Source organism: Nothoprocta perdicaria, unplaced genomic scaffold (assembly GCF_003342845.1).
Source record: "Nothoprocta perdicaria isolate Ctin4 unplaced genomic scaffold, notPer1 scaffold_33, whole genome shotgun sequence".
NCBI classification, from domain to species: Eukaryota; Metazoa; Chordata; class Aves; order Tinamiformes; family Tinamidae; genus Nothoprocta; species Nothoprocta perdicaria.
Window position 1 is genome coordinate 3,618,401 of NW_020455566.1, and position 70,770 is coordinate 3,689,170.

At 47.3% G+C, this 70,770-nt stretch overlaps 3 protein-coding genes across 4 annotated transcripts in view; 1 reads left to right on the top strand and 2 right to left on the bottom strand.

Annotated features, from left to right (window-relative positions):
- The window catches only part of LDLRAP1 (low density lipoprotein receptor adaptor protein 1), a 15,634-nt gene extending 7,175 nt beyond the window's left edge, over window positions 1-8,459 (bottom strand). For both annotated transcript variants that reach the window (XM_026043552.1, XM_026043553.1), the window contains exons 1-5: window positions 8,375-8,459; window positions 5,312-5,454; window positions 3,714-3,826; window positions 1,822-1,936; window positions 283-355 (exon numbers count right to left, since the gene is read on the bottom strand). In XM_026043552.1, coding sequence (XP_025899337.1) covers window positions 283-355; window positions 1,822-1,936; window positions 3,714-3,826; window positions 5,312-5,454; window positions 8,375-8,459 — 529 coding nt within the window. The remainder of the gene's footprint in view (window positions 1-282; window positions 356-1,821; window positions 1,937-3,713; window positions 3,827-5,311; window positions 5,455-8,374) is intronic.
- A 28,905-nt stretch (window positions 8,460-37,364) lies between these two features.
- On the bottom strand, window positions 37,365-58,745 carry MACO1 (macoilin 1). Its single transcript, XM_026043357.1, has 11 exons — window positions 58,592-58,745; window positions 51,043-51,184; window positions 50,477-50,603; window positions 49,388-49,511; window positions 48,343-48,521; window positions 47,402-47,900; window positions 41,728-41,886; window positions 41,301-41,480; window positions 40,820-40,940; window positions 39,666-39,840; window positions 37,365-38,584 (listed from the first exon to the last, which is right to left on the bottom strand). The coding sequence occupies exons 1-11, from the start codon at window positions 58,669-58,671 to the stop codon at window positions 38,382-38,384; spliced, it is 1,989 nt and encodes a 662-aa protein (XP_025899142.1). The 5' UTR covers window positions 58,672-58,745; the 3' UTR covers window positions 37,365-38,381.
- A 3,528-nt stretch (window positions 58,746-62,273) lies between these two features.
- Window positions 62,274-70,770, top strand: part of LOC112950784 (RH-like protein) — a 9,241-nt gene continuing 744 nt past the window's right edge. Inside the window, exons 1-9 of the mRNA XM_026043419.1 lie at window positions 62,274-62,403; window positions 63,753-63,936; window positions 64,204-64,354; window positions 65,021-65,162; window positions 67,253-67,413; window positions 67,713-67,850; window positions 68,080-68,210; window positions 69,052-69,131; window positions 70,291-70,364. Of these exons, the coding sequence (XP_025899204.1) occupies window positions 62,274-62,403; window positions 63,753-63,936; window positions 64,204-64,354; window positions 65,021-65,162; window positions 67,253-67,413; window positions 67,713-67,850; window positions 68,080-68,210; window positions 69,052-69,131; window positions 70,291-70,364 (1,191 nt within the window). The remainder of the gene's footprint in view (window positions 62,404-63,752; window positions 63,937-64,203; window positions 64,355-65,020; window positions 65,163-67,252; window positions 67,414-67,712; window positions 67,851-68,079; window positions 68,211-69,051; window positions 69,132-70,290; window positions 70,365-70,770) is intronic.

The window sequence follows — 70,770 nt, forward strand, 5'->3', positions numbered from 1 at the left end:
TATTGCCAYAGGCAGAGGTCTGAAACACCACAAATCAGCACCAGGGCCTCCAAAATCCACTTGTGAGAACACAGTGCAGCCAAAATCCAGATGGATTTATGGGGCTGTGTACAGGAATTTGGAAGATGCCTTAAATCATGCCAGAGGTTGGACCCCTTAAGAGCTGCCTGGGAACTTGAAGGGTGATGCAGTGCGAAGGGAGGAAAAAGACGCTTGCAAGCTGGATAATCCCAAACTCATCCCTTCAGCTTCCACGAGAAGAGCAGAAAGAAGAAAACTCACCTTCTTTGGATGCTTGCCAAAACTCGAAGGCTATTTTGAACGCCTGAGCTACCGTCAGGGTGACTGCTTGGGCCTGGAACGAGAGCCGGCGGGTGGCAYGTTAACAGACAGCTCCTCACGTAGGTTGACATCACTCGCAGGTTTTGCTTTGCTGATCCATGTCAACCTGGATCCAACCAGGCCTCTGCTCTGCCCCACAGAATCACAGAAGGGACCTCTAGGGATCATCTAGTCCAACCTTCCTGCTCCAGCACCCAGAGCACGGGGCACAGGGCGGCATCCAGGTGGGTTTTGAAGACCTCCAGAGAAGGAGCCCCCACAGCCTCCCTGGGCAGCCTGTGCCAAGGCCCTGGCACCCTCACAGCCAAGAAGTTCCTCCTCACCTGGAGAAGGAAGTTCCTGCATTTCAACTTACACCCATTTCCCCTTGTCCTGTCACTGGCCACCAATGAGAAGAGCTTAGTCCCACCACCAATTCCCAAGCCAAGAGCTTGAGTAGCATTAAAAAAACCCCCAAAAACACAACCTTAAATAGCCAGAGTTGCTTAAGAAAGGTAGACAGCGATACAAAAGCTAGACTCATTAGAAGAGGGCCAAGCTTAGGAGCAGTTTCAAGTGCAAGGAGATAACAAGTAATGCTTTGCAAGGCTGACACTGGAGAAGCCTTGAGGCTTCCATTTGTCTCATAAAGCTGCAAGCCAAACAAATGCAGATCCCGGAGCCTGCAGCCCTGCTYGGTCTCCCATGTAGACCACGCAGAAGATCTAGCTCAGAAAATACTTCTCCTAAGAGCAAACAYGCTTCCATCGGAGCGGGAGAGGACGGGGAGAACCTATCGGCGCCAATTAAGCCTCACAAAGCAGGAGAGCTCGTTTGAATGTCGGAGCTATTTACATCTTTGATGGAAGTGCAAACGCTTTATGGCAAAAACTTAAATATGGTAATTAAGTATGAAACTCCTCACAGCTGTTTACAATTTAAGCTGTCACATYTGAATCAAGTTTAATAGACCCAGCTACCGTTGAGAATTACCCGTGAACTAAAAATATGGACTAATTATATGGCAGTGAGTGGATGCTATACATACAGGCAGGGCCCCTGCCCGCGGGTAGGGACAGTCCATGGTCTGGAAGCAGGGCATCACTTTACCTTCTATCAGCATGACATTCATGCACTTCAGAGACAGACAAAGAAAAAAAAACTAGTTTTTGCCACAAAAGGCCTTGTAGAATTTTGTTTGGAGGGAGACGCACCGAGCTGATGTACCACTGAGATAATTCTTTTAGCACTGGCGAGATTTAAATTTTAATTTGCAGAGGGAGGCTTATCTTTGCGCTGCAAGGATGGCAGCGTGCGCCACAAAAAAAAAAGGAGAGACAACTTGTAGCTTTCATTATTCTCTCCCCAGAAAAACGAAACGGGAGCTGGGAGAAGGATGGAATATTAACCGGGCTGCGCGTTGCCCAGGGCTCCGCAGCCCCAGCCCCTCTCCGCTTGCTCCTCCTGGAGCCGCATCCCAACCGCTTGCTCCGCACTGACCATTTTCCGCTTGGTACAGAGGAAGGCATGGCACTCCAGGTTCTCGTTGAGCTGGTTCTGGGCGATGTAGGCAAACACTTTGTCGTGGATCTTGTCTGCCGTGCAGTAGGATATCCTGGAAGACAGAACGAGACGTCTTGTCCGGAGCTCTGCGCGCAAGGGGCATCGAGCAACCCCCCCGAGCCGATGGCAAACGGCCACCTCACGGCTTGGAGCCCCAGGGCCGAGCAGGGAAGGAGGAGGGAACGCCGGAGCGTGACCGAGCTTTGRCACACACCTTCCTAAAGCCAAGAGCGGAGGAGTCGGCGCCGCTCCGGAGCACCCCCGGTCGGGACCTTAGCAAACACGAACCATGTGCACCACGCACAGAGGCCGGAGAGAGGAGAAAATCCTCTSTCTTGTGGGAAAGGAGAGGGTAGAGGAGTGAAGACTCTGCATCATGTCAGTCTGGGACTATGTCTACAAAACGCCCTGCCTTCCGAAGAAGGAAGATGGAAAATTTCCCTTGGCGGAATAGCTTGAAAGGAGACAGAAGGACCTGTTTCGAGACTACAAATTAATCCTAAAGCTCCCTTGGGCTTTCTCAAACCGAGGAAATGGATGTGGGAGTGCCCAGGAGGAGCCGTGGCGCCGGCTGGGGCTGCCGGGCACGCAGGAGCGGGCGCAGCGCGACGCGGGGCGGCTCAGCCTCGCTCGGAGCAGCACCCCGCCATCCTCCAGCTCCATGGAATCCACTCCAGGACGCTCTGGAAGAGGCCAACGTGTCCGGAGACCCCGCTCCCTCCTGCGGGGTGGCGGGTTCCTCGGCCCGGTGCCATCCACCCCCTCTCCCCGGCTCCGTCACACCGGAGCCACGGGCCGGAGACAGCAGGATGGAGGAAAAAGCGGGATGTTTTGGTGAAAGTTCCCGCATCGCCCATGCGGCTCCAGCTTTTCTACCCAGGAGACTTCCCAGAGAAGAAAGAGAAACRTCCCGGTTCCCTGCAGATGTTGGAGCTCAAAAAGCCACATTCAAAATTCATTTACAGCGCATTAGCTTCCTCCCGCGCGCGCGGAYGCCTCTGCACGGTGGCCTATATTTTGTCTCGCAGCGCTGTGCCGCACACTGGACTCAAGAGGCTGCAGGATAAACCTCCCAAAACACCGCTTTGCCCAAGGCTCGGCTTGCACCGGGCTCTCCACGAGCTCGGCAGGATCAAGTTCACCACCATCGCGCCYGTGTTCACGGCTCCTTCGCCTAGTCCTGCCCTTCAGCGGTAGGTTTTTCTCCTAGTGGGGGTGGGAACCTCAAGTCTGGTGGTTTTGAGCATCTGCTTAAGTGACTGGAAAGAAGTGAGCAGGTTAGTGGTCCTGTTAAGAGACTGTGCTCCGGACCAGAGCTCCCCATTCCATGCCTGGTGAAGGCAGATGATGCAGCAGGGTGAAGGGCAGGAAGCAAAGCGTGTTCGGGGTAAGGACACACAACATGACAATGGCCAGACTCGGGCTTCGCTCTGCTTCTCCAGGCCTCTATCTGCCTCCAACAGAACATTTTCAGAAAGAGATACTTGCAAAAGCTACAGTAATGGATACGGGATAAGCCAGCCTTGTCTTCCCYTCCCCACACTAGTATCCAAGTCCTTGAACGAGTCCCAGCAGTTGTCCAAGTCTTGCTCTTTGGAGACCTCAGAGTGACGGGAGCGAGGGGAGGGCAGTCCAGGCTCCTTCCCCCAGCTTTGCTTTACTTTAAGACACAAGAGCCAAAGCCCCGTTGGCTCAGGCCTGAGTCAAGATCAGAGACGGCCACACAACCTGCCCAGGCAAGGGCTCCAAATCCAGCAGAAATCAGCCCATCTCCTTCAACCAAAGCAGATGAGGAAGGTGCAGGGTATGCAACACACCCCGGAACATACCTGTATATGGAGATGTTTTCTATCAGCTCATTCGTTCCRCTATCATTTAACACAATCCCTCTGGGAGAGACTTTCAGAGTGACTTTTTGCAGCTTCTTGCCACTTGCTTTAGCCTTTGGAAGGAAAGGAGGGAGGAGGAAAGTTATGGGCTTTTAACACGGCAGCACCCAAAGCAGCAGAGCAGATCAGTTACTCCAGACACATTCCATCTAATAGACATATTAATAGCACTCATTAGTACTAGGCTGAATTTACGACCAGGTGYGATAAGGCACTTGTTAAAACTTTGCCATCCCTGAAGCACAGATTTATGTTGGCATTAGCAAGATAAGGACATGCTCCCTCCACCCCAGACAACACACGGGTAATTCACATCCAGTATCTCCAAGAAGAGGATTTCACCGGGGCAATGARCCCAAGGAAGAGGCTGGGCTGGCCACGCCGGGCAAGGCCAACAGCATTTGGTGAGACACTGCAGAGCTCTRTCCTTAGGAGCACAGTGAATTCCTGTGCCAAGGGAGCCGGGTCGTGAGCAGGACGGTCCCGCGGGAGCTGGTTTCACGGCACACCGGCTTTCTGCTCCCAGTGCGGCGCGTCACAGCTGCCCATCAGCTCCATCTCGCCAAAGGGCAGAGGAGGGTGGSTGAAGCCCCTGCATCAGTTCTGCAGAATCACCCCTCTCTAATTTTTCAGCCTTTGGCACAAATCCAATAAAAGCTGGAAACGCTGCTGTAGACCAAGACCCTCCATCCCGCTCTCCTGGACCGCACCGGAGTGGCCTCCAGCTCGGCCTGGGGGCAGCCCTGCCCCTCCGAGGCCGCCTTTATTTAAAGGCTCCATCCTGGGTCGCTCCGAGCAGCCGAGCAGGGCTCTAACAGCAGCTGCTGCTTCATGCAGGCCGCTTGCCTCCCCGCTCAGCACGTGCCAGGAAAGGATCCTCCATCACCCAGTGCASTTCACCACCCCATTGAGCTTTACGATGGTTAACTGTACAGTTGGGTCTCTGCCTCGTTCAGTTTTATAAGGGCTTWAAAAAGCATTAATTTTACTCAGAGAGCCTGGCAAACAAGGGCTCTGCACCGGAGGACGGCTGCCCATCGCTGCCGCCTGYATCAGGGCTGACGGCAGAGCTCGTGTCTATATTGCCTGCGAACTGAAGCAAATTGTCCCAGTTCCTTCCCCTCCTAACTCTCCAAACTCTGGGAAGAAAAAACAAAAGCCAGAAACAAAAGCCAGGGCACAAGCCCAGGACTYGGTTACGTGATGATACAAAATGCTGCCCCTGCCCTGCATGCAGAGAGACAGCCACGGCGAGGCTGATTTCACCAGCTCAGATGCTGCTTCCAGGGCCAGCCCAGCTTATCAAGAGGAGCAGAGCTCAGACACGTACTATCACCTTTCTGCAGCCTGGCCGTCGACTGGGCTAGTGCTAGCCCTGAGGTTTTAACGCTGCACTCTGTGGGTCTGTCCGTCCTGCCAGACGCATGCCAGGCCCCCGTCACCTCTGAAAGGGCCAGTCCTCACGSCCATCTCCCCGAGGCTGCAGGCAGAGGAGCCCCCCGGGCGCTCCGGGACAAGCGGCCGACACGGACACTCACCGTGGCTACGATCCTTTTGACAGCGGCGGCAGAGAGCTCCTCTCCCTTGGGCTGCTCCACCAGCGTCATGCCCATGTACTTGAGCCTGAAGAGCATCCCCTCCAGCAGCGTCTCGCGGGTATCGGTCCAGTTCTCTGGGAGCTCTGAAGAGGCAACAAAAACGATCCTAGATTCCTAAACACGCAGGGATTCCTGCTTTGGGCCCACAAAAAGCATCTCCATATGTGGCTTGGGTGATACTCTGTCACCTGTTCACCTGCAGGAGATGGCAGGGTGCCTCCCATRACAGCCTGTTGTCACCATGTCTAAGAAAAGCCTACGAGGAGTTTGTGAGCGAAGGGAATTCCTGCCCTTTGCATCCGAGCCCTGATGCCCGTTTCCACCTCCCGTGGTGCTGCAGGGAGCTGGGCTTGGCACCGGGCTTACGGCACTTGGCATCACCACGGGAGCGTCGCCGCGCGGGCCGGGCTCCAAGCTCCTTCCGACCTGGAGGCCAGGGCAGATGTGCTGGGCAGGTCCCGGGCAGCAAAGCGAGCTCTGCCTGTGCCCCGAGCCCGTGGGCTCCGGGCCRGCTCCCGGAGCGGCCGCACACGCAGTTTAACAGGAGGCTGAGCCGACTCGGAGCATCCCAGTGCTGGAGAGGGCTGGCGGCTGGTTCAGGCTCTCCAGCCTCCCAATCYGCAGCTCTCGCCGCTGCAGGGAGTCCTGCTTCAAGGCAGCCCCACAGGCGCAGCCCYGCTGGACCCTTGGGAGCCCCTTGGCCACGAGCTCCGTTCCGCTCCCGCGACACAAACACGGGATGCCCTCCGGGTCTGCGGCAGCCCGGGCCGGCACCACCGCATCCGGGTGGTCCTGGCCACGCTCAGCATCTCCTGCCCCTGCCGGCTGAAGCGCTGGTGAGGCAGGTGCCGAAGGCGCCACCGTGTCCCCCTTCACCACCCTGGACCTGCCACGTCCCCCTGCACCACCCTGGGTGCTCCGGGACAACGAGCAGGTGCAGCAGCCCCGCGCACGCGGCTCGTGCTGGCCCGGAAACGCGGCTCGTTGCCGCTCACCACTGAAGTGCTCTCTGGAGGGAGCCCGGGGTCAGGCAGCACCCCAGCGTCCCCGGGGACGCGCTGCCGAGCGGGGCTTCTGCCCGCAGCGAGCGCCRCAGGAGCCGGGGACTGGTGATAAAAGCAGAGCTCGCTGCCGAAGGTGAGAGGGCAGGAAACCACAGGGCTGTGCACATCGCAGCCTTTGGGCTCAAACGGCGTAAACAGAGCSGAGGAGCTCGCACGCACTCCTCCACACATCCTGCTCCGCAGGGCTGCTCACCGCTTTATCCCCCTGCACTTAATGCAAGCAAATGCACTTAGCCTCCGCCTAAGCGCAGCTTAGGCCACCAAGGCAACCAAGGTGGTGCCGGGGACGGGCAGGTCTGCAAGGCTGCCTGTGACACGGAGCATGAGCGGGCTCGGGAGGGCTCCCAGCCCCGAATCGAGGGCAGCTTTGCTCTCAGGTCACCACGCAGCACATCCATCAGACGTCCCGCAAGGCCACCTACCAAACGCACCCGTCCCCGCGCTGAGAGCGAGCAGGGAGCCGGCTCCAGAGAAGCCCTAAAACTCCAGGATTTCATGCTCTGCAGCTAGTGGCCTCCTAATCCTTACAGAAAGGCACAAAGATCCAGGGTAAATCTCATCAGGAGATTAGCAAAATCAAGAAGTTGGATGCTGGGCACCAAGGTCTCGCAGCACGGGTGCTTTCTGCCTGCTGGGACACCCGCACGGGGCCACCAGGTTTCCACGAGCAGCCAGACTGCACGCAGCTCGGCACGTCCTTTTAGCAACCCTGCTGCTCCTCAGAGCACACAAACCACCCCAGAGCCCGGGATCCGTCGGGAAAGTGGGATTAGAGGGACAAGCTACAAGCTACAGTGGGCGAAATCACTTTTCTCCCAGCTCTCRCTGACGATGGGGCGGAAGGTACCAGGGAGCTGCTTGCACTGCAATTACAGCCGCTGCCCAAAGCCCCTAAGGAATGCAGCACGGGAGCGCCCGATCTGGACACAGGAAAGCGCTGCCCTGTGTCCTGCACGCGGAGAAAGTCACTTGTGTCTGGACCAGAAAAAGATAAGAGCAAAACTGCAGATATCTTGAGGGGACAGCGCGGAGCCGGCGCCGACACGGRGTGGGAAGCTGGGCACAAGCYGTGCCGTCCTGGCGCGTCCCGGCGGCACCGAGCGAGGGCCAGGGCAGCCGGGCTGCAGCAGGAAGGCGCCGGGCTGCTCGGCACCGCGCGCACATGCGCTATCACGTGCCGGAGCAGGCAGGGGAATGAGGCCAGAAAATGCCTGCCGGGCGCTTTGGGCTCCAGCCCTCTCGCTCGCGGTACCTGCCTTGCTCGGAGGCGCCCTGAGAAGCCAGGAAAATAATAATAAAAGAGCAAGACGTGGGCAGGACATGCGGGTGCCAGGGGACAGCGCGGGCGCTGCAGAGGGGTGTGTTGAGGATGGAGGTGGGAAGCGTTCGCCAAACCCAAATCCCTTCCTTTTTCCACCCCRGTGGGGAGGGATTTCTAAGGCACCCGGGGGGGTGTCCCATGACCCCCCTGCCACCTCAGCCCCCAATGCCCCCCCTGGCAGCAGGGCAGGGACGTGGCCCTCCCGCTCCCAGCACTGGACCCACCGAGCCGGGGAAGGTGGGTTGGGGGGTGCAACGGGGAGGGGCGGGAACATGGGGGAGAAGGGGCTACGGAAAGAGGGGAAAAAGGAATAAAGTAGAGAAGGACACGGGGGTGCAAGGGGGACACCTTGGAAAGGGGATGCAAGAGGAGGGAAAGGAAGTACAAGGGGGGACTTGGTGGAGGAAAACTAGGAGACGAAAAGCAGCAGCAACAAGGAGGAGGTTACAGAGGCGCAGGGAGCAAAGCCGGGGGTGAAAACTGGCTGCAAGGGGGAGAAAACGGACCTGGGAAAAGCAAAGATAGAGCCGGGGCGGGGGAGAAAAGCAGGGGTGGAAGCGGAGCAGGAAAGGAGACGGGGAAGGGGGTTAAAGCGGTGGGAGGGGGACGGAGCCTCACTGTGGTGGCGGCCGCCGGCCCAGGGCGCCTTGGCCGCGCTGGGGCTCCGCAGCAGCGCGCGCCCCGCCGACTTGAGCGCGTCCATCCCGGCCCGCCGGCCCCAACTCCGCAAACTTTTCCTGGCGCCGCCCTCGGCGAGGGATGATCGCGTGTGGGAAGGGGGAGGCGATAACTATGTAAATGCGGCCGCCCGGGGCCGTGACGTCCCGGGCCGGCCTGGCCCGCCTCGAGCCCGCGGCCGCCCGGCGCGGGACTCGAACCCGCGGTCACCCGGCGCGGGACGCGGGACTCGAACCCGCGACTCGGGACTCGAACCCGCGGGCCGCGGGGCCCCCCACGTGCCCCCATTTAATTGGGTGCCCCACGCAGGGACACGCGCGGGTGCCCCCGCGCGTCACCGCCGTGCCCAGGATGCTCTTAATGCCGCTTGAATATAAGTGTGGGGAAGATTAAGGCCTCAAAGGCTTTTTTTTTTTGAAATTAAAGGGATAATAACGAGGAGGTTAAACCCCCTATTTGGGATTTGTGGAATAATGCCTTGCAAAGCCTATTATGCACAGAAACTTTTGTGCGTGTGTGCCTGTAATTGAAAATTTCTTTTTAGTTAAATTTTAATATTTTTCCCTTCCGGCTGCAGCTCGGAGGCCTGAGCTACAGCGGGAGTCAAGCGGCCAAAAGGCCGAGACCAACAGCCGCTCTCTCCTGCGCCAAACGGCAGGACACGACACGAGCGGCAGCGCAGACACGGGGAAGGTTAAGGAAACTCTGCCGGAGCTCTCCAAGGAAGCTGCTAGAGAACAGCCTGCAGACACCGAAAAGCTTGGAAACCCCTTGTGTCAGGAGTAAGGTTTAGGCACACGCGTAGATCCATCTCTGCAGTTTGCTTAAGCATCTGTGCTTACTTTTAAGCATATGCTTAGACCTAATTGAAGTCCAGGGTTTTAAGCACCCGCTTAAATGTTTCACTAAATCATTGCTGGAGCTCAGCTCCCACCAGCAGCCTGCGTCCCACCGGAGGGCTTCCCGCCTGCCAATATCCAGTGTCTAAGGCAGACACTTTTGCAATTAATTCTTTGATAAAACGGCCTGAGAAAGCCACACAGCAGCTACCTACACCAGTGATTTATTTTCCTGTTCCTGTGTTTTGCATCAGCATCGACTACGTCTACGGCCATGCTCCTCTTCGCTCGGGCAGCAGCCGTACGCTTGTGAGCCGCTTCCTTCCCACTGTTTCCTCCGCAGAGCTTCCACGAGCCCTCATCCCGCCGGGAAGGCTCCGGCTCCCGCACGTCTCCGATGTCTCCAGACGCTTCCCAGGCGCACACAGCGTCCCCGAGCGCAGCCGCTCCACGGCCTGGCCCCACAGGGCAGATCTGCAAAGAGAAGCGCCTTCCCCTGCTGATTTTTCCCRGTGAATCCCAACGCGAGCGTCGCTCTTCCCCTCGCTTTCCTGACCGGGAGCAGCCGAACACGTTTCCTCGAGCGTCGCGGCGGCTGGAGAGCGAAGGGCCGTAATGGCAGCCCGCGACGGAGCCCTAATCAAATCGAGGTCTCTAGCGCGGCGGCGCCGTCTGAGCCAGCTTCCCTGAACGTCACAGTTTGAGTCTAAAACATCCCTGTAATGGTGAGAAATTACTGGTGGCATCTCCTCCCAGGAAGGCAGAGCCGCCAGCGCGTTAAAACTGCAGCCGCAGCCGATGGACCCGCTACCCACGAGCGGCCCAGGTGGRCACAGATGGGTCCCGCAGGCCAGGGGAGCAAAGTCAAATCTATTTATCCGTGTCCGAGTGCTGAGGATATCACAGCTGAGGYTTTTTGGAAGACTTCTTGCTTTCTCACGAGCTGCGAGTGCGGTGTGGTGACCTCCCCGGCCTCTGCCATGCTCTGCCTATCACCACCCATCCATCTCCTCCTTAATTGGCCTCGTTCCTGACGAGCCACCAGCTCCTTCAGCATGTGCTTTCTCAAGGTTATTTTCAGTTCTGCAGCATCACCAAAACAGACGTTTGTGTCTCCAGTATTGCAGCAACGGGGCTGCTCTTCCCCAATATTCCTAATTTCTGCTGTTCTGTCCACAAGACACACAGGAGTGGTCACCAGTGTCACCTCTCCAAGGCTCTGSTATTTTTGTCAGCYGCAGCGTGTGCGCCCATGAATTTCAGCGACACAAATGCAGCTTTTCACCAGGGAAACAACTACATTCCTCTGCAATGACGATGCTTTTTCCAGGCTGGAGAAGCCATGGCCAGATGAACCATCCCAAATTTTTTGGAACTGTCTCTAGGAGACACACACACAACCCCAGACATAAGTTCATTGACCATAATTACACGTTACTGCACGGGTGGCTGTTCATTTGCTCCCTGCCCTCGTTAAAGCYGTCAGCGAATCCGCTCCCGTTTCACCCAGTCAAGGACAGTGCCTGATCCCGAGGTTTTATCCATTCCTGCCATCCTCTTAATATTTGCAGCAAAGTGCATTTACAGCAAATCAGCATAGCCAAGGCTGGTTAAAAGGGGAGCACTAATGGAAACCTGAGCTCCTTCCACTCCGTCTGTCTGAGGTTTGCCTGGTAAGATGTGGGTACGTTCCCTGCGAAGACTTGCACCGAACAGCGCGCGTGATAGAAGACCAATTGCTGACATTAGCCGCTGCTTTCCCTTCCTTTGACATTTCGTTAAGGAGTAAATAACAGCAGCAGCTACAAATTTGCTCTCATTGGCGTTTATTCTAAGTGAGCAGCTCCAAGGGAGACGTCTCCCATTCCCAGGGATGCTCCAGCCCGCGCAGAGCGGGTCGGTGCTGCAATGGGTTTGTGTTTTCACACGTGGTTTCCACCACGCTGCTCCCTGGGGCTGTGTGTGCAGCTTGCAGCCCTGCCAGGGGGATTACACCTAACGCTGCTGGCCCTAAATAGCACTTTCCAGGCACTAATCTGCAAGGGCTTTTGCAAGCGGAGCAGAGCTTGGCCTCCTTATGCCCCACTGCTGTGGGGCTGACCCCAAACTAACCTGGACCTTGGGGTGACATCTTATTCCAGCAGCCGATTTCTAATTTATAGGAGTGCTTAAGATTTAAATTAATCCAGTCATTACCACTTTGTTAATGAGTCAGTTAACATGCTTTGAGATCTGTGGAGAAACGGCGTTATAAAAATATACAGTATAAATACCGCAAAGCCAAACYATATCTGACTGTACCGGTATCCAGCTGGAGCGGCTGTTGGTCRCAGGGGTTGTCTCCTCGCTCGGTCACTATGTGATCCGTCCCTTCCTTCAGCTGCAGCAGTTGCCCTTGTGCCCAGGACTGTCTCAGGCACCACCGTGYATCCCCTCAACCCCAAGGGGCAGCCCTAGTCGCTCCAGAAAGCGGCATCAGGCTGAAGATCTAAAATAAAAGTTGCCATGAAACACGTTTTTTGGGGAAGAGGTGAATCCCTGGGAAGCTRCTCTTAGGCTGGAGCCGCATCCCAGCCAGCTTGTACAGCTGGGACGACAACTGAATGCACCAGCCCTCCATCCCTGGCACTAGCAAGATCCTCCCATGCTCTCCCTAACCTTTATAGCTTTATAACTTGAATTTTCTTTTTGCTACCTCTTTAGCATCAAGTTCTCAAGCTATTCTCCCCTCTTTGTAGCCTCACTCTTGTTGCCCMATCACAGATAAAATCAGGCAGACGGCTGCTCCCACCCAGCTGCCAATGCTGATGGAAAGACAGCCCAGGGCAACGAGCAGCAGCAACTTAATTGCAATCAAGGCCTGGCAGGCTCGTGAGCGGGTCCGAGGGGCTGGCGCCTGGCYGTGCTGTAGCCGGAGCGGTGTTGGGGAAGGTTGCATGGAAATTTGGGCATTGCCGGCACTATCAGGGTGCACGGACCCCCTGTACCGGTCCTGGGCGCTGTGGAGGCTGGTTCAGGAAATCTCCTAATCTCTAGTAATTAGAGCTCGTTTAAACCTTGCAGTGTAAAACTTAGTGTCCCTTCCCAGATTTTGTGTATTAGTTAGCCYGGTTCTGTACGTGCCTGAGCACCAAGGAGATCTCGCTTCTCTTGGCAGCYCTGCACAATTTTGCGCAGGGCAGTGCACAGCTTAGCTGCTCTCTGTAGCCCGTGCTGCCACATGTGGATAATTCAGCTAAAATTTGAGACTGACAGAGCTCCCAGGCCTTGCCTTGGCAGCAAATGAACCTGCAAATGAGGCAGGAGCTCGTTAGAGGAGCAACCTCCCTCCCGTTGTGCTCACGGTGCAGGCAAGAGTTGCTGTGTACATGCTGTCCCTGAATCACATCCCTCTTCCTCCAAGGGGAAATAAAGGCTTCCCTGATCAAGGAGGACGCTGAGCTGGGGAACTGAGAAATTCAAGGGTGAGGGATGGAAAAATCCACCTCCAGCGGGTGAACAGCTTCCAGGGGAGATGGAGGGAGCCAGGACCATCTCCAGCAGGTGAACAGCTCCCAGGGGAGATGGAGGGAGCCAGGACCATCTCCAGTGGGTGAACAGCTCCCAGGGGAGATGAAGGGAACCAGGACATCTCCAGCGGGAGAACAGCTCCCAGGAGAGATGAAGGGAGTCAGGACCATCTCCAGTAGGAGAACAGATCCTAGGGGAGATGAACAGTCCTGCGGAGGGGCCCAAGCTCTTCCTATTGCTGAGGGACCACGGAAAAGCCCTGGGCTCACGTGAGATCTCGCTGCAGAGGGCTGAAACACCAAGGTGAACCCAATTCCACCGGCCACAGCCCTCCCCCAAACCGAGGAGCCAGTTCCCAAAGTTTCTCATTTTCCGTAGTCCGTTGGACCAAACTGATTTGGCAAGTGCAAATCTAATTCATGAATAGTTTAGTTCCACGSGATATGTCTTATTTCATGGTGAATTTATTATTCACTGAAAAAAATTGCTCTGCTTTAATGCAGGCAGAGAGGAAAAGTTATCCCTTGTGCTCCTTCTCCAGTGGCTTCACTGGGTTCAAAGCTTTTAGCYGGATAAAATCGCTGGGTACAACTTCTGAGGACACAGCTGAGAGAGATAGTTAGCTGATATTGATTTTAATTGGAGTTTCCCAGTGTAAAGACAGTGGGACCGAGCCCTCTTTGAGGAATTTAGTCCCTTATTGACATTAATTATACTTTACATCGCAAGCAATGCAGTGCTGGTCTTAGGCMTGTGGTAAACTGGATTAGTTTTAGTGACAGTGCTAGAGCTCTGGGATTGACACCAGGATAGCTTAGTTATATAACGCATCAAAGATAAAAATACATCAGGCATAAAATATCAACTGTTAGAGGAAATAACCAGAGCGCCCACACATTTAATGCCTTCCGAAGAGCTGGGGAGAGCAATCACATTACTGTAATGCACAGAGTTCTGGGGCATCTTTTATCAGAGGATATCAAAGCACTTTACAAATCATTACTTATTTAAGCCTTGTCACATGCTGGTCACAAAAGAGGACAATGTTGGAAGCAGGGCATGAACCCAGGAGGCAGCAGCAGAGACAAAGAAATATTTAAACTGACGCGTTTTCTAGCAGGAAAGGCTGTTTCACAAAACCTGAAACATTTTGCAGGAGCGTGTGGACTTCGCTAAAGTTCCTGGYGAACGATTTCAAAGCAATTCCACATCAAAACGGGATCTTGTGCAAGAATATCTGGGAAAGGTGCTGGGGTTTTTATTCCAGCAGTAGCTTTACTGCCTCATGTGCATATTCCATTTAAGAGCTGTGGCCAACCTTACCTCCGTGTTTCTTTGCAGCCTGCACGTTTCCGCAACAGGTCATTCCGAGTATTAATTCTGCGGCCGGGGGAAGGGCGCTGTGAATTTTTAACCTGATGTGAGAAAAAAATAGATGTATTTTGCAAYGTCAGAACGCACTGCCTGTTGCAGGAGATGATTTTTCCTCAACCTCTCTCTAAAAGCTCCCTATTAACTCTCGGCAAGTCTCCGTAACCTGAGCGCGAAACTTCAGTTGCTCAAATGCAGACCCCAGCCTCTAACTCAAGCAGGAAAAGCTGAGGTGAAGTTTCCAGTAGCATCCAATTTGCTCTCTTAGAGCGCTGTTTTTGAGGGCCTGGACCTAATACTCAGAAATACATCATGCACTTTGCAGAGGAAGGGGCAGAAGGGATGCTACACAAAAAGCAGTGGCATTTTCCCAGAAATCAGGCCTGATTATCAAGATTAATTTGTTCCCACCATCAAATCTAAACCAAGCCGTATACTTCTCATCTTGGGAATGCTTTTCCTCCTCCTTCCCCAATGCATTTGTAGCTTCCGTTTGCCAGGAATATGGTTTGATTCCGTCCCTCCCTCTGCGCAAGGGGAAGCAGGGCGCTTCCACGGCCCCGAGCAGAGGACAGGCTGCGGGAGGTCTCTAAGTGTTGGGGGATTTGTATCCAGCCCGTGAGGGTTTTGCTAGATTAAAGACAGCGGAACGTGACTCGGGCTGGGAGAGGCAAGGGAYGGATTAAAACGGGGCAGTCGGAGCTGCCACTGCACTCAACCACCTGCCCTGTCCCTGTCCCTGCGATGGGAACTGCTGCTGCCGAGACCCCCGCAGCCCCTCAATGCCATAAACGCAAGTAGCAGTGCCTGTTTGCAGCACAGGGCACAGGCTGGTGGCCCCTCCTGGCCCTCCGTTTGCCCAGTTTTAATCTGCTGCACGTCGGTCAGGGGCCTCCGCGAGGCCAGCGTAAACCAGCAGCCTAAATCAGTGCGGTTTGCTGCTGGGGAAAGCCAAGCTGGGCTGATTTGCAGGGGCTAAAAGTGYCTCCGTTCCACGAGCCTTGGGCCTGTCAGGTGAGGAAAGCTCACTGCAATCAGCAGGGAAGCTCATTATCACCTTGCCAGGGAAACAGCCTTTGTAATTGCGTAATTAGAGCCGAAAATGGTCAGGTGGAGACACAGGATAGGAAACACGGGATCTATTTCTGGCCCTGGCTCCTACCTGCAAGGTGATCTTGCTCCAGTCGCTTGAACTGTTTGTTTTGCTGCTGCTCGTTGAGCCTGCAAACACGAACATGCTGATAACAGCTCAGACTGAGCTGAAACGTCCACCCTTTCCCCAAACTCGATTCAGGTCCACACACGTTTTCCGTAACTTTTGAGAGAAAAAAAAAAAGTTATTTCAGAATGCTTTTTTAAACTTCTTCTTTTTCCCTCCCCTTTAGGCTATTTAAGTTTTTTACCCCTTTAAAATTACTCATTGGTATCAAAAACTTTGGGACAACTCTTTGAACTGCRCTGCTTAAATAAAACATCAAAACGAACTCTCCTGGCATTAAAACCCCGCCGCTCTTTGCAGCCGGAGCCCAAGCGGGACCCAAGTGACACGGGGTGACTCCGCGCCCAGGGTGACGTTGTTGGTTGTTGGGGCTGTGCCGCCGTCGGGCTGACTCATCCGCGGGGCTGGCACCCGGGCAGGGCGGCCACGCACCCCGAGCGCACCCTGCAAGGCGCCGGGTGACGAAGGGGATGTCACAACACCGCGAGTCATTTCTTCCTGTGTTTGGAAAGAGTTGAATATAACGAGCGCGAGCGCAGTGACGAAGCCGCGTCCCCGTAACGGCGYGTAGTCGTGCCCACGCACCCGTGCAAAGCTGCACCCTGCCCAGCACCCTTCCCTCTCCGAGGCAAATTCCCTCCAGGAAACAGCCCCGTGGCTCAGGAGAGGATTCCTTAGGAAAGAGCTGGCGAAACGCTGCAAAAGCACTGGTGAAATCCCATGAGTTTCACATATATTTTTAAAAGCTGTCGTCCCCCCGCTGCCTCCCAGAGCACATTCCTGGAAGAGTTTCCCTTCCCCTCATCTCCCACCCTCTTCCTGCCAGGTTATGGCCCCCCCAGATAAGGGATTTGTGCTGCAAATGCCAAAGCAGTTCATTGGAACTGTAAAAGCTGTGATGCAGGACTCGCTCCCAGCTCAAATCAGCATGTCCTTGCTTATAAACATTAAGTTTTTCCTTGAAAAAAGCCTGCCTTGCCTTTTGTTTTTGCCCAGCAATATTGCCTGCCCTCCTGTGGGTTATGTTACTGCACTGGCAATGCCATTTCCCTCTTTCCAAGGGTTTTTGCAGGGCCTTTCTTCTCCAGCWGCCTCCTGAGAGCCAGCTCCACCACCAGAGCATCAGATTTTGCATAGGCTGAGGTTGCTTTAAGTTTTACCAGAACATCCAATTTTACGTGAAGAAAATTATTGAGGCAGTGTGGACGTAAAACAACAGATGGGCAGTGCCTTGCTGCTCTGGCTGTGAAGCTTTTGCAGCTAATAATAATTGTAAACATCTCTTTTCATCTTGTTTAATCCTTATAATCTCCTTATCCTGCAGCCCAGCTTGTTGTTTTTCCTGTGTGCCGGGATCATTCCCTGCAGCCCGGATGTTTCTGTCAGACCTGCATGCACCGCAGGCAGCCTTTGGTGGGCTGGTTCCTGCCATCCAGGCCTGGGCTTTAGCTGGAATTACTATCCTAGCAAAATATCCTTCGTCCTTCTCAGGAAGAAAGAGCAGGCAGGGTCGCAGTGGTCTGAAAGATGCCAAGAAGTTAAAAATAAAAAGAAACAAATACTTTGCAATGAATGCATCAAGGGAATAGAGCAGAGGGATCACTTTTATTCCGGGTTTTGCTCTGGATTTGCTTGGTGGCTTTTGGAGCGAGCAGTTCTTGCAAGCCTTGGCGTTTATACAGGGCCCCTAGGGTTATGCTATCAAATTACCAGTCTCCATCTCCGTTAAGGAATGAGGTTTCTAGATAGTTGTGGTTGCAAACACACTGACGAGAGGTTAGAAATCCAGAAGGCCAGCCCAGAACTTTGACTTTTTTTGTGTGTGTTTGTTTTAATCTTAGGCTTGGGGGAGGAGCTGACTCTGGGGTTTGCAGCTTTTAATAGTAATACTGGAATCTGGTCAGGCGGGCAGGGAGCTGAGCGCTCCGGTCTCAGCTGACCGCAGAGGCAACGGCGGCCACTGACCCTTTGGAGAAGCCAGATCCTCTGTGAATCTTCTGCTGGAGAATAACCTTGGCCTTTGCTGGCTCCTCATTTTCGTTGCTGTTGCAAAATAAAGTTGTTTGGGGATTTTGAAGTGCTTTGAGATCCTTTGTCTGACCCTGAAGCAGCCTTGGCAGTTGAAGGAAGGGCCGCAGACTCCGCCGGCAGCAAATTTAACCATTTGGTACCTGCAGAGCAGCATTAAGGRGCCCAAAAGGTCCAGAAAAGGTCCAAAAAGGTCCCAAAGGCCAGAAGATGCTCTTCAACCTAGGAGACAAAGGGATCATACTCAGCGAGTGGAAGATGAAGCCAAACGAATTTGACTTAGGATAAGTTGAAGGGGAATTAATGCAGACAAGTCCCATGGCTGGTACTGCTCAGTAGCTCAGCCTGACGACTATTGCTAATTTCATCTCAATAACTTTAAAGAAGAAAGAAAATCGTCTCAGAGCAAAGAGYGTCGAGGTTACAGTGACGATGTCCCCTGGGCAGGGATCATCATGCTTTTCGGGAGCATCTTTGGCACACGGGAGKGGTCCCGGTTCTGTCGGGAAGAGGCCCTGGCTCTGGAGCGGGCAGCGTTCCGGAGCTCTCCCACCCCGGGGCAGGGCCCGGCGGCTCCCGGTTGCCCCCCGGGACAGGGCCGGAGCCCCRGCAGCCCCTGCCCGGCTCTCCGCAGGACAACAGGACCTGCCCCGCGCCAAGCCCCGCTCGCGTGCGCCAAGCCCTGCTGCTGTTTACGGGGCTGTTCCTAGGAGAGAGCRTAATAATATCATCTGACGAGCGTGTGGCCACCCCAGCAGCACATGTGGGTTTTGATTTGCGGCTTTAATTTGAGGCTGGCTGGTTCCAAACGCTGGCTCTTCGCATTGTGCTGCACTAAGGCGGCCTGACTTGGTTTAGGGATGCAGGAAGGCCCAGGGGAGCAGGGAGGGATGAAGAGGGCTTGGGGAGCAGAGAGGGATGAAGAGGGCTTGGGGACCAGCCCCAGCCCTGCTCCCCACCTCCCTGCACACCAGCTTCCTCCTTCTGCCTTTCTTCCCTGCCCAACTGGGTGGGCTGCACAGCTCCTCATCACCAAAGCAGCTTATTGCTGCTGCACTGTACACAAAAGCCAGCTATATATTTATAAAACTTCATTTCTTTTGCTGCAAGCTCCAGATCCCCCTTTCTGCACCCCCACCGCCTTCCCAGTGACAGCTTTTCCAACATATCTGAGGATAAAAATAAGAGAATGAAGGAAGGTTACCTGGAAAAGGCAAGGAAGGAAGGGCCAAGGTGAGGCAGGAAGGTGGCAGTCGCATAGCAATAAAAGGTTGCTAATTAATCAGATGCAAATTGGGATGCAGTGTAAAGGAAGAACGAGATGCAGCAGGTGGCTGGTAGCAGTTCACAGCTCTTCAGCAGGGTGTCTGGCTAAGAGAGACCCCAGAGAAGGGAGAAGGAGGGATGTGGGAGCTCAGTCTTGGCTCTCTTCTCCTCTCTCTCTTTTTCTTTTTTTAAATTTTTTTTTTTTTTTTGGTATGTTTTCAGGACCTTTTTCCATACGACACGGCAGCTTTATCTTGTAAGGAAGGCTTGGCTTGTGCCCTCAGGAGGAGCTTGAGCAGAGAGCAGGTTAGGGAGCGTGCAATAACCCCAGTGACAGCGGAGGCAGAGGGGCGGCTGCAGCAGGAGCCACGTTGCAGCTGGAATGGGAGCAGGATGTGGGCTGCAGCAGAAGTGCCAGGATTGAGCCCTTCGTTGGTGTTCCCAAGCRATGGAGCGACCTCCAAAGCAGTGTAGCCAGGCTGGGAGATTTCCCAGCTGATTTCCCCAGGGAAGTCGTAGAGGGACCCATGGGCAGGAGTCCTGCAGGCTTTTTATCCAGCCCAAGAGCTCCTTTCTCCAAGGCTATTAGTCAGGAACCTTTTGCTGGTGTTGCATAAAAATCCAAACAAGTCTCACCACGTTCAAGACAAATGTCCTCGGCATTCCTAGAGAAACCTGGGGCTCTGCAGCAGGTGACAAGAGTGCTTGATCTCCCTTGCTCCAAAGGCCTGGGGCGCTTTACAGCTTCTGAATGCGGCGCTTCCCCTTGTCGGGAGCTACAAGTTAGGTAACGCGGCTCCATCCGGGCTGTCAAACCCCCCCAGTCTGCCTGTTTGGGAAGAGATCATAAAATATTGATTATTCTCAGCACACTTCTGTCCTCCAGACATTCGGCAGCTCCCTGCCCACAGCCAACAGCAAAGCAAAAGCAAAGCAAAAAGCAAAGCAAAAAGCAAAGCAAAAAGCACAGCAAAAGCCTCTGCTCCTGAGCAAACCCTTGCTCGGTGAATAGAAGGGCAGAGGTAGGTAGCTCGATGAACGCAAGAACAGGAAGGGCTTTGAAACACACAGGTCTTGGAGTTTTAATTTTAATGAGAAAAGAAACAGAGCAGCCAAGAAGCTCGTAGGCACCAGGCAGCCGATGCAGTGCTCACAGAGCAGCAAASTGCCTCATCAGTTTGAAACCAGGAGCAGATAAAGTGCTGCTAACCCAGCACATTAACCCCTGTCTGTGCATTCTTTGCAGTAACACTGCCTGCATCAGTTCCCTGATTGTGGGTTGGTGTGGCAAGCACGGGATGCACRGAGCAGGGCCACGCGTGCCACCGGCTCTGACAGCTCCGCACCAGCCCCAGCCGCAGGAGGCCTTTTCTCTTCAAGCAGGCTGCCTCCAGCAGYGAGGGAAAGAGGCTGTACGGCCCTTTTTTCCTGTCAGAACCAGCCCAGAATTTAAGCACTGGCGCTGGCTTTAACGGGTTTGTCCAGCTGCTGATATCCAGCACAAGGGCAGTGGGAAAGGTGCCTCTCCAGCCGTTTTCTGCCACATCAGGAATCCCCGTGTCTCTCTCTGCCTCCTTCCTCACAGTGTCCCCAGGGGATCTGACACCCACTCATGCAGACAGTAAAAGCCAAGGGACTTGTCCTGGCGTGCTGAGAAAGTGTCACCTGAATTGCATCTTCYGCTCTGACCCTTGGGCATTTTTACCTTCCCAGCTGCTTTCTACAGATCCGCCCTCTCTCTTGGCAGCTCTGGCCAAGCTGCTCATGCTCCCCAGGGAATCTCAGAGTATCCCATTGAAGGCAGAGAAGGAGGAAAGCAGCACTGCAAAACAGGGAAAACAGCTCAAAGCACCTGCAAACAAGTCAGCAACACAGCACTCCGCTTTCCCAGCCCTGCAAACTGCCTCCTTCATTTGGAGCTGCTACTGTAAAACGGGTCCCAGCGGTGCTTTGAAAGCTTGTGGCTTGGCTACGAGTGGAAGCATCAACYGAAGCTATTGGGAATCCCAGATGGACAGAAAACGTGTTTATTTCTGCCAAGGAGTTTCTGCACGCTCTCTGCGTCAATGTTGCAGGAAGCGGCAGTGAGAGGAGAGTAGAGCCTGGCCTTGCAAATCCAGCATGGTGTTTGTTCCTGCTCCGGCAGTGAGTGAGAGCAGAGCCCGGCCTTGCAAATCCAGCGTGGTGTTTGCTCCCGCTCCAGTCATGAGATGAGAGCAGAGCCCGGCCTTGCAAATCCAGCGTGGTGTTTGTTCCCGCTCCAGCCCTCAGCCTGCTGTGCAGCTTTATCTGCAAAATACCTGATGCTGCTGCCAGAAGGGAAACCCTAAAATCATGGCCAAGAGCGTGAGCAGCAGAGAACTTGTTTCACATCTGACTGTGGGAAGCAGCTGTGCCACCAGGCTCCGGGCTCTTTCCCCTGCTCCTGTGGAGATTCCCACTCCTGTGGCGATTCCCACTCCCGTGCGAGGTGTTGGGATCAGGGCATGGACCAGAAGCACAGTGCAGGGTGAGCAGGAATAAGGAGAGGAAAAGGGGAGGCGACTCCTGAAAAGGGCAGTTGGAGAAGGGCTTATTGAGGTGCTTTTTAACATCCATTTAGCATAGCGTTAGCTAGGGGTAACCCTATTTAACATAGCTAGGGGTATCCTGCAGAAGGTATTTGGAGACGTGGCACCCACCCCAGAAGGGAAGGGAGAAGGCTCCCTAGGTGTGATCATGACTAATAAATGAGATAGCAACGTGGCAGAAAGACGACGAGAGACCAAAGGAGAGAGCAGTAACCCCGCCGAGTTGCTCAGCTCTGATGTAAGCTTGTTTTGACAATTCGGTTATAATGTGATGCTAATTGCTGAGCTGATGATATCGAGCATCAAGGCAGAGGGGCACCACAGGAGAGGGGTATTGATAGAGGAGGGTGGCAGCAATTGCACTTCTCGCCCAGACAGATGCCAAACTGCATCAAGGGAAGCCAGGACGGAGGCAGCTCTGGGGCGGCGTGCAGCAGGGAACAGTAACGTCAGATGACAGCTCAGAAAGGAGCGAAAATGAGCGTGATAGTYGTCTGAAACAGAGGCTGATCCTGCACAGGCAAAATGCAATTAGGCAGGAGAGTGTTTTGGACCCCGGCCTGGCATGGATGTGTTTCCGCTAGCAGATCTTTAAAAACCTGCAGCTGGTTGTTTGCTCTTCTCCCCGGGCTGGTTCCATCCAGCTCCTGGACAGGCAGTTACCTTATCCTTAATCAGGTGAAACCCACCAAAGGGTTAAAGTCACTCTGCTGCATATCCCGTTGCTTCCTACGGCACCCAGGACAGAGCCTTCCCTGAAAACAAGGTCATCAACACACTCAATTTGTCTAATTCCATACTTAAGATACGGCTTCTGAATCAAAGATGTGCTATTACCCACCAAGCAGCTTAAATTGTCCCTTAGATTTAAATACAGCCTGTTGCATAAAACATCTTTTTATCAATTTCACTTAGGGCTGACAAGCACTCCCCCACACACATCCTTTTAATAACGTCAGTGCGCTTCACAGAGTCCTTAAGTGCATTCCTTGGGGACGCAAATACCCTTAAGGGCAGCTTTTGTCATTGTTGGTTTTCTCCAGTTGCTGGAGAAGGATTGCACGGAGAAGCGCTCAGGCTCTTATTGCATCATGTCTCCTTTCTGGAACGCCGCTCCGAGTGCACTATCCAGGAGGTGGGCGGAGGGTGCCAGTCTAGAAGAAACACCCTACGCTACCAAGTAGGACATAAGACGGGATATTCATCCCTTCCTGCTGCAGCCCAGTGTGGAAGTCATGTCTAGTCTGTGCCTGAGATCAGCAAACAGGATTTAGAGCATTGCCATGGTGAAAAACAACACGCAAAAAGCAGCGTGATCGGTGCTGCTGCAGCCCCGAGAAAGCCAGAGGAAGCAGAAAGGATTGATCCGTCAGGGCAAAAACAAAGGGAAAGTTCACAAAGCCAAGGAACTCAGGCGGCCTGATCTATCCTACACGGAGTACCTGATACCTAATGGTACAACCGTTTTACTTGCAGGCTTTTTCCTCCCTGGGAACATCAACTATGATTCCTCCTATTCAGCAGCTGACCACTGCTGAGCTCAGGGGACTCAAACACTTCRGAGGCCTCTGTCCATTTGACAAACCAGTCTGTCAGCAGCTTCARAAGCTAGGTGACCACTGGAAAAACACGACTCATTCAGCCTTGTTCCCCCAGGAACTAAGGATAAAGCTCTCGGGATGAGCAAACCTGCCTTTGGACAGATGAGTTGTCACAGTTGCCCAGCCTTGGCAGAGAGGTACCAAATTCCCACGCCCTGGGCTGCAACTGCCTTGGCTCCACTGCTGCTCTTACTTACCAGAGTAAGTTTTTCCCCAGAGATTTGCACAGAATTCTGAGATAAGTTGGGAAATCTTTTGYGACCCAGTTGATTGATTCCTCTTGAAGGGCTAAAGTGCTGCAAAGGGAGGAATAAGACTGATTTTATCAAGGAAGAGCTGGAAGGAAGGGGTTTTACCTTGTGGATAAAGGGCTGGACTCTACTTTGGCCTCTGCAGACTGGCTCGATGGATGAACAAGGGGTCAAACGTTGATCTGTCCCATTTTAGCTTCTCCACCTGCCAAACGGAGAGAACAAGAGAAACGAACCAATGGAGAACACAGAACAGGAGAGAGATTATGCAGTTAATTAATAATAGGAGGGGTTCAGGTACAGATTTCCCTGACATTTTCCCTCAAGCCTCTCAGTACTCTCCTCACCTCAGCAGCAGAGCTGCCTTCCTGTGCAGCTTGTCCTTCCTTGCACCAAACCTGCCGTGTGAGCAGACTCGATTGCAGCACTGCAGGCACTGTAGGACCAGACAGAAAAGGCATCGCCCACTCAGGCTATTAAAAACTCCTGGCTCTGCAAACTTGCACGGCATCCGGGCATTGAATTGGATTTACTTCTCAGCAGCTGCTGCGCATTCGGGTCAGAGATTGAAGTGATAGGAAATACAGGAACTTTTTTTAAACTCAAATGAACAGAGGCAGTTTTTAAAAACTGATTATTTTTAAAAATGCATCAAAAACGTACCAGGATTTCTGCATTTCCTGCTGTTCCTGCTGTAAATGGCCCCAGCCTTGTCATTAGGTGCTAAAACATGGTCTATCCAAAAAAAAAAAAAGCAAGCCAGTGTGCTTCTGTAGAACAATTGCTCTCATATTAATGCCTGCAGGCTCCCTTGCCGGGGAGCTCTTTGCTCCCATCTATCTTTGGCCATCAGTGCCCGTTTTGATGCTTTGGGGCTTTTTTTCCCCCTCCTTTCCCGAGCTTCAGCAAACCTGACATTTGCTTTTTAGGATGAGGAGGTTGCTGCTGTCATCAGTGTCCCCTCACTCACACACAGCCTGGGGTGGCCTTGCTGTCACCGAGGGCACCGAGCCAGGCAGAGCCCGAACAAACCAGGACACTGCTCGACTCTGTCGGTGAAACCCCCTTACAAAGTGCTCCAGCCCACGCGCCAGAGACCCCACGAGACCACCCTGTTCACCTGCCTGCCATGAAATCCCTTGGCAGCGAAAATCCAGGGAGCAGCATCCCAGCTCTCTCTTGGACAGGGACTGAGGCTCAGCAGGGGAATTAGGCCAGCTTTGAGAAATCAATTTTTCATTCTCTTTTTCTTTATGAGCAGAATTTCAAAGACTCTGTGGGTTCCTCTCTGTTTTCTGCCCTGCCAATGCTGKCTGCCTTTCTCCCTCTTAAATCAGCACCCTCCTGATGATGACTCCACAGGTGTGGAGTCCACACAGCAGCAGCAGCAGCAGACAGACACATTGGGGTTAGCACCAGCTGCAGTGGCTAAGTGGACTGACGGATGCTTTTAATAACTGCAGAAGCTATTCTTAGTGCTGATGATTTAGCAGTTATCATGAGATACAGAGGGAATTAAAATGAACCCAAGGAGAATACTTACTTTTCAACTACGCCTGCCCGCTGTCCTGGCTTTGGCTCACTCTGCAACTGCAGAGATATCACTGCCATTCAGTGGAAGAACCAAAATCCACAATTGCCTGATTTAACAGGGGGAATACTGCAGTTCTCCTCCTGCACGTGGTCAAAGGGCACTGCAAAACACTGTCAGAAGTTACATTTTGATTCACATTTTAACCTAGAAGAAAACTTCTTCTCAGAGGCAAATGACACAAAACTCATGCTGAGATTCATTATGCCATGAGTTGCTTGGTTCAAATGCAGTTTTGAGGAACAATTTGACTTAGGGACACAATTCCTTTCCTGCACGTGTGAAGTGCCCCACAGCCACTGTCCACTTCCCAAACCATGATTCCATGTAGTGAAACTTGCTGCATTTGGTGCTAGCAATTGGGAGTCTCCATGAAAATCCAGTATGTGAGCAGAAATCTCCACGGTGAAAAAAAATCAGTGGAGAGAAATATCCATATATATATCCATATATATGGATATGTATGTACATATCCATATGTATGTACATATCCATACATACACAGAATGGAGAATATGCTGCAGAAATATTCATACGGCTCTTGTCTTGCCTAGGTGGCTGGCAGTGTAGGTTTCCAAGCATGCATAAAACTAGAACAAGGAAAAACCCCAAACCAAGGGTGGCAAAATAAAATAAAATAAAAAAMCAAGAAATCAGGCAACTGTAAGAGAACAATTATGAAGTGAGAGACTAACTGCGGGATCAAAATAAAGGAAACGCAACTCTGAAGGCAGAAAGAGTTTGTCTGCAAGACAATCGCAGCCAGAATAGCAGAAGTTTCATATATCTGCGATTAGCCCACTAAAATGAGACAGATTAAGACTTTGTTTTCTGCGTGTAAGTGACTGAAAGGAATGGGGAGAATGTGATTTCCAGGCATTTACTATTGTATTTTGCCCTGCTCTACAATCATTTGAATTTTTGCATTTATTAAATCAGCATTGTTAATTCTTAGGGTTCCTGTTYGCCTCATTTCCTCTCTCATGCGCGATCCCAATTTATCCCACTCAGTTCCTTGGAGATGGCTCCCTGCATCCCTACCCAACCTCTTCCAATGTTCGGCTCTTCTCCCCGCACGCCTCAGCCTTCCCAAGGAGCGGYGGTTCCGGGACCTGCCTCCCACCCTATAAATCCAATTCCCTGATCTCCAGCCTGCCCCGCGCTTGGCTCCTGGGTTACTTCACCACCCGCCGTCCCCTCGTCCCTTCCCTGCCACTGAGACCCAAATCTGAGCCCTCGGCTCTAAACAGGAGCCTAGTTTTGCAGGCTGGGGGATACAGCCCCTTTCCCACCCACTGGGGTGTTTTGCCATTGTTTATTTTGGAGAGAAGGGAAACTGCAGCTTGGAGCATCGAAAGCATCTTAAAACCGAGGTGACATTGTCGCTGCCGGGGCTCCCATGGCAACCTGCGTTTGTTTCCCAGCGCAGTTTCATAACAATTAACCCACCGCTTGCACGCACGCGGCCCTGGCGCAGCGGGCACGCAACAGGCCCGCCGGGATCGGCCTGGATCCTGTGGAATATTTACGCCAAGGAACCAGAACAACTCAGCTGGTGTGTCGTGGCCAGYGGGGCCAAGCAGTGACACAGCAGACACCGACATCCCTCCCACACTGCGACGGGGCGGCCCGAGGTGCCGCAGCTCCGTGATCCCCCGCACGGAGCGGCCGGAGGAGCCGCAGCTCCGTAATCCCCTGTGTGGAGCGACCGGAGGAGCCGCAGCYCCATGATCTCCTGCACGGAGCAGCCCGAGGAGCCGCAGCCCCACGATCCCCCTGCATGGAGCGGCCCGAGGAGCCGCAGCTCCGTGATTCCCCTGCACGGGATGGCAGGAGGAGCCGCAGCTCCGTGTTCCCCCTGCACGGAGCGGCCGGAGCAGCCGCAGCTCCGTAATCCCCTGTGCGGAGCGACCAGAGGAGTCGCAGCTCCATGATCCCCCTGCACGGAGCGGCCGGAGGAGCCGCAGCTCCATGATCCCCCTGCATGGAGCGGCCCGAGGAGCCGCAGCTCCGTGATCCCCCTGCACGGACCAAGGCAGGCGGCCGCAGCCAGGCCCCGGAGCGCAGGGCAGCGCGGGGGCCCTGTCCCGCCGGACACGGCCAAGAGCGGCCGTTCGGGGACGCCAAGCACGGTGTGCGGGCGACGGGCGCACCCCATGGGCGCTGGGCACCCCGTGCGCTCTCCCTCCTGCCTTCCCGTGCCGCCCTGGGGCCGCTCAGCGGAGCGCGGCAGGGCGAAGCGGAGCGAGATGCGGATCCTACCACGAAGCTGGGAGCGCAGCCGGCAGCTCTGCTGCCTCTGGCTACTGTCTTGCTAGGAAAGGGACTCTGCCTGCAGGAGGGGCTGGGAATTACCCTGGAATTACCACTGCAGGCTGTGGCTACCAGAGGTTTCACRGGGACCACTTGCACGTCTTAGCCCCAGCACAGAGCCAAGGGGAGCATCCTGCCCCAGCCACTCCAGCCTGCCAGGGGAGACATAAAGCGGAATGGGTGGATCCAAAATAGCTATCAAATATCTAAGGGCACTGCACGAGAGCAGGAGGCTGAGCCTCGGGGTCCTGGCTGAATTCCAGGGTAGATAATTGCATTCTGCCAACCTTCATTCTCTCTGCAGCTTCAACTGGGTAAGGGATTTGGAGGCTTTTTTTCCACCAAGATATTTTTTCTGGCCTTTTTTTCCTGCTAACTAGATTATTAAAAAACAACAACACACACTCATCCCTATTCCCTGCTGCGAAACCTGGCCTGCATCCCATCGTCATCCACCTGGGAAGAAAAATCCTCCCCCTAAGCTTAGAGCTGCACTTCCCAGGGACGTCACTCACATCCACTTGTCCACATCCTCCCATAAACAAGCAGCTCTGCTCTAGAGAGCTCAGAAACGCTGATCTGCTCCACARTAAATCACCGAACCCCTTCACAGGCATGGCRGAGATCCACAAGTGATCTGCAAGCRACGCTTCCTTCCCAAAACACCCGGCATTGCAGAAGGGCACGTCAAGAACGGGGTTCTCTCCTGCTGACCCTTCTGCTGAGCAAAATGCTCAGAGAAGGACATCAAGTGATCAACATGTCGTGTAAATTAAGGCATGGAGAAGGAAAGACGACCTCTGGGAGCCGTGTCTTGGTATTAAATAGGTTTGAGGAGCCTGAATGGAGGAGGAACTGAACAGGTGGATACAAACTGCTTCACTCTGAGCTTGCTCTAGTAGAGGAACAATTGCCCCAACTACCAAAGTCAAACGACTATTCACTGATAATATTGTGGGAACCGACACATCCCCATGTCCCTATGAATTATAGCGGAAAAAGAGAAAAAAAAAAGGAAAAAAAATGTTGATAAATCTCCATTGGCAGCACCTGCGAACCCCGAGGTCGCGGCCAGCGCGTGTGCGTTCTCGCTGCTCTGGTCCCCATTTTCTAGGCGCTCTGGCTCCTGTCGTCAGAATCTGCCATGAAATTCCTGCCTGTGTTCAGCTGTGGTGGGAGCACGTGTGGCTTGGACTCTACTCCGTTCTCTCGCACTGGCTCCTTCAAAGCTGCAGAACAAGGGCCCGAAACCCCAAGGGGCTAGAGAAGCTCCTTAGGGCCCGCGAATATCAAAGAGGTTAAATGGAGACCGCCCCAAAAAAGCTGCAACAAACTGCAATAGTCCATTAAGTGCAAGAACCTTCCTAGATCAAAAGGTTATTTTTTTTCCCTCCTTTCTCCCCTACCTAATGATCTCTCCTGGTTCTTTATCAAGTTGATATGGCCTCTTCTAATGTCACAAGTCAAGAGAAATATCTCAGAAACCCTCACGTCCTTCCTCCCGAGGAACAGTGCTTTATAACAAGCACCTCCAAGGCCTTTGGCAGTGCTGAATGGTTAAGGTAGCAGCTTTGATTTCTGCGTGTCAGCAACTGCCCTTTCCAAGGCTGGTTTTACACACTGTCTTGTTTAACATAAAGAAGGTTCATATGTCGTGTCCCTCATTCACTTGAGTCATAGTCACACAGAAAAAGCATTTGGCTTCTCCCCAGTTTTAATTTTTTTTCGTTTTTTGGCCTGCTCTCTTCTGGCTTTTATCTCCTAGCTTATGTTTCCTCTCTTATTAGGCTTCCTTTTGCAAAATGCACCAGCTTCATCCTTCTGATGAAGCAACGAGTGAGGGAGTGTCTGCAAAGACTTGCGACATGATTAATGCTCCAAACCCAGTTGCTAAACGCAATGCCTTCCTCAAGAGGGGATTTTGTTTTAAATTGTAAAGTTAAACATCCGTTCTCCTACCAACTACGGGCCCTGGCAGCACTGCAGCAACACCCTTCCTACGAGGCTCCCAAGGGGTTTTCTGGAGGTTGCACGTTATCACCCTCATTTTGAACAGGAAAAAGCTCAAAGCACAGACAGGTTAAATGATTTGCTTGAAACCACAAAGGAAGCGAGTGCYGGGGTCAGGAAAACCTGAAGTGTCTTCCCACCCTTCGCACCATCAGTCACCATTTCAGGGCAAGCAAAACGTTAAGGGAGGTTCTTGCTGTCTTTTGCAATTAAATTTCAGTAGAGGAAAACTGGCCTGAGACCTGGAACAGCAGCGTGGCTCTTCCCTTTCAGGGAAGAGTCCTCCTAGTGCCCCACAACTCACTCACAGTTKAGTATCCTAGATGGGATATAGGAGTTTTCAGGATGTCCCTCGGCACCCCAGCGGGCTGCATGACTGCAAGTAGCTGGGCACTGCAAGTCATTCAGCGCAAACCATGAGTTTAAAATTGCAGCCACCCATTTCCTTCTGTGCTAAGTCCAGGTCTTAGGAAGCCCCGTGTGTCGTAGTCTTTTGGGGACTACTATTACGAGCCCCTCTGGTGCTGACAGTCACTTGCAGGTAGGAATATGCAACGAGGCTGCCCCGGCCTCCTCCTCAGCAGCGCAGGAACAGATGCATGGCTCCCTCCTAACTAAAAAGGGTGACCTCCTGGTTGCAGATGTCCTATGGCAAACCAGCTCTTCCTGCAGGCTCGTTGTTCAGGATGCTCAGGTGGAATGTGGCAGAGGGCACCGGTGCATGTCATGAAGAGAAGGTAATTGGGCTTTCACCGGCTATTAGAGGGACAGGTTTTCTACTCGGGCTTGCAGATGACCTTCTCCCATCAAACATTAACTTTGCAGCAAACAATCACTAGGGAGCATTTGCAGCCTTTAATAACTAATGCTTTTATTAATCCACTGACTCCACTTTAAGCAACGGGTCCTCCCAAATTAATTCTGGTGTCCTCCAATTGCCATTTGGAGAAGAAAGAAATTAATACCATTTCAAGGCAGAGAAAGGAGGGATTTAGATTCCACTGCTCTTTCTAAAGGTACTGGATCTGCTCCTAGAACTGKAATTATGTAACTTATTAACTAAAGCACCAAACATAAGACTAAACAATTTCTGAAACCTGAGTTTTGAGAAACAGTATCACCAGCAGCCATGCAATCTAAAAAAATCAATCAAGATTCTTGGAAATGATTGGAAATGATCTTTCCAATCAAGAATGATCACAAACTTCCAGTGGGCTGAAACTCCATTTCAAGGCACAAAGCTCCCGATCCAGCTTTTCAAGTCCAACACGACTCCAACCATTTTTAATCGTTTGCCCTGTCTGTCATCACATAGACCACCCTGTTGCATCAAATAATGAGAGTCTCAAGTCACTTGTTTCTCCCACAAATTTTTTGACACGTCCCYGCACTTTTCCTACCTGCAGATTGTCCTCCACGAGCTGGTACGTCTCTCACCTTTAAATCCCTGGCACACGCCTTCCAAGAGGCCCAAGGGAATCCCCTCCAGTGAAAAGGAGCCTGAAGGATCCTGTTGTCAGAAACAGAATCAATGGATCAACTCTAAAGCCTGAAATAGCAGCCTAACAACTATCGGATAATGCTGAAGTGAGGTTAAAAAAATGATTATCGAAATTTCCATCAGATACACAATTTGGGAAGAACTCCACAGTATTTCTTACCTTTACTTTTCTCATGTCTGTGGATCACCAGCTATTTGAGAATGGGACAGGCACACTATGGGAACAAGTGGAATACAAAAATAAAATTGCAAAGCAAACTTAACTATGGGGAGAGGGATTCAACAGAGCTGGTTAATGCAGATTAAACTACTATTATGTATGTCACACTGGAAAAAAATAAATMAGTGTTGAGAAATCTCCTGTTTAATCCTTCTCCTGACTGTATTTGCTCGTTATCTCTTCAGATTAATTTCCGTGGGGCAAGAAGATCTTTTATTAGTGCGCTGTAGGAAACCTTTGCACACCAAGTCACAGGGACAGGGCAAGGAGCACAGCCCTGCTCACGGCTTCGCAGAGCTCCGTTGGAACCGCTGGATAACGCTCCCTCTGGAGCGGTGCGGAGCACGTGGGATGACGGAGCGGGCTCCTCCGCAGTGGTTCAGCCGGTGCCTTTGTGCATGAACACCTGAAGAGCATTTTGACTAAGTACTGCTGCCATTTAGAAGCACAGCACGAGAAGCAGACAGTTAATGTATTACTTCATGACATGAAGTACAGTAAAACTCAYGGTTTCAATTCTCCCCTATCAACACCTAAGTGGGGATCCTGCTGGTTTTTTCCATTGCCTTACTACATTCCCTCCCTTTTTTCCTTTAAATATGGCAAGTCAGATTTTTTTCTTTAAGAGAGACCAGRAAGTATCTCTTTTGTTAATAAAAAACATACATTTAATTTTTCCTTCTGTAGTTAATACTCTGTTTCGATGGGCAAGACAAAGACACAGGAGGAAGCCAAATATTCTCTATCACATAGTGAAATTCCCACCTGAATGCACCTCCGTATGACCGTACATCAGAGCCCAGTGAAGTCCTCCTCAGCAATCCTGAGCATTTTAACARTGCTTTAAACGCCTGAAGCAAAACCAAACGGTGTGATCTTTAAAATATTTCCCCGAGTAGTCAAGAAAGAAAAATCCCATTTTCCAGATGAGCAAACGTAGAGGAGTTAAATAATTTCCTCCAAAATACATGAGGAAGATGGTGTTAAAGTTGGCTTTTTAATGGTTTTTCTTGACATAATTTGAAACTGACTGTGCCCTCTAAATCCCAATACAAAATGAAGTTTTTGTAGCAAATCAGAGTAGAACAGATCTTATTCTCTCAGTGTTTGTAGGATCTTGTATATTTTTTACTAATTTTCTGCTATATTTAACTGAAACCAGTCAATAGATTAAAAAGATAAGATGATGCACRCAGACAGCACAGCAATTTACTGATATTTCCATAGGAAGACCATGTAAAAGAGAATAGGAAGCACATTTTCAAATTTCTGCTTTAGATGCACAAACTAAAGCCAGATCCCTCTAACGATATGACATAATTCTAGTGTATATGTGAGTCACCATTACCAGCACCCAAAACAAGTTAAAAAGAGTATACTACCACTTTTTTAAAACGTAGTAGTGAAATATAGATGAATGATGCACAACTAAAACCAGTAAATTMCAACAGGTAGCTTTAAAAAATAATAATATTAAAAAAAAAAAATCCTTGCTAAATATTAAAGGAATTGCTCAGACCTTCTACTCCAAGGCTGCTCAGCCTCTGGGTGCACTTTGGGACAAAAGGACCTCCTCATTCCACATATCCATACAACCCGTAGCACTAAATCCTGAGTTTGGTCTAGGCTGCTTATAGATTGCTGCTGTAAGTAATAAAAGGGAAGTTAAAAATAAATTAGAAGGGAGGAAAGAAAGAGAAAGCAGATTCGTCCTGTAATCCTCCTCACCTTCTTCTTAGAGGTATAACCTCCCAAACACTCACACCTGACTCAGGTTTTCTCCATGGCAAGTTCCTAAAGCCTCCTCTACACCCAAAGCCATGAGACAAAACAGATTTYAAAGGAGTAATTATTGCCTTTAAATTAGGAAGCCAAAGAAACAACACAGCTTACACCGAGTCAGTTCCAACGAAGCCACAAAAATAGGGTGTCAGTAGTGCCGTATCACTACATTTTTCTTTTTTCAAATATTAAAATTTCATATAAAGCATTCAGCAGTCTAAAAGAGAATTGGTAACCTAAAGAGTCCAAAAAAAAAAAAAAAAAAAAGATTTTTTTTTCATCTCAACAGAAATGTAGGACAGTTTCTCCAAGCAAGTAAAGACGCACACTGCATTCCTTTGCAAACAAAGGAGAACTTCAGCAAGAAGTTCAGCAATGGTTTTTTGCCCCAAGGGGTAAGACAATGGATTATTAATCAGACACTGGGCCATGATTAAATATTGTGCAAAGTATCCCACATTTGGCCCAAACTTCAACCAAGGATCTATATTGCTTCAGTTTTTGCAGCAGAAAAGCTTCTGAATATGGAGGGAAAAGAGGAAAAAAAAATCCCTGTTTTTGTTGTTTGATCTCTGTATAGTCTTGTACGGAGAGAATGTTTATATATTGATTATACTTCTCTTATCGTAGAAATCAATGCATTTCTCAGCTCCCTGGACTTCCCAGGATGAATTTCGTATTCTTTCACATACAGGGCCTGAGATACAACACTCAGATGCCTGTTCAGGAAAAAAAAAAAGGAAAAGAAAAAAAGAGAAAAAAAAAAGAAAAAAAAAAGAAAGAAAAAAAAAAAGAAAAAAAATGTTTTCTCCCCAGTATCTTAATCACTGACTAATGTTCATGACTTGCTCTCTGATCAGGGCCTGGATTACTGCAGGCATTCTGGGCCCTCTTGTGGTTATTTTAGAGAGGGAACAAAGCAAATTTCCTTTCAGCAAGTTTCCTTGTTAGAAAAATCTCACGATCTATTGTCCTCTTCTATCAAATCTTGAGCAAGTATTTTCATCATTGAAAATTGCTATGAACCACAATATTTCGTTTCCAATCTAGATGTACTTGGGATTATTCAGAGGTATCTAGAGTTTTTAATTTAAGCTACACTCCAAAAAGAGCCTTACACCACTTTTCTTCCTCAATCTCCCCCCAATAATCAAATCAAATCAAAATAATTCAGTGTTTTAGAGGATTAGGTGTTAGGGGTGGTATATAAACAGGTTTCTCTGCAGATGAGGAAACTGAAAGGGAGGGTTTCGAACACCTGACTGCAGAAAGTACTCAAAACTAGAAATAAATTCCGCACCACCCTGAKATGCAAATACAGGGCTGTTGCTAATTTAAACCGTGATTTGCTCACTTTATTTAAAAAAAAAATAGATGAAAGACTCTCACTTTATATGGCTATTTCCTCCTTACAGTATAAAACACACATGGATTTGAGAGTATAAATAATTACTTGCTAGGATATAGTGATAAATGTTTCATGAAATAGAYTGAGAAACTACAGAGATTGCAAAATGCTGGTTATTTCGGTTTTCTAAGAAACCATCGGGTTTAGTGGAGTTTTAATTCACCTTTAAACTGCTTGCTGTGCATTTTCTGTAAGTATTGTCGGAACAGGATTTTCTCTCCAAAAAGGAATGGCATGAATGCAAGGGATAAGAAAATTCACCTGAGGATGACACTTTCTATATGATCAGGGTACTGAATTACAACTGTACTTGTTAAATAAAGGAAATGGTTAAGCTCAGGCTTTTGGGTAGAACAGGAAAACCTACATTCCTCAGAAAAAAAATTGAAAAATTCCTGGAGCATTTCCAAAAATGTAAAGAGAGCAGAATTCACTTTTGCTCACTGCAGCTATTATTCTCTTTTAATTGAACCTTTAAATAATCCCAAGTTAACTAGGTAAGCCCTACAGTTTAGAGGATTTTCACTGTAAGCAATAAAAAGCAGCAAGTTCTGACCCTGCCAACATGCTCYGAAACAGCATAATTATTGCTCATTGGGATTACAGGTAAATGAGCCACTTCCACTTGAATGTGACTGAATTTGATTCTTTGTTTTTTTCCTGGCTATTCTCTATTATTACAAATTATTTTCAATGTCTGTGTAGCATTATTTGAGTTTGTGCCAGCAGCTGAGAGGCGTCCCAGTGTCCTGCATTAAGGGGATACATCCCCAGACCCCCTCCCTGCCCCCTCTATGTCCTACGTGTGGAATTGATACTTCTRGAATATTTGAGTTTACGACCACTAATAAATTTAAACATAAAAGACAACAAGAACTCACTGCTGCAGATGATGAAGGTGCTGCACTAGCGGTGCTCGGGGCTGCCAGCACAAAAACCTGCTTGATGAGGTCAAATGCAGACGAGTGACTTGGGATAAGGGTCTCTCTCCACTCCTAGATGCTGATCATAGGAACGGTCTTACTCTCAATAGCAGACACTAGAGACAAAGCAATCCAGGCTTAAGCTTGTTTTACAGTGTTTTCTATCAAAAGTTATTGGAGTGAGGCTGATTATAGTTTTCAAGTGCCAAAAAAACGCTGCGCACAAACATCCCCACTAAGCCTGAGAGCAGATTTGAGCAGGTAGCTCCTCCCCATGAGCAAATGCTGCAAGGCGCCTGGTCTGGGGGCTAACACCTGCCTGGGCACCGAGTCTGCTGCACAACCCCAACCCTTCCAGCACAGCTAGGGCAAGCATTGACTTCCAAATCTGCTTTAGAAACCAGGGGAAAACCAAACAGGAAATATCCCCGAAGCGACAAAACCAAAGGGTTTGCTCTTCTCATTAAGCGCACTGGAGGAAAGAGCTACTTTAAGGTCGATGGAAATGCATCTGCTTTCCTACAGCGAAGTTGGGCACCTGTAGCTGGCAGGAAAGGAGCAAGCTTTGCCTTCTAGAAACTATTTGATGAAGCAAGACTCAATTCAATGTATGCAATTAAGTACTTCCTTCCCCTCACCATGAGGTAAGAGAGAAATGGGGAGCGTTAGGAAAGCCACTTCRTCTTAGCCCAGGTACAGAAAGCAATTTATGAACCAAAGAGCATTTCTTTAGATATTCAAAGTAAAATTGCATAGTACTATCTGCTCTACTGAAAATTTTAATGAGGATAGATCCTGAGGTGCTCAAAAATATTACATATAATGTCTTTTCTCATTACCTGTTCTTTCTAGACTTAGGTTGGCTGGAAAACGTGYTGAATATTTCAGCTTCTTTAGCAGAGCTCTCCACAGTATCTATTCGTCACTACAGAAAAATCAAAATACTCTGTGTAAACTCTGCAGTCTTATATTTTTAGGTTGCTCCTATATTAACAGTACAATTTATGATGAGCCCTTAAAATACTTCCCACTTCAGACATTTAGATATTTAAAAATCAAATGGTTGGCTAGTAGAACTTATGGATGCCTAGGTTACCTCCTATTCGCATCACTTATCCTGCACARGAGAAGGGTGCCCGCAAAAAAATTCCATATTTTCTAATTGTGGATTTCAACTTAATTGAGGAGGGAATTTCTTGGCACCTCAAACAAACAGGTCCAGGTAGCAGTAAGAGGAGGCAGAGAAGAGCATTCACGTTAGGAGCAGCCATGGCAGTAGCCCAAGCCAGGCGCACAAGACCACGCACTTACCCTGAAGATGACAAATACAGGGGCAGAACTGGCAACCCAAATATTCTGCAGAAACAGTTGGAGGGAGTGACAGAATTAAGCAGCTATATGGAAAATCAGGGACAAGTAGATCTCTCTTCATCTAGACATGCTAAAAATCTCCAAATTGCCCACCTTGGCTTCACCTTTACAGTAAAGAGCAGGGCTGAAAAGGAACAGAGGCTAAACTTAAATATAGATTGTGGCAATTCTCAAGAAATTCCTTTTTTTTTTTTTTTTTTTTAGCCTACAGATGGGGTAACTTGCTAAGTTTGTACACGGAATAGAAGCAGCATCTGTTCTTCCTTCTGTTTCAGGAAAGTAAAATTCTGCTCCAAAAGGATGGACTTACCTGCAGTAACTGAGATAAAAAGTTATCTTTTTGAATGAGTTAAAAGGTGCTCTTTAAACAAAACGTATTCCTTAGAACAAGCTTAAACAGGTCAGTTAAAAAGGCAATTTTTTTTTTGAATCTGCAAGAAAATGTTTATTCTTTGTAAACCCCACAGAAAAAAAGAATGCAGCCAAGACCAAGTATTTAACGAAAAGAGTGCCAAAACAGGCAGCAAAATGGGGGAACCTCAACACAAAAAGTCAGTGACAATATTTCATGTTTTGCACAAAGATGAAAAACCGATGACATTTCTGAGTAACACTTTTATGGTGACAATTACACAAGATGATTCAAAAATGCAAATGACAGCAACATGCACACCTGGCTAAAGCTAGAAGTTTCATCCCAAAAGAATACCTGTGATTAAAATGATGAATCTTTAATACTTCTATTGTACCGATTTGCATCCTACTTCATTTTTCTTTTTCAAATAAGGCATACGCGCCAATTAACATGAAGCTTTTTTTTTTTTAAAAAAAAAAGAAATCTTTTAAGAACCCTGTCCTTTCAGAGTCCACTGCAGGTTTGCAAAATCATAATACTGGGGTTTAAATTTGCTCGTTTTTAATACAATTTTGCATCCCACCCCTTCAATTCCCATCCCACTGCCCCCTGCCAAAAAAAACTTAAACACTTCAGAGGTTGCAAGTGCAAACGCTTTCTATCAATGTATAATATACATTTTAACTTAAGCCTTTGTGCAATTTATGAGTTTTTTAAAACTCTTTAAAAACTCCTTGGCACGACAGCCGAAAAGTATTCAGCTCCATTTAAACTGTCAAACACAAGGTGATATAAAGTGTAAATCACAGCTGAATAAAATAAAAAACCCAGAACTGCAGCTTTTATTAGCCAGCTTTACAGTCTCTTGTATACAGTACATTGCACAGCTCCGCCTTCACAATAACGCTTCCTGTATGAACATTGTGCCTTCCACGATGCAGTATAATCAAGGCAAGTTACAGAACACTGCTGAGTTTATACCAAAATAAACAGAAGATGTAACCTTGGTTTATAATAAACATCCAAATTACCATGTACAATTTGCAGTAGACTCTGTAATGAGCTTGATATATAAGCTAGATGACAGTGAAGGGGGAAAAATAGTTTAAACTATCAAGTTTCCTCTTGAAATGTCTTTTCCCAAGGCACTGTGAACAAGACTGTTAGCAATTCTCAATGACTAAAAACACCAATGGGAATATAAATATTTCACACGACAACCACCGTCACATCATCATCTATTCTCTTATTCTTTCCCTTAAACAACGCCCCTGAAAATTTGTTTGGTCCTTTGAGGGGTAACCAAATTATTTTCTGCAACATCACATATTTGTATTTAATACACCTATAAATCAAAGCTTTGTTAGATTCTTTAACCCTTTCATTCTAAAAACTAAAGGTTTTTCCTCACTCTTTCTTAGTAACTCAGATTTGCAAATTCAACTTGATTAAAAAAAAAGAAAGAAAAAAAAAAAGGAAAGGGTTCAAAATCAAGCAAAGCCCTGTATTCTTTTTTCAAGAGGAAACCATGCAAGAGTACATAAAAAGGCAAAATTGGCTACTTGAAAACCAAGAATCGTTTTTAATGCATTGGCCAAGGAAAATAAATTGCAAAGTTCTGTGAGGTTTTCTAAAAATTTACAAGAAAAACTGATGGGAAGTTCTAGTCAATCCAGATGTTCTTTTTTTTTTTTTTCACCGGTTTTAAATGACAACGAATACAGTCTCACACAATACAATTTCATCTTGACTGCAAGAGACACTCCTGTGTGATGCCTTCAGCATGACAAATTTACTGGGCAAAAAGAAAATTGGCATTCATTTCTTCAAGGGCTGATAAACAGAGGCATTGGGATCAAGTCCAGAAGGGCTGGTCTCCACAAATTTGGAAGAGTAATGTGGGGAAACAGGACTCAGAGTGCTGGTGGCTGCAGTGTACGTTATGCTGGGCATTACTGCCATGACTTCTGCTATCTTCTGTTTTAGGTCCTTGATTTCCTGATCTTTTTGAATGATTTGCCCTGAAACAGCAAATAACATCTCTTAAAATCGGTGGCATATTTACACCCTCCTCCACCCACCATCCACAGTGAAAGAGCTGCTGCAGTGAAACAGCCAGAAGAGTTTCAGCTTTCYAAGACCTGGGTAACAACACAATCCTTGCAGCTTCCTGGTTATATTGATGAACTGTGTTCAGTTATCTCTACTTACCAAACAGGCCTATCAGATTTTGCAATTGGTACAGCTGCCCTGTATCAAAATATTATTTTTATAGCTCATCTTTTTTTCTGCACTTTTCAGTTCACTTTTTACTAGCACCTTGCAGGAGTGCAAGAGTTTACTTATTAAATCTGCTACTTATTTCAAAAAGCTAGCCTGTTCTCAGTGGCTTTCTAAATCCCCTTTGTGCTCACTTGAAATATCATTATTATAAAGCAAGGTATCATTATAAAGCAAGGTAAAGAGAAACCCCAATAAAGTTACAGCAAAATGAAAATTTGCTCTCTAATCAAAGCTTCCTGCAAGCAAGCAGACTTCCATGAGGAAGATAAACAGATACTAAGTCTGAAAGTTATTTCATTTTGCTTCACAGTTTGCACAGCTGAACAGTTTATCCTGGTTTAATGCTCCCTCTGGTGGCTGCAASAGCAGCTCAGCAAGGACAGCAGCATCAGGTCCTCACCTCATCTCACCAGCATGAGGTTTAAACTGAGGATTTTTAATTACTTCAGGGGTATCACAACAGTATTACAATTAAGACTCAAGAACAGGGGCTTAAAATATGGAACTGTTATTAATTTTTAAAGAGAAGCTCTAGAATAACTGCCTGAAAAAACACAGATCATCATCATAAAGTCCTTTAAATATCAGGACGTGGGGATATTGCCTTCAGATCAACAGCCTGGGAAAATCAGGCTGATCAGCTAAGTATCTAGGCTCACGTTCACAACAGCACAAAGGACAAGAAAATCCCATGAGATCCAAAAATGTTGCTGAGTTGAGGCTATAATAACCCACTGCCATGTATCTTAAAAAGCAGAGTATTCTTTATGTCACGTTTTCAGCATTTACTACCAGTTGAATTAAACCGCCACGTGTTACCTTGGGCAATCTCAAGCTGCCGTTTTGCATCTCCTAACGCAGAGAACAGATCCAGCTTGATTCTTGTCTCTGCACTCAGGCTATTCTCTAAGTGCTGTGTTTTATCCTGCATGGCTGAAAGTGCTGACATTAACACCTCCGTATCCTTCTCATTTTCCTTGTACTTCCGCAGTTCCTGCAGAAATAATTAGGACAAATGTTATTCCCGCAGACTTTACACATGAGATGTGCTGAGAAGCCTTTCCCTTTCCCCATAGTATGCCGCTGGGCCTCGTATTAATGCTGTAAAATTAAAATGATGGTTAATTAAGGGCACTGTAATATTACTGCCAGTAATTATACATGACCATCATACAAGTGATTAAAGCCATATTGTACAAAGCATAATTACAGTGCAGTGAGCAAATATATTTGTTCTGCTTCCCAGCTCTCTATCGGTATCATCGGAGACCTCCTTCTAGAGATCCTCCTCATCACTTCCAAATGCCATCTAAGCAGCTCTGCAGTGCTCATTAGAGTTGAATACACTTCAACTTCATACTTTCATGCAGTTGAAAGTGATACAAGATAAACAGCATTTAAGCTATTACAATTGTTTGAGAAGAGGCAATTTTTTTAAAGCTATACTGAACCTGATTGTGCTGCAAATCTAGAAACAGAAAAAGAAGTGGGGAATATTTTGTCCCTAAAAGTCACACTGCGGTTGGGATGTACGTAATACAGTATTTCTTAGTCAGTTAGAATATGCTTTTCTTACCATTTCATATTTTAAATCAAGAAACAATCAGACTGTGGGGAAATACTAATATCTATAACAAAAACAGCTTTTCTAACAGTTTAAAGTTTATAACAACAACAAAAAAACACTTGGTTGTGGATGGCTGCAGTTATACTGAGAACAACTGCACAAGTAACATAAGGTGGATTTTAAAAAGCTTTTAAATTTAAAAACRTATTATGTTAAATAATTAAGTGGTGGGGAGCTGAGATTAGCAGCCTCATACCCACATTTTTACAAGCCCTGAAGCAAGACAAATATCTGAATTGCCCAATTCTTGAAGGTGTTGCCTGTCTCTTATGTTGATCCACCCATTTCAGAGGGTTGAAAGCGCCAACTGGGATGTCAGTCCAAGCCCCTGGTGCTTTCTCTTTACCTGCACTTTCATTTCTAGTTCTCGAATCTGATCTTCTTTCAGCTTTATGTCAATTGTTAGCTTCTTGCACTCTGTCTCCAGCTCTCGAATGCGATTCCGTAAAGTTTCAGTACATTCTCCTCTGTAAAAGAAATGTTAAAGGAAGAAAAGGTGAAATAAAAGTGAGGCTGTCAATATGGAAATGTTTAAATCATGAAAATTAATATGAATATTGAAAGGGATGTTCCTCTTTAACTGGAGCATCCACACACGCTACAGCATCTCTGTATGAGCACTGAGAATCAACCTTATGAAAGGATTATCTCCTATTGCTCAGACACAGGTAAACCTGCATAAACTAGGGTTCTGTGCTGCAATACACAACATATACTACTTTATACAGCAAACTGGGCCATAGGGGGAAAGAAAAAAAAAAAAAAAGACAGCTAATCAGAATGAGTTTTAGTGGCAGCAGCTACATATCAGGAGTAGAAACAAGTACCTTGTAGCTGCAAACGCAACAGCACGTGCAGCAGTTGCTTCTTCTAGTTTCTTTCTTTTCTTTTCTTCCATTAACTGCTTTTCTACAAAGGCTCGTGCTTCCTGCTCTGCCTTCAGCTTCTTCTCCAACTGGCTGATCATTTGTTTGTCTTTTTGTTTCATTTGTACAGCATTGTGTAATCTGGAAAGTAGCAGGTACAGGTTTTAACAGAGGACTTGATTGTTAAAAAAAAAAAAAAAAGAAATAATAAAACAAAGCAAACTAAACAGATTGCTGCCACTGTGTTGGTCCCAAAGGGGTTTGRCTGGATCTGCAGGCACATGCAGATCCAGGGATCTCCACTCCCTGTGGAGTCTTGAGGCAGTATTTCCCTCCACAAAACTACAGTAGTTACAAACTAATTGACACAGCTTCGCGAAATACCTACTTGTTCTGAAGCAGTTCRTTTTCTTGCCGGAGCTGTCCTATTTCGGACCGAATTCCCCGTTCTGTGTTAGCCAGAGAACTGATCTGACTCCGCAGCTCCTGTTCAACCTGCCTGCTTGCTTGCAGGTCAGCCTTTAATTTCTTGATATCTTGTTCCAACCTAAGAAAGAAGAATCATTTTTAAGAACCACTTCCCACTGCATTTCTCGATTACCCAAAGGTTCAACAGTTCTTAATAAAAATAAGCACAGAATAAACATCGTATCAACTACCCTTAACATTTATAATCCCTGTTCAGGCCTGTCCTCTTTCACATACCACGCTTAATTCCTTTCTAGGCTCTAGTCTGACACTCACTTTGAAGGAAAACAAACACATCAACACTATCAATAAAGAGCTAGGCATGTACAGCTATACAGTACTTTAAGCATCTTGTTTTCCTCCAAGGAAAACATAGGCATTTTGTTTCCCATTGGCATTTTGTTTTCCTCCAAGTACAGCTAAGTTGTAATATAAATCCTAGGGAATTATATTTTCTCTTCTTCAAGCAGAGACAAAATAGATAAGCCTGAGAAGTCACAAACACTGGCAGAGGCACATAGGAACCAATTTTACCTTTCTCAACAAATTCAGAGTTTAATTTGTTAGTAGTAGGTAAGTTACGGAGCACACTGCTGAATTCTCACCTATTTTTTCTTAAAGTAGGTGATCTGTGTGTGTAATAAACAGTACATGTTAAGTCATTCACAGGAGACGAGTCATGAAATTTAGTTTTAATTTCTCCTAAACACAGACCATCTGCTATACACTTAATTACAGCCTTAAAAACTTCTTGAAGATTCAGGCAAGTTAATAATTAAAACATTTTCAACCAAAATTAAGTAAAACAGATTTCTAAAGAGAAGCATGCAGATCTTCACTTTTCCTCATATTTTCAAAATAAGATCCTCAGTTCTTAGAATAAAAACACATTATAGGTGAATGCGATGATCATCTGTTATAAGCAGTGTTAYATACTCGTTTATATGAAAGCAAATACGATTCTCAATTATTCACGTGCAATTCATTTGTTCAATCAGTTACTAATTTACAAGTTTTTAAGTATTCAAAAAGTAAAGATGTTTCTATATTTTCTGAGGTTCCACTTAAAATTAACAAAAGCTAAATCTTAACACCTGGAGGAAAATTAGTTTCAAAAGCCAAAAACCAATCCCCCAGGGAATTAACCTTACTGCCATTGGTTACTGCAGGTTAAAGCAAATTGTTACAGGACCTCCCGGTGCACTGACACCCAAAGGGGCCAGCGCACCCATGGGTGGGACTGGCTGTGCTGCTCTCACTACGCTCCGCAGCAGCTGGGTGACCACATATATATAAATGACATATATATATCTAAATGACTTCAWTAGACCCCTCTATATCAAAGTGCTAATTGTGAGAACAAGACGGCTTTAAGCAGCAAATGCATCTTCTCTGTGTGACCGGGAGCAGGTCTGGCTTGCTCCAGCCCGATACTGCGCTGGGCTCTGCGGATTGATCAGGTCCCTGTGGAGCAGCTCCGAGCAGGCAGAGCCCAAACGGGTCGGAGGTGCTGGCACGAGACGTGGCGAATGAGCACTCTTGGCCACAGAGCACTGAGTTCAGCTCTAGCTTCTAAAGCCACCTGGTTCATGGCCCTCCTGCTGCTCYCAACGGGATCCCTGAGTGAGCAGCGCTCCCGGACTGCTTCGCACGGCGCTCCGGAGCGAGCCGAGGGCTGCCCGTTCCATAGAGCTGCAGGAACGTGAGCAGGAGAGGGGAACATGCCACAGAAACACCTGCTTTCCCAGCCCGGGGGAACCACTCGGAGCCTCAGCGGCTCCTCCAACGGGCAGTGCAAAAATTCCGTGCCAGCGGCACGACCTGGAATTAAATGAGGTTGTGAACACCGGTGCTGCTCCGGGACACCAAGTGCTCCGCACGTCACGTTCCCTGCAGCTCCTCACAGGAGAAGCACGTAGAAAAAAGTCTTGGAATGGAAGTTAGAACTTAGGGAAGCTGCAGAGAATACTGTTTTACGGAAAAAAAAAAAAAATCGCTCCTATCAATGCTGAGGATATGGCCCAAACAGCCCAAAGATACAGTTACATATTTGAAACACGATCCAAGTACTTAAAGTGCAGGATCAACTGCCCTTGCAGTGCAATCCCCAAAGGGCCAGGACAGAATTAATWTAGAGAAAAATAAAGCCTTTCAAGTCAGCAGCAGACATAACCATAGGAAATTTGTCTACTGATAATTTCTGAACAAGCCCATCGGTTTATTTTTAAAATAATGTTTATCAGGTTTCAATTAGTGCTTTTCATTATGCTGCAGTCTCTGCTATAGCTTTAAATACCACAGCAGGAGTTTTCTGAAAATAAATACTWCTTCCTGCCTAAAAAAGTTAGCTTCCTAACAGTCTGAGGGAGCAACATTGACTCCCAGTTCATTAGTGGCACCACAGAGGATAGAAATTAAAATTAGTATTAGCTAGGCACAAGCTTACATTAAAACCTCCCAGTCTCTCTCTGCAGGTAACAGMACGTTTTAGGAAAGCAAAGAAAGACGTGGCAGGCTCTTCTTTGCTCCGCAGATATTTCCCTTATTCCAATCGCTGGAAGCAATCAGGGCTATCTGTGAGATTAATTAGTACACAAGACAGCTTGTTTCAACACCTCGTGTGCCAAAAGGCAAGATTTCTGTGGATACAAAGGCTTTTGCCAAGCGGCACTGCCAGGTTTTTTTTTTTTTTGGAAGGGCACAAATAGCTAGGAGCAGGACGTGATTATCACTATGTAATACAAAGAAGGAAAGTTTCTGCTAGGATCGCAGCCTGGGCTGGTTTCTTCCATGCAGCCCCTATAACCTGAGGATGGGAGCGGGCACTGCGTGGGCCAGCGGCTTGGGTAGCTCCACTCAGGACAGCAGYGAGCCGTGGACCCGGACCAGGCCGTGCCGGGAGCGCGCGGCGGCCACGGGCTGAGGAGCAGGGGCAGAGCTTCTCGCATCCCGCTCCTCTAGCCACCGAGACGGCAGTAACTCATATTTTGMATGAAATACGGACAAGTGGGAATCAGGGATGTCCTCGCCAGAAAACCAAGCCCATGAGGATAGTTAAAAGCAGTAAAGACTGTYAAAATGTGTTTCACAGATAGTGTTTTCTCTTTCATCTCAGAAAAGCTGAAGATACTTCTGAAATACTACCTAGACACACACATGCTAACCATTGACCAGGCAGAAGAAAGAAAACAAAAAAACACTTTTTTCATTTTTTTCTTGAATAGTTGATATAACACATCATAGCTAAAAGGGTACTGCTACATAATTTAGGAGTAATATATAAAGAAAGTATAAATTTTAAAAGTACATGAGACTGCCTTGTCAAAAAAAGAAAAAAAAACACAAAACCAAAACCACCCACAATATTACCATATTTATGGTCTCATTTATTGTTTCGAATAACTACTGCTAATCCTCAGTCCCAGGCAGCCACTAGACATACTTGACATTTAATACTGGTTAGTCAGCTCAGGGAAATGGTTTGCGCACGCAAAGGGAAAGCAGCCTGGCCTTGACATCCTACAGCGAGGCTGCTGGACAAGAAGTTATAAAAAGCATCTTTTTTTGGAAGCTGAGCAGCTGAGAGCTGGAAGACACACACATAGGCAGGACTTCGCAGTGCCCTTTCAGAGCGCAGTCTCAGGGYGGACGAAAGGTTTAATAGCGGGGATGAGTAACAGCACTGCAAGTAGAGAAGAACAAGTGTTCTGCTGTCCCTGGGTTGCAGAAATGACAAGGAAAAAAAAAAAGGAAACATGACATTTAAGGGCATTGCATCCCATGCAGTTTGTCAGACAAGGTTGTTTCCTGTACAGCTATTTAGGTGTGTGTATTTAGTACTTTACCCCTACACTAACAGGAATGTTTCTCAGACAGCTGAGAAGCAGGATTTCATGAACAATTTCACTTCTCCACACTTACAAGAAACGGTGCAAGTAGGAGCGACAAAGTAAGCGTTTGAGGGCCCCTGCACAGGGAAAGGTGGGCACAACAAGGCTGGGGAGTCTCCTTCTCTGGAGGTCTCCAAAACCCACCTGGATGCGACCCTGTGCCACATTCTCTGGGTGTCCCTGCTGGAGCAGGAAGGTTGGACTAGATGATCTCTAGAGATCCACTCCAACCTCAACCATTCTGTAACTCGGCCAGGTACCTCCTCACGTACTGGAGAAACCTCCCCGCTGTCTGGTTACAACAACCTCCTGAGCTCAGCTCCAAGGACCAGAATTTCCTACCTTCGAGGAACGGCACAGGGAGCTTTCCATGCGTAGCTTAAAGCCCAAAACATGCGTGGAACAAAATCCCCAGTCTGGCAGGCAACGCCATGAAGCGCCTCCCTGCTCTTTCCCAAGGATTCACGAACAACCCAATTTGCTCTGCTGCAGCGAGCAAATAAACCAACGGAAATGGAGATACTCAGCTAAAACTTGCTAAACTTGCACCATGCCAATCAAGCAGCCCTATATGGCATTATTTAGGTGCAGCTTTGCTGAAGACAGGGCCATCTGCACACTACCAATCTAGACTGAATTTGGTTCATAGATGAGATTAACGAGCTGGTCCTTATTTGCTTCATACAAGTCTCCTACAGACATTAGGTATCAATCACTCTGGATATTTAATTGCCACAGCTGTGTCAGGGGGGCAAATAATATTTTTATTGAAGCAGTTACACTTGCATAGCACAAATCCTCAGAGATAGACCAGACTCCAAAGTGCAATTATGCAAAGGTGCCGCAAGGAAAGCGAGCCTGATCTGCCAATTAGGCTGCCCAAGAAGGGTTTGCTAAAACATAACCAAGTGTCTTGTACACGAGGAAATAGGAACCAGGGGTGGCAGAAACACATTGAATTGTGCAACAGCTTTGCTCAGCGCACCTCTCTATGTCCATCTTGGACACTTACACATTATTTCCTTACAAGTACTTGTTGGGGTAACAAACAGCAACAGTGTACGTCTCAGGACTCATGTCTAAGGATACAAAGTGTTCGGAGCAGGCGTTAAAAGACTAAAAACCATCATCAAGGCATTATTAAAAAGGAGAAAGCTATAAAGTTGGTATGTGGTGGAATAAGGTATCCCTCTGTACAGACTGACTTCTGACTTAGGCACCAGCTAATACCCTGAATCCATTTTTTTTGTAAATTAAGGAATAACGAAAACAACCACCACACTTCAGAGAAAGGAAAATAAATAAGCAAGCAAAACCCTCAAACTTTCCAGCATCGTCACCTACTGAATTCCCCAGAGTACTAAAGGTAAYCCAAAGGAAGAGAGCACATTCACCGAGCTCAGCAGCGAGAGTACTCCATGCTTTCCTCATGCCTTCCATCAAATATTKGTCAGAACTATTTATTGTGCCTCACAACCCCGCTGTGAGGTAGGTGAGTGTTGCTTTCTGGGGTAGAAAGCAACTTGCTCACAGTTGCACAGCAAACCAGAGGACCCAAAGGGCTCTGTTGTGACTTATCATTAGACAATTCTGTTTTCTTTATGGGTACATGACAYGTCCTTCTAAGGAAAAAAAACAACACTGATGCAATGAAATCAAAAGAGGATACGAGAAACAGTCACACGATGCTCATATCAAGCTTACCTTACTAATGCATCTGGTTTGCTTAGCTGGTTATTGGGAATACAGTTTTCCATTAAGTCCTTATGTGTGCTTGGGCTCTTGCTAGCGCACTTCTGTTTTTTCTCATTTTTAGTTGATGAGGAAGGGATGCTCCCATTAGTTGCACTGTGACTGCGAGGCGAGGAGTTCACAACTCCACTGACATTTTTGTAATTTTTGGACGAGGCAGTGCATGAGTCCTCTTTTAAGAGGTTTTCTGTACTTCCTACAAGATCATTATTTAATCTTTTACTATTGATATGGTTTTCCATGTATTCAATTTCTTGTATTTTAGAGTCTACAGGTTGCAAAATATTGTTATTTATTCCAAGGTTGTGTTTCTTTGCATCCTTGTCCTTTTCTTTCCCTTTTTCTCTATATTCTAGCTCTGGCAATGTTGCAGATAATTTTTTATTGGCTGGAATGCCTCCATTGTGCTGCAAAAGTATTGAGGAATCCATATCAGATAATCCTTTGGCTGCTGCAATATCAAAAATAAAAAAATACTTAGTTTATTAAAGTCAATCAATACTGTGACATACAAAGAAGAATCATTAAGTATGCATCAAGCATCGCTGCAAAAAAAAATAATTATCAGAGTCTATCTCAGTTTAGGAAAAAGATATAAAGTCACATGGTATTTTAAGTCTAGTTTTCTAGGACACAGTAACCAAGGGATTTAATAATAAATATGTCTTCACAGAGCAATAAATGGCTAGATTAACGCAGTTGCTAATCAGCGGACTAACAGAGAAGGCAATTCATTTTTACTGTTGTGGCCAAAATGAAGTTATTTTCAGCTCCTCTAAGTCCACAGTACTTTGGCCAAAACAACGTTGACTAGTAAAAGCTCTTCCTTAGCAGGCATTTTATTTTTAAATTGCAGATGACAGGAAACCCATTAAGCAATAAGAATAACTTGCCTTCCTCTGTCTCCCTCTCTTGCCTTTGTAGCATCTGCTGTTCCGGGGGCAGAGCTTGCTGCAGAAGCTGCATGTAGAATTCATTCTCCTTCTGCACTTCTTTCTGTTTTCTTAAACGCATTTTGTAGCTGACGTAACTTTTAAAGCCAAAGCCCAAAGTCACAACAGGGTAGCCAATACTAGGAAAACAAAACAAAAGGAACAGCAATAACCACAGTGTAGCCACATTAGAAAACTAATAAAATATTTAGCTCTAAATACAAGTTTGTTTACACGTTCATAAAAAGTGATCCATATTTTCTGCATTTCTATAACAGACAAATGTGCATGCATAAAAATAAATACACTTTTGACATATATTTTAACAAAGCACAGCGAAGTTGCATTTTAAACGCTATAGGGCCCCACATCAGGGAAGACTCCAATAAAAACCTGTATTCAATGTTAAAGTCTCCTCATTCTTTGCTTAGTAATAGCACTGTGCAAACTGGAGTGCTAAATATGTGAGCAGGAATCATTTGCATGTGTCTGATACTCTCTCTGCCAATGCTGCTTTTGTCATATTGCGTACCAGCAGCTGTAGCTACAATTCTGAAGCTCTGATGACAAGCTGAAATGTTTGCATCCAATTCAGCAGCAGAAAGACCTTTCTTCACAGCTCCTAAAGTGCTTTGGTAATCTACTATAGAATTTAATTAGTGTTTAAGGGATTTATTGCACAATGTAGACATTATAAATTAAAGTGACAGATGTCTAATTTATTCAAGACTATATCCCAGGGAACTGGATCAAATGACTCCACAAAAAGCAGGACTCATTTTGAACCTGCTCTCATCAGCGTGTGCCACAGTAAGGCTTGATGAATAAAAATGCATTTCTTCCAGAAACAGATATTTCCTACTCAAGTCTTTTGCCTGAACTCACTCTTTCATTAATTCAACCCATTTGCAAAACCAAGCAGCCAAACATTCAACCAAAATAAAAACCGGTAAACATTTATTTATCTGGTGATATGAACGATAAGAAAAAAGGGAAATCTACTTACCAGTGTGCCGCAAAAGGACGACAAAGGTCTACATGGAAGTTTTTTAAATCTTTAAATCTAATTGCTGCTTCAATATAAACAAAAAGTATCCACAGTGATACTGTTGGTAAGCACACACCCCTCTCTATTGGAAGACAGGAGAGAAAAAAAATAAAAGGAAGTCTGAGTAATGTATCACAAGCAGCAGATACTTTTAGGTTACTTTTAAAAGTCAAAGGAATTTTTAGTCAGACATGTACGGAACTGTAAGAGTTTTTGCAAAATAAAGCACCTCAGATGTCTTATTTAAAAAGAGTTCTAAACTTCTCTCTCCTTAACTTGCTTCAATGCTTTTGCAAAGCGCCAATGAAAAATAACAGATGCACAGCTAATGAAATAACTTGGCACAAARCTCTGTACAGGGAAGGAGCACAAATGGAAGAGACTGCAGAAGATGAGGTAATGTTAGAGCTTGTGATCCTTGAATCAGAGCAGTGGCAAGCGCGGACTACTCCTCCTCTCCATGTTAGGTAAATATTAGTGCCAGTTGTGAGCAAATCAGCTGAGAAAACAGAAGAGCCTGAGCACAAAACTAGCTGCTCTGCACAGAGCAGCAAAGACAACGGTCTCCAACTCAAACTTTGCAATGGGGAAACACTGAGGACGCTGCACGGATTTCTCTAGCACCGTTGATGAGAATGACAAACAGCAGCCATGCAAAAGGAAGGTGTTAATCCTCCTGGCCAATGGAAAACTGCTCTCATAATGTTATGAGCATTTAAAGGGATGAATTCACAAGGTTGTAGTGATTCTTAAMAATAGCTCCAGTTTTTTATATATTTTGAGCAGCAACTGGTTCACAGTCCCTTYCATTAGCTGCCACATTGCCATTCTTTTAAGTGACTAATTTGTCAGAAAAATGACTGCTTTTACCAACAAGCTGGGAAATKATCCATGCTATCTTGAAAACTTTCTGCATCTACATTTTATTTAACCTGTAACAAAGTACCTTAAAACACCTGCAGCAACAAACAGAAGAGGGTTTCTGTGTGTTACTAAAAATTGTAAAATCTATACTCAAATCATTAAGTTGTAATTAAAGTGACCTACCTGTGTGCCAGACATACTGTACCCATACATACGTGCTGGCAGCAAAAAACAGCCATTGGATTGGTATGAAGAGCAGACATATTATATTTGACGTGAATGCTACACAAACAAAAAATACTGAAAAGGCCTGAAATAAARGGGAGGGAGGAGAGAGAAGAGCATTTCAGTTTATTCCATCAAATATTACCRCTTTATTTATTAATGGTGACACAAGGGTGATTTCAACAAAGAAAGGCTAAGTCTTAGCTATTATCAGGACAAAGAACAGGAGCAACCTGAAACAATGATGATAGAAATATATCCAACTAMGAGAGAAATATTTCAGGAATATTTGGTCTTCTATTTGGACTCACTCTTCCAGAGAGTCTCAGAACAGCTGTACTGACCCTCTATTATTTGGAGAATTTAATTTACACGGATGATGTAGTATTACCATAACTAAGCCACCCATATTAGCATCGGAAATGATCAGCAGAGGTACTAAGCTACCCATAGATTATGCTATATGCCATAAAATACTGTAGGGTTTTCCCCACTAAGAAATGATGATTTTAGGTCAAACTTACCAAACCCTGGTATCTGAAGGAATCGTAAACGCTCCTGATGAAGAGCCAGAATGGCCACAGATATTCAAATCTGAACTCCAGGACAAAATCTGCCAACAGTACAAGTGCCCACACTACTAGGAACTTCAGATACAGAAAAGTACTGTAAAGAGGGAAAAAGGAAGTGTTAGGTCTGTATTGCTGCTATGGACATAGAAATCACATGAACTGGTGACCCTGCTTGTGCAGGGGTGCTGGACTAGATGATTCTGATTATTTCAGAGCCAGGGCCCCTTATTCCTAGCCCTACACTCTGAACCACTGACAATCCTTTTCACTATAGATCTCAAAACTTTTAGAGATAATCACCAATTAATATAGCAGTACCTGAGAGAACGGGTCAATCTGTTCTGTTGCAAGAAGCAAAAGCTCTTTCCTGAAACCCAGCACCCGAGACCCAGTTTGTCACTATAATTCCCCAAACTGTAAGCACCTTGTTGCACCGTATTGGCTTATATAACAAGGGTTGGTCTTCTTTTTAATTAAGGGCAGTCTTTTCCTATTAGTAACTTTTTCCTTCTGTATCCTACTGCCAACACCATCAGTGGAACTTTGCCCTGGGATGTTTACTGCTAACTTGCCAAGAATGAGTCTGTACAAACTCCTGTGAAGGATRTAACAAACAAGCAAAGGTTTACAAGCAATCCCACTACAACTCAGCCAATTCATTAATGAGGTTTTCCACTTCCCGCCACACAGAATACTCCGCTCCGCTTAATTAAGATGCCATAAGGTAGCTATCTCAAGATGATGAAACAAATTATCACAGGAAGTCATTATTAAGTGTATTTGTATTGGTTTTACTGCTAACCTATGACACATTTTTGYTCTGCGCATAATATAAAGCGATTCTAAGATCTCCTATTAGGAAGCTCTTAAATTAGATCTAGTCTTCTCCAAAACCTCTCCAATCTGCAAGTACTTCAGTTATCCTTCAAGTGACAGTGCTTAAGTTTCAAACCTGAGGCAAGCAAAAAAACCACTATCCACTATAAAAAAAAATTAAAATATTCTCTTTACCACTCGCTGGAGAGGCATGGAGTACAGCTGAGTAGGCACGCAAGAGTAAATTGCTTCAAGCCCCAGAGTCATCACCTCATGCCCCTGGGGATCGATATAAAATGAGAAAAGTGCCAGAAAGATACACATCCACCCCTGGATTTTTGTGAAATATCACGGAAATTACTTGCAACATTAGGTCAGCATCCAAACCACGGGCCTGGGAAAACACACAGCCTCCCCTTTGATTTCTTGTCAAGGCTGGGCTCTCGCAGTTAATCAGTTACGTTGCTACACTTTCCCTCAAGGGAGTTTTTGCTGAGCTGTTCTAACCCACAGTTTGTTACCCACCCCTCCCCTGAAAGGCCACTGCTGCCCAGGTACTCACTGCAACTCAGTGCTCACCAATGCACTTGCATAAGCACGTGCCTTAAATTACTATGAACTAAGGAAAGACTTCACTGAAAGCAAGTTCTGTGGTCTAAGAAACAAAGAAGGAAATATTTTTACAGTTAACCCACCTGTGCATTCCCCCCCACACCACTTTTTGATTGCAAGCCTTTTCTGCATTTGTAGCAGAACGTGGAAAACACTATTCTGCATCTGGATGCCACACTGATTTTTCTTACTTTTTAAAATTGAAATACTAGCAATTCAAATACATAATGAGGCTTTCATAACGTCGCTAAAGAGCCTACTTCTCAATCACCTAAACTCAAAAGCAATTAAGAGCTTCACAAACACAAGACTAAGACACAAGACAGTTATTTGCTTTCATTAGGAACTTCATCTACTCATGCTGGCCTCAACAGTGACTTGCTGTTGTCTAATAGATTCTACATGTGTGTTCAGCTGCACAAGGCCACACGACCAGTTCAAGTCTAGCTCCAGCCTCTCTTTGCAGCACACTGTGGGCTACAGATGGTAGTGATCCCGAGGAGAAGGAAGGAAGGAATGCAGCTCCTGATTTCCCTTACTCCACGCGGGAATGCCACACGCCAACCTGTACTGTTCCTGACAAGCCCTACTATCTAATGCACAGGTTTATAAATTGATTTGCCAGTGCTTAGTGAGCACACACCTCTTCTGTGAATGCTCAGAATAGCAATAGCTGCAAGAGGACCRGCCAGAATTTAACCCAAAAGAAAATCACACTTCTGGCTTTGACAGGGCAGCCACCATTCTGTTGTCTCGCTTCATTCAACTATTTTGCAAATGAAGTTACTAATAAAAATTAGCAATAGCCCTGCTCCCCTCTTCTCCTTTGCACCAGCCACTTCTTCACCTTTACGCTTCAAGCTGTTCATTCCTTCTAGACACTTCTCTTCACGCTCCGGAATGCATCGATCTTTCYAGGCGCATCCAGGCACCCCTGCGGTTCTGACGGCCGCCGGGTCAGCATCCCGACCCTCACGTAGCATTCCCTGGACAGAGGGGCTTCCCAACCCAAGCGAGTCCRGATATTAGAAATGCTGAGCTATATTCGACAGTGCACATTTTAATTCCAAGTTTGTTCTCAATACAGAAGGAAAAAGACAATGTGCCTAATTGGTTGCAGATACATAACCTAAATTTTAGGCATTTAATTTTCTGGTCTGATACACATCAAAAAAGAAATTAAAAAAAAAAAAGACTTCAGTGATCTGCCCAACGTTTAAGAAGGGCAGAGCTTTCCTATAAAACCAGCATATGGCATCTAATCTTGTAGGATAATACAGGAGGGAGGGAGGAAGAAAAAACATTCATGAAAGAAGCAGGGTATGGAGCTGGAAGGACTAGTAATGAGATTACAGTACTGCAAGCTCTGCAAGCATTTGTTAATCACCGATACATACAGAATTTAAAGATTTATTCATAACTCCACAGTGTCTATTCTCTTCCTTGCGATTTTCAAACAAATAACGTTCCTTCTTATTTTCCCCTCCCTGCCCCTCCTCCCTAAGCACCAGATGCCATTTCCTCTTTTTTGATTTTGTTCTTTGTTCTCCTTTTAGTGCCCTGCACAATCAGATATTGTGCTTGCTGGAAGGTAAAGCATTCAAGAAATATTCCTGGAAGAAACTACCACATGTCCCGCATCCAAAACGGCAGCAAACTGAGCTCTGTTCTCTCCCTTTACTATCAGCAAGTCCCACGAGCTGCAAAGGGAATGCTCCCAGAAGCGAGGACACGCTTCGCTCTGCGGCCTGACTCACAGCTACGGCGGAGGGGAAAGGCCCCTCGAGCCTGGCAGGGCGCCACGTGCAGGAGGAGGCTTCAGAAAGGTGAAATTTAGCATTAATGGGCAATTGCTGAAGTGGCAACAACCAAACTCTCAAGGTTATCCAAYGCTGCTGAACAGAATATTTGAGATGCTTAGAGAATATCAGTAGGGACCTTCAAGTGAAAAGCGTTGTAAATGCAGAGATCTGGGTGCATTTATGTTTGCATACGCATAAGAGTATTATTAGCAGCTATAAAAGCTGTACAGGAGGAGGGCAGCAAGCATGCAAGAGCAAAAACATGACAGCTGGAATGTGGCATGCATAGTGGAAACTATTATGTGAAATATCTGTCAAGTGCATTTTCAAAAAGAAAGAGAATTTTAAAGAAACCCAGGAAATCTCCATGACTCCACGAAGACAAAACAGAAAAGCTATAAATCTCTTACAGTAATTCTGAAAGCAAATGCAATAGATGAGCTGAACTCGAGGTCTATAATGAGCAATCAGTGTAGGAGAAGTGGAACAAGAGGCACCGTTAGACCACTCTGGTAACGGGACCAAAAACCCAAGTCCAGAGCACATGAACTAAAGCAAGGGGAACTGCAGCGTGCTGGGCACTGAAAGCCCCTGCCAGAGAGAAGCAATTTCACAGGTACCACCAGGGCTGACACAGTAGGACACATTTGAGTTTGAACTAAATTAGGCTGGAGACCTGCATTTAGCTTAAGGTCATAAAATGTAGTACTGTTGGTTTGTTATCGGCCTCCAGGGCAGTCAAGAAAAAAAGGTTTTTTTTCCCAGGATGGGAGGCTATAAAGAAAATGCCAGAATAAGTCAGCAGGAAGAATCATTATGGATTAAGGAAAAAGAAAAACTAAAAAGGAGCCAAATTCTTGCAGTTAGCAAGAACTGTTATTTCTTTAAAGCTTATTTAGCTGTTAGCAGTGCGAAAACAGGGTGCTTGGAAGAAGCCCTGTGAGGCCGGAGGCAGCACACAGTCAAATGAGCATCTCAGCAGAGGGATCGTGCACCCCGACAGGCTGCCCGCGTGCGGGACACCCAGGGCCACCGGCTGCCTGTTTCACGACAYGGGCATCTCAGCAGCCGCAGGCAGATTAGAGCCACGCACACACACATCCTCCTAGGTATCTGGCTGCAATCCCAGCTAACACCTGCAATAAAGAGAAATATATAGGGCGAGACATAATCCTAACACTAGAGGAGAAATAAAATGTTTAAGCACTCCTGTCAGGAAATTATGCCATGTAGCAAGAGTCAGCTGACATGGAAATGAAGCCAATCGCAACGATTGCAGGGGAAATTCATCTCAAAACTTAATCAGCTGCAAAACTGGCATCAAGTGCCAGTGTGGCTGAGCAGAGCCAAAACAAGYAGTATCAGCAATGAAGTCGAAGGATTTTAAATACACCAGTGAATACCGCGAGGTCTACTACGAACAAGACTACCATGAACAAGCAGTAACAAGTAAAATTTAATTGCCTAAGTTTAACAGATGCCATGAATACCTCAATTAACAATTAAGGTTTTAATACATGCACACCATCAAACRTTGAAGTTGTTAACCAGGCGAACATTATAAAATAATGGCAAACGCATCTTAAAAATTACAAACGACAACTTCTAAGCATAAACTGTGGAAAKAGCAACTGATCTTGTGATTCCTTCCATCAGTTTGTTGGTTTTGGAGCTTTTCTGGAAACACAGTTATGCTTTTACTACAAAAAAAAAAATACTGTTCTTTTTAAAGCTACTGTAAGTATTCTAAATAGCAAGAGCCTTTATCATGTTTGCAGATAATATTTGAATCATCAGGTTTTCCCAGCACTTAGCTGGGTAGCAATAATTGCTTTAAGCTGCAGTCCTGCCCCAGGGGCAGCCRGGGCTTCCCTTGCAGCACACGAGGGCAGAGCTGCTAACGTGCCATGTTGTGCAGCACCTMAACACAGCCCCAAGCTGCAGATGGGCAGCAAGACTAAAATGTAAGGAGAAAAAGGGTGSGAAAGGATAAAAAGCAGATAGAAGGAACAGCAAGAGGGAAAATAACAGCAGAAAAAGAAGCAGCTGCTGAAAATATAATGGGAGGCGGGGTAAGATTGGTCAGGACTCACTTTGACTTTTTTGGAAAGGCTAAAGCCTAACAGTCTGTTTAATTTAGGGAATGAATGCTGGAGAGAGTGCTGTGAGCAGGATGGACGAATACTTTCAGATGAGAGAGGTTACAAACCTTCAGAGCAGCTTGTTAAAAAGGACATTGCAGAAACCGGAAAGCACTACTCAGACCACATATTCACATTTTTCAATGCAACCCAAGATTTTACATTTCTAACGATCCATTCTGTGATTATAAGCCATTTTTCTGCCATTTATCATCAGTTGCTTCAGATTTACACATATAATAAGCCCTCACCCTCTTGCTCCAGGACAATTCTTTCATTCGTCCAAATGTTCCAAAATACTTCAGCTTTGCAAACCTCAACTATGCTCACATGTAGTTATTTCTGACAGCTGTGACTAGCTCTGCATTGAAAGATGAGAGAGAAAACAAGGAGGGGAAGATTGGGCCTTGTTTAAAAAGCAAACACGAACCCTAGAAGAGTTAAGTATATTAATCATGCTATTTGTATAGCTTAGCTGCTTGGTTCATATCACGGTGTTATTACCTACTGATAACTGCATTTATTGGGTTTGTGCAAGCTGATGGTCACAGTTAAGATAGATTGAGTACACAAAGATGCTAATTGGAAGAATTTAGAATTCTTTAGTTATATGAGAAGCTACCTGTGGATAATCAGAACCTACCAAATTATGCAGGGGTGGAAAACAAGGAGAGAGGGGCAGCAAAAGGAACAAGAGACCAGAACCCACATAAAAGTTCTCCCTGCTTCGGTTTACAAAGAGACTTCATGCTGGTTCCTCTCTTCTTCCTTTGGGACAGAACTTTGACGTCCCYGACTATTCCTGCTTATCAGCAACACGCTGCATGAAACAGAGGCCAAACCCCTATTTCGGAAGTAGGGCGTCCCACAAGAAGTTCCCACCAGATGGTTCACGTCTCTATCAGTCGTACACACAGCTACAAGGGTTGTACCTGCAGCTCTGAACACATCCACCCCATGGTCCTCAGTTTTTTCTTTTCKCCCCCTCTCCACGCAGCCAGCTCAAAGGTAACGTCCTTTGAAAATCCATTTGAAAAGCAAGCAATTATATAAGGAATGGCTTAAATTTAAGTTATTGTCAGGAAACTACTCATCTCGAATATTAGCTTCTAAGTAACAGATGGCATTGCTTTGACACTCCAAACACCATTTTCTCAAGAACTGGGATTCTAAAGCAACAAAATACTCTCTATTCTCTAGCAGAAATTCAYTATAACTAGAATAAGCTGTGCTTTGTTGCAATTTTGCTATAACCAAAGCTCACCATTAACTGGTTTCCTTATGCAAAGCTAACATCTGCATTATTTCCTCCAACTCTTCAGGCACTGCATGGATAAACCTCAATAGAAACTAGAAACAGAGTGGGGATCATCCTTAGTATAACCTCCAAAAGTCAGTTTTACAGGCTCTCCCAACACGAACTTCAAGGAAAGACACAAAATTATTGCAYGCGATATCGAGCATTGCAAATCTACATACATCAGGAACAGAAAGCTCCAAAATACTCTTTTATGGTGTTGAAAATGTGCTCCCGTGAAACAAATGCTCAGGCAGCCTTTAGGAGCCTGACACCTTAAGAAACCGTGGGGGGAAGGGAAGGGAAGGGAAGGGAAGGGAAGGGAAGGGAAGGGAAGGGAAGGGAAGGGACACAGGTGCAGGCCCTGGATGTGTTTCTGTAGGCGCAGGCAGAGGCAACCCCTGGCGCCCGAGGAGGAGGCTCTCGGCCCGCCCGCTTCTCCTCGCGGCGGGGCCCGTTCGGGGCCCGTGTCCCCGGACACTCCGCGCGACCCGCCCCGTGCGGGCGGTTTGAGGCGCCCGCCCCGCGCCGCTCCGCCGCCGCCGCCGCCACGTGAATCCCGCCCCGCGCAGCGGCGCCCGCAGCCTCCGGGCGGCGCCGGCAGCACCTTGGCCAGCAGCTCCCCCCCTTCCTCCCGCGGCGGGGCCTGCTGCGGCCTAGCGGCCGGGCGGCCCACGGGGGCGCGGGCGCCATTTCGGGACGCGCTGACAGGGCGGCGGGGAGGCACCCGCAGGGCGGGGGGGGGGGGGAGCGAGGCGCGGGTTCCCGTCCCCCCCGTTCCCCCCCGCCCCGCCCGCTCCACGCTGGCGCCGCGGGCCTCGCCCCGCCGCTACCTGCCGTAGATGCCCTCGGTGATGCGGTTGCGCTTGAGCGGCCGCCGCAGCTTGCTGCAGTCCGCGCTCCGCCGCTTCATCCTCCCGGCCGCCGCCTCCGGCCCGGGCCCGCCGCGCTGCCCGGCGCCGCTCACGGCAGCACCATCCGCCCCGCGGGTCTGGGGTTTTTTTTCCCCTTTTTTTTTTTTTTTGCCTTTTTCCCTCCTTTCTTCCTCTTTATCTTTTTTTTCCCCTTTCTTTCTTTTTTTTTTTCTCCGAGAAACAAAGAAATAAAAATAATTCCTGGTCCGTCCCTCCCCGCCGCGTCCCCCCGCGCAGCCTCCGCGCGACGTCCCGCCTCCTCCACTACTGTCCAATGGAGAGGCCGGACGTGCGAGAATGACGGAKCGCCGGGCCAATCAGCAGCAGAGAAACGTAGACGGACGGGCGAGGAGACCCATGGCGACGTTCAGAGGTTGGTCCCGCCCCGCACTACCGGTTCGCCCTCCCACGCCGTTGATTGACGGCCGCACCCACCCGTCACGGAGGAGCCTTAGTGAATTGACAGCCAATTGACCAATCACTGAGCAGGTTTTGTTCATTTCCCGCCCATTATCGTTCCYTCTCGGAGTACCGCCCCATGTTGCGATTGACTGCAAGGTGAGCCAATGAAAACGAGGGCCAAGAATAAAAGGACAGCTCAGCTATCCAGTCGGAAGCGGAAGAAGGAGGGCTTAATTTCCCCTGTCATCCTAGCGCTCAAGTACAGCCCTCGCGGTTGATTGACAGCCCTGCTGGCAAATCAGCTGCTAGGGAAGGGAAAAGGCGCTGTCTGGGTGCAAAGGTAAGGGCTGGTCACACCCTTGTCCTTCCCCACAGCACGGCCCTGCCCCGACAGCCACAGGAAGAGCATAAAATAAAACACCCATCGCGTGACCGAGAGTTTTTTCTGCCAATGAGCGAAGGACATGGGAGACTGACAGGAACGCAGCCCAATCCACATGGATGAAACGGGARGGGGGCGGGGCGAGCGTTGCCCTCTTTCCCCGATCGGCCCAAAGACAGACGGTGTCTGGACACGGGCCAATCAGAGGCCACGGGGGAGCCGAGTCTCGGCCAATGGGAAGCCAGTCCCTAAGGGAGGCCGGTTAGGAGGGGGCTGGTGCTCAGCCAATGGGCAGCGGGCGGGGCGGGGCCTCGGCAGCTGCGGGGCTGCCGAGTCACGGCCCCCCCCCCCGCGCCTCAGGGTGGCGCTCGGGCCCTGCCCGGCTGSTCGCGCGGGCGGCGCCATTAGACCCCAACACCATGGGGCCGTTAACGGTGGAAAAGACCCTGGGGATCATCGAGGCCAACCCTAACCCCATCCCCCGCGGGCCTGCGAAGCCATGTTCCTAAGCACCTCATCTACACGCTTCTTGAACGCTGCTGGGGCGGTGACTGCGCCCCTTTGCTGGGCAGCCCGTTCTGATGCCCGTTCCAATGCCTCACCACCCTTTCCATGTGGATTTTTCTCCAAATACCTAACTTYGATTTCCCATGGTGCCACCTGAGGCTATTTCCTCTTGTCTTATACGCAGTTATTCTGGAGAAGAGCCCAACTGCGTCTCACTAGGGCCTCCTTTCAGGCAGTTACRGAGAGCGACAAGGTCTCCCCCGAGCCTGCTCTTCTCCAGACTAACGGGGGCTCCCTCAGCCACCCCTCGTAGGGTCTCTGCCCCAGCCCCGGCTCTGGACACGCTCCAGCAACGCAGAACCTTAGTCCCTCTTAGTCCCTCATTAAGGTTCCTAAGAGGAACCTTAGACCAAGAGGTCTCCAGGCCTCGATGTCTTCACTGGATCTGAGGTGTGAGGGAAGTGCAAAACACCACAATAAATAAACTTTTCATGAGGGCCATGGGTTTGCAAGTCAAGTCCTTCCTCCACTTCTGAGCTGGAAGGAGTTTCAGGAAAGTGTCAGTTTAAATAACCCCCCAGGTGGTTCTTTAGTGCTCATTTTCAGTACTAGATAACAAACTATATCACAGACTGCACTTTTATACATGGAGGAGATTCGTCCTTTCTCCTCTTTTTCCACTTGCAAATTCTTGACCCTTTTCTCTTACCGCTTCCTGTTTCCACATTACTTTGTTGCAGTTTCCCTATATCTGGATTTTCCTAACACTGTAAATGTGGTTATCAGGAGATCTTTGAAGAATGTGCGAGCTTTTCAGGACTGTAGGTGGATTAGTTACGGAATAGCAGGGAACTGGAATTATTTTGCATGCTTTTTTTTTGTCTGATATATTTATTTCTTTCACCGGTAGGTGGCTTTCTATCCATTTGTTTGCAGTGAGACTGCCTCAGAGCCCAGCACACAAGTGCTCAAATTGGGATGGCCTCAAAGTAGAAAGACAGCGGGTTTTCTTCTCAAACTAGCCGAAGTTTCGATTTACTAAAAGCACAACGAGTACTAAGATTAAAGAAAGAACCGAGAATATGTGGGKGTGTGGTGGGGTTCTTATTCAAAGCCTGCAGCCTGGCTGCATCCAAGGCCTCTAGGCCCCAGCCGTAGGACRAAGATGTCAAATACGCRCAAGGATGACACGCAAATTCGTGAAGCGTTCCATTTTTTTTTGCTGCATCTGGAACACAGTGTGCAGTTCTGGGCTCCCCGGTATAAGAAGGATGTGGAGCTTCTAGAGAGTGTCCAGTGGAGAGCAACTAAGATGATTAAGGGGATGGAACATCTCTTGTATGAGGAGAGGCTGAGTGAACTGGGCGTTTTCTTTGGAGAAGAGAAGGCTGAGAGGGGATCTGATTAACATGGATAAGTTCATGAAGGGCGAATGCAGGGAAGAAGGGGCCAAGCTCTTCTCAGTGGTGGCYGGTGATAGGACAAGSGGAAATGGGCATAAGCTGAAACACAGKAGGTTCCATCTCCAGGTGAGGAGGAACTTCTGCACTGTGAGGGTGCCAGAGCCCYKGCACAGGCTGCCCAGGGAGGYTGTGGAGTCTTCTTCTCTGGAGGTCTCCCAACCCGCCTGGATGCCGCCCTGTGCCACACGCTCTAGGTGTGCCTGCTTGAGYRGGAAGGTTGGACTRGATSATCTCTAGAGGTGCCTTCCAACCTTGAACATTCTGCGATTCTGTGTGATTCTGTGAAATATCCCGTTGGCTCCCTGGGTTTGGGGGTTGGCAGCTCCCTAGGGCTCTCACAGACACGTGTTGCTGTGGATGGCTGGGCTGTTTGCTGTTGCAGACCCGGCGATGGCCGTGGGCTCCCGGGACGTTCACGTGGCTGCTCCCGTGGCCGTGTCCTCTAGYAGCAGACCAACCTCTCGAGCAGTAAAGGCATCTTGCTTTATCTCTGCATGCCCAGAGCATCCAACTGTTGTTTGTTCACATTCTTTATGCAGTTGTGATCTATAAGGCTTGCCAGCACCTTGTGCACAGTGTGGATAGTGGCCCGGAGCGCTAGAGTGTTGGCATTCCGGTATGTCTGCGTTCATGAGCACTTTTGACTTCAGTCCACATCGCTTGGGCTAAGCCTGAGCTTCTGACCTGCCGCAGATAAGCAGCTATTCCTTGCTGACGCCTTTGGGGCCTTTTATCTCCCTGCGTTTTTATTCCCCTTGCCCCATTTGCATTGGTTTGAGGTTACCGCAACGTTCTCATAGAAGAAAAATATTAACGCACTTGTGCTTAATGTCCTCTCTGGTGCACAATGGCTTCTAAATACCGCAATTTCCGAAACAGCGTGCCCTGGCTGCTCCTTTTTTTGGAGGCTGTTTTTATCATCCTCTTCTACTTTTTCTTCTCAGGTGTTGGTGTAATCACATCAGACTTCCACGCCGGTAAGCCCACTAGCCTTGCAGCGCAGCGTGATTTGACTTTGCTAATTATTCCTGCTCTGTAAGCACCCTGCCTTGCCSTGTAATGCCGATAGTCATTAACATCAAGCACAGCAGGCATGGGTATGTGTGACGTTAACTTGCCTTGCTGGTGTGTTTTCTCGCCTGTTTGCTCTCTCTTGACTYGGAGGCCCGTTGCAGCCTTTGGTGGGCAGGCGCTGTCTTTGTTAGTGCCAGTCCTTGCGAGGTCTTGGCGTGGAAAGGAGCTGCTGAGCTGCAAAGTAAGGATGGAGGGCAGAAGTAATTTCCCTTTGGATCCTTAATGAAAGTAAATGAAGTTAACGCATYGGAATTAAGGATTAAAATATAGCCATAGTATGTCTTTTATGCATGGATCAAGGGACATATTAGCAGGTTATGCTGCAGCCACAGTAACGTCCCAGGGGCCATTTCCAGGTCTCCAAGAGCTTATATGTTGAACAGCCTCTTCCTTTTATGCAGTGGTGCTGGTTTCCATATTGAACTCCTTGTGCTGGTATCTCTGCCCATTTTCTCCTACCCCAGTGAGGATGTCATAAAAACTTCTCTTGACTCATTTGTTCCCTAAAGCCTGCAAGGAATGAATCCGTAGTAGCTCACGATAACTCTTCCTGAAAAGTCCAGCTTTTAAACTCTTCAAATTGATCTCTGAGAAGCAGATGCTCTAATTTCTTTGGTATAACCTCATTCTTCATCTCTCTCCTGCTGTTTGACTCCTCAGCTCCCTCTCTGTCCCCCCATGTGCCATCCCATGGCATCCTTCCTGAAGCTGGTTTGTAAAATTAAATTCAAGACAAGAGTATTGCCTTTCTGATTGCTAACGGATCAGAAGGAAAGCTTTGGGATGCTTTAAACATGCTAAACAATAATGGCATGAGAAGAGCTACTTATAACCCCAATCAAGCAATCACACGTACTAGATGTGGGAATAACCATCAAGGGGATGACACAGAGAGAATCTTCAGATGTTTTTGCCAAAATCATTGGTATTTTACAGAGTGTAAAACCCAGTGAATACTTTGCTTTTAGCAATAGCTTTTAATTTGTGTGTCACATAAACCAGACTGCTTCTGGCTAGACATGCCCTGAGTTTGTCTGCATGTGTGAGAGAGAGAGGGGGTTTAGAACCAAAGCGGAGCATGGGCATCGGCCCTGTTTTGGGGTAGAGACTTGGATCATGTGGACTGTTTACATGTTTCCTAGCAGAAGGGGCTGTAGGTGGAAGTGCTTCTGAGTGCCAGGGTTTTTTAAGGGGGAGGAGGACAAAAAGCTGCTGTGATAACTTCACTGCTGTCTTCTTCTTTTCCATGCAGCCTTTCAGGATGTCAGCCACATGGTGATTTTTGGATTCGGCTTTTTCCTGTCATTCCTGAAGAGATACGGACTTAGCAGCATTGGATTCAATCTCCTGATCGTTGTACTTGGTGTCCAGTGGTCTGTGCTGATAGAGGGTTTTCTTTTCTTGAGCCACGGTGCAAAGGAAGATTATCTTAGAAGGTAAATACTCCATTAGAAACGGGAATAGTGTAGAGATGCTGAGTTTCTTTTTTTTTTTTCCTTTTTTCTTTTTTTTTGGCAAGGATAACGCCTTCTGATATTGATCTTTTTGCAAATTAGCACAGTCGTTTTGGCAGCATTTGTGGAAGGCTTTGGAGTTTTAAGTATATTTTGCTATCTCTCATTCTCATGATCATTCTCATGATCATTGTCATGATGCAGACCTGCTCTGGAATATTTCTTTTTTTCTTCTTTCTTTTCCTACAGCATAATGAAAGCTGCTGTGAGCGTGACTGCTGTAGTCATCTCCTTTGCAGCTATTCTCGGGAAGGCTAATCCTGTCCAATTGGTTGTGATGACAMTCGTGGAGATAGCAGCTTTCCATGTGAGCAGATGGATCAACAACATGTATCTGCAGGTACAGGACCAGCATCTTCACGTGGGGAGAGGTTTCACTGGGGCTTTGCAAATGCTGCCTTTTGATAACTCGATGTTACTGCTACACTGACAGGAGGACTCCCATGTATTTTATTGGAATCAGGTTAAATTGTGGCTGTTTTCACTGGGAAATGAAGTGTGACTTCGGGAGCTCAGTTGGGCTCTGTGAGCTCCACAAGCTGCAAACTGTCCATCTACATAATTGTCTGTCACTGGGGCTTAAAGGAGGAGCCCACAGATTGGCTTGTAGTGCATGTGGCCCTCCCCATGCCTTGGCCATCCTCACTGTAAGAGTCTTGACTTACGCTAAGAACAAACTTTAAACTTCATCCTTTCTCTTAGTTTAGCCTGGAAGATTTCCAGTGCAAGTGGTGTATGATTTAGTCTGGACAGCAGGGTTAGAGCTGCATTTAATTTRTAGTGTAGTCCTCCTCCAAACCCTTTTGACACAAATCATTTTTCTTATCACCTGCACTGAGCCTAGATAAATGAGTGTTGTCTTAATGACTTGTGTTGTCTCAGTGACTCGTGCCAAGACTAAGAGACTGTGGAAACAAACAGAGAGGTTACAGCTTTGCCAGGACTTGCATCAAAGTGCTCCTGTGGCGTGAAATTAGCCACCCATTTGATTATTCTGTTGGTACAGATTGCAGACAGTGCCACTATGATGCACGTCCACCTGTTCGGTGCCTACTTTGGCCTGGCGGCTTCCTGCTCCTTCCCCGCGCTTCAGCCGAGCTCTGAGAAGAACGYGGACACGCCGACATCGAGCTTGCTGTCCATGCTGGGTGAGGCGCCTGCTGCAGCGAAGCGCAGAAAAACGGTTGCCATTGACGTGGGGGGTTGCAGCACTGAGCGGAGGAGTCTCGTCGGGCATCTAAGCCCCTTCTGCCATGGCCATTGCTTGGTTTCCCTTTGACGGTCTCAGCAAGCAGATCTGCTGCTGCTGCTGCCCTGTGCGGGGCACAGAATCACACGGAGTCACGGAATGGTTGAGGTTGGAAGGGATCTCTAGAGATCACCTAGTCCAAACCCCTGCTCCAGCAGGGACACCCAGAGCACGGAGCACAGGGTGGCATCCARGCGGGTTTGGAGACCTCCAGCGAAGCACACTTGGGGTTGTACAGGCACCTCTACATAGGCACAATGTGCTGAAGTTGATGCCGTTTCTTGTATTTCAGAAGTGCATAGAGTTTCCATGCACTGGGCCCCAAGCTCAGCTTTGCAAGGTGGTGCATGGAGATATAAAAAGACGGTCCCTGCCTAAGTAATGTAAATAGAAAGATAAAAGCCCAGTGGAGGGTGGGGAGTGCTGTACAAGCAGGCACACAGAAAGGATCTGCCTGATAACAGGCTGACTGCATAAGAGTTGAAGAATTGCCTTTTTTTTTTCTTTTTTTCCTTAAAGAAGCAATATGGTTTCCTTTTTATTATGGCTTGTTACAGAACTGCCACCAGTTGAACTGAAACTGCTGTGAGCTGGACTAAGAACTTGCTGTGAAGGCCCATATATACATACATAATGTAACTCTCAATCACTCTTCAACCAGTTTGAGAGAAATGTAAATACAGCTCATGTGAGTCCGCAGAGTGCTCGATCTGCTGGAGAATTCCAGGAGAGTGGTATTTTAATCCAACTCATCAAGGCACTGTTCAGCCTTCATTATAATTTTAACGAGCTTGTTGTATCCAAGTGCTGGCTATCTGAAGCAATTATATCATTGTGTCATGAATAATTCCTTAGGTAACACAATGAGAAATGAATGACTGAGCAGGCAAATTCACAAGAGTTCCTGGTTTACATCCTGCCTCTGAGGACTGAGTGAATACTGAGGTCTTCACCCTGAAAATTTGGACTCTTAAAGTGAATCTTTAATTTCCATAACTGAGCAGTTATCCATAAGAATGTTTCAGTGAGATTAGGGGAGTGGATTTTTGTTTGTTTTTGCCACCACATACCCAGTCAACAGGGATGGAATGGTCGTAGCGTAGATCATTCTACCAGTCATCACTACTGACGTAGGTTTTGAGTTGTCAAAATGGCAATTTTGCCCCATATCGTGGTTATGACAGACCCACCTCTAGCACTCAGCAGACCTTCYATTTGCTGGTATCAGACCATGGTGATAAGGTTGTTTCTTTTGCACACCTCGGGGCTGCAGCCTCCACGCTGCTGTGCCTGGGAAGCTTTGTCTGCAGCAGATGCAGCTTCAGTGCTGAYGTGTAACGCCGACTTGGTGTGAGGACATTTACTTCCCTCTGCTGGTGGGAATCTGACCTGCACACGCGTGTGCATGTGCACATGGCAAGAACACACACTGGCAAGCAGGTAGCTTCTCWGTAGGGCAGGAGATTCCTAAATGCTGGTAATAAGGGCAATATAGAAGCAGAATAACCTGAGTTTAGCCGCACCGTTAGCCAGTGTKGCTAATGGAAGTGTGACAATGTCCACCGTTTTTGCAGGAGGAAAGTGAATTGCTCTTTTGAACCGCTATGCTGGGGAGTAGCTGTTCAGGGGATGATAATATGTCTTGCTTTAATAAATAGCAGGACACATAAGCTGTGTACATCCAAGCTGATGAAGCACAGTGGCCCTAGCTCGTGTTGTGCTGTCCCTAGGCTTTAACTCGTCTCTGGAGGAAGGAGCAGCAAGACCCCAACGCAGCTGTGCTTGGGCTCAGTGTGCGACTTTGCAGGGTACCAAGTTTCTGGGAAGATTTCCCTAAAGCAGTCGGCTCTCAGGACGGCCTTATGAAGAGCTATCTGTGGGTGTTGTGGTGGATGCAGAACGTGAGCTGGAGCCTTCGAGGSACAGCTTGTGACGGGCTTGCTGTGTCCGAGAGTGTGTCAGTAACAGTTGCTTGTCTTTGTCTCCGAGGCACTCTCTTCCTATGGGTATTCTGGCCAAGCTTTAATTCTGCATTAGCTGTGGAGAAGAAGAATGATATCATCTACAGCACCTACTTTGCACTTGCAGTAAGTGCCGTAACTGCCTTCGCATTGTCTGTTCTGACCACGAAAGATGGAAAACTCAGCATGGTAAGATGTTAGAGAAAATCATTGCATGGAGAAACTGTTTTGTTCTATTACTCTTGTAACACACTGAAAGAACGATAGCTAGTAAGTAAAAATAAAGCCAAGTCTTCGGCCTGAGAGCAATCAAAATTCTCCTAGGCAGAAGACTGATGATGTAACTTAGCAGTTTTGTACTCAAAGCTTGTAATTCACAGAATACAGAGGCCCAAATTCACGTAACGAAGATCCCTCTTGCGTGGGAATAGCAGTCTGTGCTGACAAGTGATGACTGACTTCTCGCTCCGTGTTTCGTTGCTTGGCAGGCGCATATCCACCGTGCAACACTAGCTGGCGGGGTTGCTGTTGGCTGTGCAGCAGACAGCATTCAGTATCCCTGGATTGCCATGATTTTGGGTCTGCTTGCTACTGTGATTGCCATATTGGGATCTCACTTTTTACAGGTAATTTTCAAACCCTGAATTTCCTTTTTGTGTAAGATATATAAGCTTGTAGGATACCGCAGGGGAAAAGTTTATTTTGAAGAGACCAAACCTAGGAAACCTGAAATCTTTTGGCCAGACTGTGAGAGTGCAAGTTAGAAGGCCTGAGTTACTTTTCGGAGATTGGCAATGTGCTGTCATCAGTAAAATTGTGTTTCTATGTATTAACTGAACTTCTTCCTCTTCCCAGAGAAGTCTGCCTCCTGCTATCAAGATTCATGATGTTTCTGGAGTTCATTTCACTTTTGGCTTGCCTGCTGTGCTTGGAGCTCTTGCCCATCTCATCCTTTATATAATAGACAACTGGATTAATTTGCCAAGGTACACCAGTTCTTGATGTTAAGCAGGAGACTTAGCTAATCATGAATGAGTGTGCCCTGAGAAGAATTCTCATGTATACACAAAGACCTGCCTACATAAAGAAAGGCTGAAAGTCATCATAGATTACTTCTTTTAGAGCAGATACCTAAGATGATCTCTGAAGTAAAAAAAAAAAACAAACATAAAAACTCTTTCAGAATTGAGCTGACTTTGAATCAAAATTCTGATATTAGCTCTTGGTGCTGTTTTCTCTCTCCCTTCGTGTTTGATATGAAATATGGCAGACATAGGACACAAAGGTTGGGGGGGTGCATCCTTTCAAAGAATCATTTTGGCTTTTGTGACTTGTGTAGCACAGTTGTATATTAGTACATTAATACAACAACAGTGAGGGCAGAGGGAAATAAAAAAAAATAACTTCTGAATAGCGTATTTGACAAAAGCTTCCTTCCCACTGAAAGCCAAAGCTGAAAAGGGCTGAGACTCTGCTGAGCGTCAGAGAGCTCTGTGCCCTCAGTCCTCTCTTCAGGTGAAGCTTCATGGCTCAGGAACAAGAATACAGTACCTATCTCTGCATTACACTTGAAGTCATATTCTTATTGAAATGCACAAGCTCAATKAAGTTTTGGTACCACAATAATGGCTTCTAAGAGAAAAAAAAGAATGTCCTTTGAAGCCTGTATTAAACTTCCAGTAAGACCCCTTAAAACTTCTAAACAGCTGTGTAGAGATTCAAGATGGGATTCAGAGGAATTTTGATAGGAGATTTTGATGTAAAATGCTATACAGATGCGCCTCTTGATAGTCTTAATGCTGAATTCAGCAACTCTCTCTTTTTCAGTGAAGGATATTTAATCATGATGCACCTTGCTGCCTTCTGCCTGACCATCAGTGTGGCTTTGGTTTCAGGTTTTATTACAGGTCAGTATGGAAACCACATTTCAGTAGCATTGTCTTCATTTTTTCAAGGGGCAGGGATTGTGCCATCCTGTTTACTTCGTCTGCTGCCATGCATCCTTCATAAAACGAGACCAGTGTAATTAGAGCACTAAAATAAATAGCTTGTTTGTGTAAGAGAATCTGGGAGACATGAATGCCAAGGACTCTTCAATGGCAGGCTTTGAAGAGGAGGTGTATTCAGYGTAAGCAAGCTAGTAGCACCAATCTTTCACTTGTGAAGATTATTTTTAACAACTGCTTAATAGCAGCTTTCAGGTTTCAGACAGGAGACCTGAGAGCATGAAAAGGTTTTTATATTTGGGTATTGTCTTAATGACAGAAAAAAAAAAGCTATCTAGGGCATTTGCCACTTTTTAGGCCAGCTGATATGAATCTGAGAAGTCCAACTAACGTCATTAGCTCACGTACGTCAGTCAGGCACTAGGCCTTTTATCGCTAGTTGTTAGGGAACATGTGTCCCCCRTGTGACAGTTTGCCTGTTTTAAGGCAGCTACATTTTTTTTTGGTAGCTCTTAATTCTGGTTTGAATAAAGGAGAGATGGCAAATGAAAATTGCTCTGAAATACACTCTAAACTTAATTGTTGTGCTTTAATTTATCTGCAAATTTTGCATTAGCTCAYGTATAATTAAGAGGCTGAGCTAATCAGCAGCAGGATTTTAAGGTATCTATGCCTGTGGCCTGAAAGAAAACACAAATAATCTCTACTAAAATAAGCAAACRTAGAGGTTTAAGCTAGCTGTTTAATAAGCTAGATATTTCCATCTGAAACCCCAAGTTAGCAATACATAAAAACCTGTTTTCTTTGAATGCACGGACTTTTTTTTTCCATGCAAGAAGTAAATGATTTTGGATGTATGTTTAGAATGCAGCAGGCTGTTTAATGGGGTTTTACCTAGGGGAATTAATTTTTAGGAACCCAGGCATTGATCCTGGTATGTTTCTGTCTACTTAAAGTAGATTTGACTCAAGGGGCTATGCTGAAACATTCAGTTCTGAGTTYGTATTTTGATCTCTGTTATATTTGGATGTCCAATGCTGAGAAACCTCCAGTTACACAGTCCTCCCCTTCCTCGATCAATATCGGTATTTACATTGGATATATGTATTTTTACAAATAGGTCTCATTTTAAATCTCAATTTGTTGAAGACTGTCCATGAATCGAAGTACTGTGATGACCAGGTGTACTGGGAGGTAAGTTTTAGTGCACAATTAACTGTGCGGCAGCATAAATAGCACCAAGCACGAAGTGCTTGGGATGAAGGACTCTAGCTTGGGATGAAGGACTGGGATGAAGGACTCTAGCTATTTGAATAATTAGAATAAATAAAGGATTGTTTAATCTCCCAGCAAATTTTCAATGTCCTGTATTGGTCATTCTGAACTTGTGTGTCCTAGGTATATTTAGACATTGGTTAGATTGTTAGAGCTGTTCTTGGGCACAGGGCTAAATCTGAAACTATCTTGTTTTGTTGTAACACTGAGTCAGAGCAACTGTGACATCCTCTGGGRTTGACCCCTTTGGTCTCCGTGCTGCATAAACAATATCCCTAAGGAGAGCCGAGTATGTAAACTGGGCATTCTGAGAAGCTAGCAAATG